This window comes from Cyprinodon tularosa, unplaced genomic scaffold, assembly GCF_016077235.1.
Source record: "Cyprinodon tularosa strain WSP-4 unplaced genomic scaffold, ASM1607723v1 ctg745, whole genome shotgun sequence".
Lineage (NCBI taxonomy): Eukaryota > Metazoa > Chordata > Actinopteri > Cyprinodontiformes > Cyprinodontidae > Cyprinodon > Cyprinodon tularosa.
Window position 1 is genome coordinate 193,052 of NW_024039502.1, and position 72,089 is coordinate 265,140.

At 39.1% G+C, this 72,089-nt stretch overlaps 3 protein-coding genes across 13 annotated transcripts in view; 2 read left to right on the top strand and 1 right to left on the bottom strand.

Moving 5' to 3' along the window:
- camkk1a (calcium/calmodulin-dependent protein kinase kinase 1, alpha a) overlaps positions 1-4,985 on the top strand; it is a 110,302-nt gene extending 105,317 nt beyond the window's left edge. Inside the window, exons 15-17 of one of the 3 annotated variants that reach the window (XM_038269957.1) lie at positions 758-861; positions 1,832-1,879; positions 3,684-4,985. In XM_038269957.1, coding sequence (XP_038125885.1) covers positions 758-861; positions 1,832-1,879; positions 3,684-3,756 — 225 coding nt within the window. In that variant the 3' untranslated portion in view covers positions 3,757-4,985. The remainder of the gene's footprint in view (positions 1-757; positions 862-1,831; positions 1,880-3,683) is intronic. The other 2 variants (XM_038269958.1, XM_038269959.1) reach the window with 2 other exon arrangements.
- An 11,314-nt stretch (positions 4,986-16,299) lies between these two features.
- p2rx1 (purinergic receptor P2X, ligand-gated ion channel, 1) lies at positions 16,300-53,108 on the bottom strand. Of its 9 annotated transcripts, none has more exons than XR_005279348.1 (15): positions 52,664-53,108; positions 39,096-39,240; positions 34,367-34,438; positions 34,014-34,077; positions 32,966-33,053; positions 24,136-24,216; positions 23,753-23,894; positions 23,500-23,636; positions 21,141-21,231; positions 20,986-21,051; positions 20,810-20,905; positions 18,915-18,989; positions 17,066-17,119; positions 16,819-16,854; positions 16,300-16,735 (listed from the first exon to the last, which is right to left on the bottom strand). XR_005279348.1 is itself a non-coding variant. In XM_038269964.1 (13 exons), exons 1-13 carry the CDS (start codon positions 52,798-52,800, stop codon positions 16,730-16,732), a joined length of 1,152 nt encoding a protein of 383 aa, XP_038125892.1. In that variant the 5' UTR covers positions 52,801-53,108; the 3' UTR covers positions 16,300-16,729. The 9 variants fall into 9 exon arrangements, 3 of the variants coding, with proteins under 3 accessions (XP_038125892.1, XP_038125891.1, XP_038125890.1); XR_005279347.1 differs by having other exon boundaries at positions 16,300-16,738; XR_005279350.1 differs by lacking the exon at positions 18,915-18,989 and having other exon boundaries at positions 52,664-53,107.
- Positions 53,109-66,669: 13,561 nt separating this feature from the next.
- Positions 66,670-72,089, top strand: part of dhx33 (DEAH (Asp-Glu-Ala-His) box polypeptide 33) — a 10,543-nt gene continuing 5,123 nt past the window's right edge. The window contains exons 1-6 of the mRNA XM_038269960.1: positions 66,670-67,023; positions 67,231-67,391; positions 70,474-70,701; positions 70,775-70,945; positions 71,113-71,298; positions 71,377-71,488. Of these exons, the coding sequence (XP_038125888.1) occupies positions 66,813-67,023; positions 67,231-67,391; positions 70,474-70,701; positions 70,775-70,945; positions 71,113-71,298; positions 71,377-71,488 (1,069 nt within the window). The 5' untranslated portion in view covers positions 66,670-66,812. The remainder of the gene's footprint in view (positions 67,024-67,230; positions 67,392-70,473; positions 70,702-70,774; positions 70,946-71,112; positions 71,299-71,376; positions 71,489-72,089) is intronic.

Genomic DNA, 72,089 nt, shown 5'->3' on the forward strand with positions numbered 1-72,089 from the left:
TTTCTAATACATTTAACGTTGTAAAGGAAAAGTCCAGTCAGCAAGTAATAATCAATGAATCATTATCAATACCTTAAACGAATACGTTCGCAGTGATTTAATAAATTTTGTGTTAATCAGTAAAAAAATAAAAACAGGTTTTGGTCGAGATCACTGAGTCAGGGAGCGGCCATTTTTGCCAAAATATAGTAACACCTCACTCCTGACATCTTCCAGCAGTGACGTCACTGTGCGGTAAGCCTAGCGCCATTCTCCCCGCTTTACAAGCTAAATCAATGGGAACTACTGGACACATCTGCAATCAACAACAATTATTGAAGATTTCCAGAGGAAAAAACCATTGAAAATTCACCAGAGCTATAGTTAAACAATGCCCACACGCATTGTTGTTGGATGTAAACAGATACAGCACTGGGACTTGATCAACAGCCGATACCGCACCATGAAGTCACAAACCTGTAGGTGGCAGTAGTGTTCTCTGACAAACATGGATGCCTCCAGTGAAGAACATTCAAATGAAAATTACTCTTAATGAAAAACACTGATCTTTATTGAACAGTATGTAATAATTTCATATTTAAAGTACTTGAATTCTGAACATGTCTTTTCCTTTAATAATCTCACTTTTACCTTCATGCTTCAAACACTAAATAATTCCTGTAGCTGTTTTTTTGTTGCTGTTACATATGAAAAAAACGGAGCAGTGGCCTTGAAATAAAAGCGGAGCATTAATGAAGCCTTCTGGTGTTGGCTTCAGATCTTGGTGAAGGCCATGCTGAGGAAGCGCTCCTTCAGTAACCCCTTCGAGTGCCCGACCCGGCGAGAGGAGAGGTCCATGTCTGCACCTGGCAGCCTGCTGATGTAAGAACACACAGTCCGGCCTGGAAAGATCATCACCCCTCTTACATATTTACTCATTTCATATCCCTTCCTCACAGATGATCCAACACTACCTCAGATCTGTTCAAATCTACTCACCTGTGTCCTTTTCCTGCTCTATCAGGTTACCTTGCTCTCTGTGTTCCTGCAGCACCTGCTGCCTTTTGTTGCCATAGAACCATTATTCAGTTTTATGTTGTATGCAGTAGAGCTTAGAGCTTTTGTAAGAGTTTCTAAGTGAGTTTACCTCCAGCTTTTATAGGCAGACGGATCCACTGAAATCCACTGCATTATGCTGACCGTGGACTTACTGATTATCTCACTCTATCATGCAGTGTGAGCGTCCTCTGCTGTCCCCTCGGGACAGCGGTCTTAGTGGAGGTGTCCAGCTTATTTATCAGCCACACACTGTGGTGTCTGTGCTGTGATAGTGGTTGATTTCTCCTTGATCTGGGCTGAGGCTTTCCCTCTGCTCCAGGGCTGCTGCAACATGGTTTGTTTTTAAAGACCATGTGAGGAAAAAGAAAACACATTTCTGCCCCCTGCTGGCAGAAAAAAGGGCCACCAAAGTTTTAACATTTAATGAATCCCTTATAATGTTAACTAAATCGAGACTGACATCTTCCTGTCATTTTGGCGTCCTGATCTAATTTTCCAACAAGATAATTTGACAATAGAATCATGCAAGCAGCACAGCAGGTTTTCTCTTATTTCCTATGCCCTTTTTTTGCTTGACAACCTGTTTTTATCTCATTCATCCATCTCTGCGATGCCAATGCTGTGCATTCATGCAGAGCTTCAAACAGAGCTTAACCGTTCCCGTTTAGGGCGACATCGAGCTGGAGGCCTTCTAAATGTGTCTGATAGCTCCAACATGTTTGGGAGGTGTGTTGGTGTCCCTCCTCTTACTCCTCTGTGACCTTTCCCGTCTTTTCTCCCACTCTTCCTGCAGGGACTCGTGGCCCTTCCGGCCTTCTCTTAAACTTCACCCTTCACGCAGGTAACCCCTTTGTGTAACACCCACCAACGCATCATCATGCCCCTCATCTTAGACTGCTCTGCATTTGCTTTATGCAGCCTGGAGATGTATTTGAACAATTTCACATTTTGTCACATTACTGCAACAAAACGGAATTTGAGGCACATATTTAACAAGTTAATGGCAAATTATACCAGGGGTGTAGATAATATTCGTTTTGTATCGATGCATCGATCCAACAGGCGACAATCCATTGCATCGACACATCCATCGAATTCGGATTAAATAATTATATTTTTATCCATTTGTTCCTGGATGTAATTCTGACTCCTATGCTGCAGTGGCGCCAAACCTATTTTGCCCTCCTACCTTGCTTTCTTTAGCCCCTACCCTCTCAAACACACTCGCGTAAACAAATAAGTGTCATTATTTTTCAGTGAATGACATTTTCATAGGCCTAGGTGGAGTACAACTTTGCCTTTTCTGTTATTTGCTGTTGTTTCTCAAATAAAATGCAGAACGATATTACAGCCTTCATTGATTTATTTCAAATTTGAAACACTGTCTAGGCTGTGTTTTACCAATGAATCTAATCGAATCATATTGTGGTGTCTTCTTGAGTATCGAAAATAATCGAATCGTTGGGTCAGGAAATTGATACTGAATCGAATCGCCATTATTGGTGTAATTTACACCCCTGAATTATACTATGAATAAAGTATTTAGGCAACGATTGCAAGCTCCCTTCTTAGAAAGATTAGGTCTGTAATTTCCATCATGAGAAACAGCGAGAAGGAAAAATAAATTCAGGAAATCACATAGTTTGACTTTTAAAGAATCAATCTCTAAATCCTGGTTGAAAATAAGTATTTATTCAATAAGAAAAGTTCAATGATGACTTTGTAGCTCAGCCTTTGATGCTAAAGGTTTCCTGTTGGTCTTCTCTAAGTTTTTTTCGCAGCCCCTGAATTCAAGCCCAGCATTAGTCATCCAAGCCTGGTCCAGATCTACTAATTTCTTCCTGGTGTCCTTCAGCAGCTCTTTGGTCTTGGTGGAGTTTGATGTATGACTGTTTGAGGCTGTGGACAGGTGTCTTTTGTTCAGATAACGAACAGACAGAGTTCATTAATGCAGATTATAATTGGAGGACAGAAGAGCTTCTTAAAAAGGAAGTTAAATGTCTGGGAGGGTCAGACATCCTGGTGACCCTATAAGTATTTTCCACCATAGTTTTCAAATAAATTCTTTAAATCCAGCAATGACTACCCGGATTTTTTTTCTCAAAATGTTTCTAATATTTGAACCTATGATCAACATTTCAGACCTCACCCTTCTAGGTAGGAGAACTTGCTTAAGCCGTTGCTAACTAAATACTTTTTTGCTCCACTGGTTTTAATTATTATTACTTTTTTGCTATTTATTTGTTTTTTAGGTGAAATGAATCTATCTGATTTTATTTTTACAGATCAGAGTAAGGGAGGCAGTATCTTAGTATCTAGTTTTAGGAGCTACTTTGTTTTTGGTCTGTGTCTACAAACTGCTGCCGTTGGTTGTAATGTGACATGAGGTGAAAAAATTAGATAAAAAATGCTGTAGTTGCTTCTTCACAGCAGTCATGTCAGGCACTCCGCTATCATGTTCTACAGGAGCTCCTTTCATGCATCACTCAGCTTCAGCTGCTTCTGCCCCTCGCTGCAGTTCACTGTATCTTCAGAGGGTGGAAGCGTGGAGCATTTAGAGCTGTGCCCTCTGTGCAGCCGTCGAATGCTGCCAGATCAGTGGATCGGCTCTCGTTGATCTCTCTCCTCTCCCGTTCTCTGTTCAGAAAGAGCAGCGCAGGAGACGGACCCAGGGAAGGAGAGCTGGAAGATCTGCACGAGGATGAACCTTTCTCATGAGGAATTGAACATGTCCCAGAGGGAAACGGAGCTTCGCTGCCTCATGCTGCTCTTCGCTTTAACCACTGTGCACTCATGCCTTCATCCAGCATTCCGTTAAAATCAGGGCAGCAGGAAATTTGTATTACACATAAACAAATATTTAAATGTAAAAGTTGCTTGAATGAGCTGAAGCTTGCTTGACATTCAGCGTCCTCTTGGCCTCAGAAAGTCCTTCCTTCTTCTGTGACCCAATGACAAACTCTTTCTGGGTCCCTGTTCAGAGTAATGTTGCAGGAAAAGGAGGTCTTTCTTATTTATTTCCATGCATGGTGAATAACAGCTTCTCATGGTCACACTGTCCACATCCTCATATAAATCAATCATGCTGGTTTCCCACTGACCTCAGCATGTTAATCCCTCCTCAGCGAACTACAGGGCTTCTGACTACTGATCAGCGTTTTTTTCTAGATCTCTGGCCTGATCCTGTGTTACCGTTGCAGCCATTTTTTTTTCACACTGATGTCATCAGTAAAGTTAAAGAAGAAGGATCAAAAGGCTTTGTGCTGCATTCAAAGACCTCAGCAGATGAGCTCTGTGAAAGGAACTAAACAGATGGGACGCTGGCTTTGCTATGCATGCAGGCGTTTTAAATGCGACTGCCCCCTGTTGAAAGATAGGGAATCACTGATGTTAGCAGGTTAGTACATGATTCTGCTCCTCCAAAACCACCCATTTCCCTTTCTCATTTTTTAGTATAAAACACCATTTAAAAATGCATCATAATGGATGTTTGATGCAAAAGCAGAGGGAACTGTTTTTTTTGTCGTTTTTTTTTTTGCACTGCGCAGATTGGAGGCAGAGCAATCGGTCTCCAAAACGGATAAGACTATTACAAGAACTGCTGTGTTATTGGAAATATAGACATATATGTATATATGGGAATTGATTTGTATTTTTGATCAGGATTCATTTTCCACTGTGGACTTTTTAGTGGAGAAAGTGTTTTTTGTTGGTTTTTAATGTGTACTGCATTTTTTTCTATGGCAGCATCCCTGCGGAGCGTTCATTAAAAATAAGGGAAGAAAATCTTCTTAGATCCCAACTGCTGATAAAAAAAAAGTCTGTATGCAAATGAAAAAAAAAAAGTTATCATTCCTTTTTTGCTGAACCTGTACAGGCATCACCATAACCTGCAGAGGTCATGAAAAAATCCTTACAAATGTAAAATAACATTGGTGGAAATATGAGCTTTATCTTCTGCTAACATTAAGTTTTCAGGACACCAGACATCAAGGACCGCAAATCTGCTGCAGATGAAGAGTCACAAACTCCAGTCCTGAAGAACTGTTGACCTGCAGCTTTTAGATACATCGCTGCTCCAACACAACTTGAACTAATGATTAAATGACCGTTTGGCTACGGTCTGCAGTTGCAGATGAGCCATTTATTTGATTCAGGTGTGTTGGAGCAGGAATTAGCAGGGCTGGAGTTTGTGACCCCCGCTGGAGACGGTGTTTTATTCAAATATTCTAAAACACTGAAGCATTTTTTTAACCCTAATGTTGACATTTGTCAGTTTAAAGGAGATTACTACTATTAGCTTATATATTAGCTCAACATAAAAAGAGCCGGTTCGCTATTGACTACACAAAATTATTATGAAACAATATTCAAACTAGTTAATCAGGGAGACTCTTTCAAGATTCGAATCCGGTTCAGTTAACAAAAACAATAAGCAAACTAGCAGGAAAAGTCCAAAGTGCCAAAATATTGTCATGATTTTATTAAGAACCCGGACTTACATGCAGAAAAACAGAGAGACCAGGGAAAAAGTTTAACAGGTTTATTGAGAAGTTTGGTGGAGATTCCAGTGTTGCTCTGAACACTGCTCAACCGGAACTGAAAGGTGAGGGGAAGACACTGCGGTTAGTTCAGGTTCAGTGGGAAAATAGATTCTCGAACTTGAAGAGGAGAAATGGTTTGCAGACTCACGTTTCCAGAAAAGTGGTTGACTCTTAGACTCCAGTCGGAGTGGGGTGTTCTAGTGTTTGTCTCATTCGGTGGAGGGCGGACAGGGTTTACCCAGAATGCGGTTGTTTGTAGGAGAACGGAGAAACTGACTGCCACTCAGATTTCCTGCGGTACTTGAATGGACTGTGGTGCAGATGAATCCCTTGCTCAGTGTGAAACGCAAACGATCCCTTGGAGGAAAGTGGATCCAATCCTCCTGTTTGAATCCCCAGCTCAGTTTGAGCCTTCCAGGGAGAGAAGGTCCGAAACGTTCAAGTTGCAGGATGATTTCCTGCTGAGAGGCAAAGACAAAAATAGCAAGATTAAAACTCAGTTTGACTCAGCTTGGCTAGAGTACCCAAAACTGGTGTCAAGGTAGTGGCAGTCAGCAGCTTAAGAGCACTCCGTTAATGAGGTAACCCTTAGCAGGTGTGTGAGGAGGTGAATCAGGACCAGGCGCCGCCTGGTGGAGGAAGGAAGACAAACACACAAAACGCAAACCACACAGACAGGAGTCCTAACAATTGTAAAGTGGAGAGACAGCTCTCATCAAACTAAAAAGCTATATGCTTTGACAAGATTGTGGGGAAAAGAGTTCAATGCTGCTTTGTGAATAACGAAAGGATTAGCAGGGGAGTCATAGGAGGAGTGCCTTTAAAAGTAACTGAAATTCTAGAAAATATAAGTGGCTCAAAAGCAAAAGTGGTTAAACAGTTAAAAAACAACAAGAAAGGGAGAAAGGTGTGACAGCTTATCAGTGTTAATCAAATTTGAAGAAGAGCAATTACTCAGTAAGGTTTTCATTGGATTAATGAGCTACAAAGTGAAAATGTACAATTCTCCACCTCCAAGATGTTTTAAATTCCAATAATTCTGTCATATAGCAGCTGTATGTAAAGACAAACAACGATGTTGAAGGAGTGCTGGAGCTATGGAAAGTGTGGTAAAGATTAAATGCTTTAACTGTGGTGGAGAGCATACTGCTGCATATCATGGGTGTGAAGTGAGCAAAAGATCTGAAGACATTAGAAAAGTGAAATTAGAGCTCAGAACAAATTATGTTAAAGCTGCAAAAAGAATCCCATCGCAGTCAGAAGGACCCAAATCAACAGAGGCGCAAATGACAACTGCAAAACCTCTGGAGTGCCCCAACATTGCAAAAGGATTCTGTTAATTTCATGGTAGAAGTTATCAATTCTAGTGCTCAGACGACAAAGAAAAACAAAAAAATCTAAATAATACTAAAAGCTGCAGAAAAGCACCTCAAAGTGAGAGATTTAAACAGGAAAACAGTTGAAAGTATAATGAGAAAACTAGTAAGACCATTAGAAACTGAAAGAATGATGTCAGCATAAAGAAAAATTTGAAATTATGAGGATGAATTTGATTTAGTATTAGTCATTATGTTGGGTTAATTTAAACGGTTCAGTAAATTGTCATTATTATTTATTTTATTCCTTGTTTTTTTTTTCTGGGAATGAGTCTGGCTTTCTGTTTCCTTGTTTAACTCCATGTCAGTTGGTGGCGGTAATGCACTACAATTAGTTTGCCAACCCCCTTAAAATAACAGAAAAAGAAGAAAAGTCATTACATTTTCTGACAATCATAAATGGCAGTGCTTGCTGGTATTTCTCTGAGGAGCCAACAAACAGTTGGCGTTTGACGAGTCATTTGTGAAAACCGTTTTTTACCAGATGGGTTGGTAAATGGAACTAAATGCCAAGTAAAGCAGATGACGATGAGGAAGACTGGACAAAAGTTTCAAATGGAGAAGATAGATGAGGTTAAAGGGGAGAAAGGTGGTTTGAGAATCAAGGAAATAAACAGGAATTAGAAGAAAGCAGTTCAGAGGAAAAAGAGTTGTGTGAAGGAAGGTTGTCAGAGAAGAGATAGCAATAATATTAAGATTCAGTCCTGAAGAAAAACAGTCATTTAAGCCTAGGATTGCCAACCGTCCCTTGAAAGACGGAATTGTTCTGTATTGAGAAATGGAAGTACCTGTCCCGTATTTAGTTGTGACGCACTGTCCAATAATACTGTGAGAGAAAAAAAATTGTAAAAAGCTGATAGAAAATGAACAACAAGGGCACGTTAGATACAAAACTTACAGTAAACTTTTTCCCTGGCTCTGTCCTGCGTTGTGACCAATGAGCTGAGAACATATAGGTAACAATCCAGAATACCCTCATCCTCATAATGTTTTTTTTTTGTTGTTGTTTCACAAGTTTGCTGTTGCACTGAAAATGTGCACTATTTTTTTTATTGATTTATATTTATTTTACAGTTTGGGGCAAAAAAAACCTCCCCATGCCAGGAGGGGTAAAGGCAATCGTGTCAGCTGGCATGCACATGAGGTGTCCTTTTTTCTTCAGGGAGTTGGCAACCTTATTTAAGCCCCATTTTGATTTCCATAGAAATAATTAAGAAAACTGGGAAAGTCGAATCAGTGAAGGGAGATGGAAACTTGCTGGTAATTTGCAAAAATGAGGAGCAAAAAAAATCAAAGCATTGGATGTTGAAGAGCTAAAGAAAAGAGAAGTCATAGAGATAAAAGTCATAGGACAGAATAAAACGGTGAAAGGAGTAATAGGAATACCAATTCTAGAGAATTTGGATAAATGAAAGAATAACATTCTTGGAGGACATGTTAACAAGATACAGAGACTTTATAAAAACACACAAGGGGAAAAGGTGGCAAGCACATCACTGTTGACATTTTTCAGAGCCAGTTCAACCAGAAAGAGTCAAAATAGGTTTCATGAGTTTCCCCATTTAGACTGTTTATTCTGCCTCCACTCAGATGGTACAGGTGTCAGCGCTGCATGGCAGCAGGAGAAAGCAAAGATGTTCAAAATGCGGAGAAGAACACAAAATCGAGGAATGCAAGGAAGAAGCTGAAAAAATGGTGCTGCAACTGTGGAGGCAAGCACAAAGCGAACTATTATCCCATTTCCACTACCCTTTTCAAACCGTGCCGAGAGCGGTTTGAGCACGGTAACAGAGATAGCTGTTGAATGTAAATGGCACGCAAACTGAACCAGACCGTGCCAGACACACCCACACTGCTAAACTGCTACTAGTTCAACAGTAGGGCTCGGTGCGGTTCAGTTTTGGCTCAGATCTCAGATAACAAAGAGGGCATGAGCAGACAGCTTCATCTCCGTACAGTCAGCCTCCAAACGATTTCCAGTGATGATTCTGCTTATCGATGTGGTAGGCCTCAACTCCTGATGTTTCCTGCGTCTATAAACCCTGATTAGACTGTCATTTGTCATATCCACGTCCCAAAAGACAACTCTGTCAAGTAAATTCACCAAAGGCTGCCTTCCTCGTCTGACTCTCCAAAAATTCCTGAATGTTACGGGTGCTGCCATGTTGATTTGCTTGTTTCTAGAATGCAGTAGTACTGTAGATCGTCATTAGGAGGCGAGGAAGCTTGGATAGCGTGATATGTAAACGCTGTAAGGAACCTAGATTGGCACGATTAACAGAACCAAGCTCGATCTGAACTCGGCACAGATGGGTTTCAGAGGGGTAGCATAAGTGGGGTTTGTGGAGGATGTGAGGTGAGAAAGAAAGCAGTCGAGATACAACATGTTAAAAACAACAAAAATATAAGCTATGCAGAAGCAGTGAAGAGAGTTCGGCAAAGGATAGAAGAAGAGCAAAATAAAGCAGAAAGAGAAGATAACTACATTCCAACAGTAGAAAAACTGATTTTATTCATAGCCTATGTCATCAACCGCACAGACCAAGCCAAACATAAGACAGAGAAAATCAGGATCATTGCAAGAGGAGCTGAAAAAGTTTTTGGGGCTCAAAGTAGTTAGTTGGGAAAATATGGTTATGAGATTGAAGATAGGGGGAAGAACAGGAGCATCTGGAACATAAAAGTTAAGATATTTATAATAATAAATAGTAATTATATTAGATAAAGATATAGTATATTGGGATATTATATTATGGATATAAAGTTGACTAGATCAATTTGTTTGTCATTTTATTCCACAATCCATACTGGTATGTGACGGTAATGGACTTTCAAATTGTTTGCCTACCATTGTTAAACTTCAGAAAAGAAGAAGCTAGATAAAGAAGGAGAACAGCTAGTTCAGTTAGCTTTCCCCTCTTATTATTGTGCTGCAGCACATTATGTTATGAGGACATTATTAACAAATCATATCAAAATAGACTAATAATACACTACCATTAGCCTAGCCGGAGCAAGACAGGCGTTTACTGTTGAGTCTATTTTTATGGGTTTGAGTTATAAATCTTAATTGATATATGGAAGAGAGTTGAACACCTTAAGGGAAGCTTTTAAGAACAATTCAGTAGCTTTCTTAAAAAGCTAACACCACTAGCCGCACATAAAGTGGTACGTTGACTATTCAGACATCCTCTTCTGCTTCAGTGAGATCATACAGCAGCGGGATTCAGTGTCGGAAATAAAACCAAGACTATCTCTCATAAGCTCAAACTTATCCACTGAAATTATGCATTATTTCACTGCTCTGTGAAGCTACTGTCTGACTGTAACTGCTATTAGCATACAAAAGATCCTGATCAAGACATCCCTACCTCAGTATGGGTATGATTTTTTCCTATAATCATTATTATACTGGGCAGACTTCAGGCAATCAGTATCTGGATAAAGCTGCCAGCCCAACAGCAGCATTTCTGTCTCAGGCTCGTACCATCACACATCCAGGGGAGCCCTGAGACCAGAAAAAAAGAAAAACTGGACAGAGCCTGATGGTGATCTGTGTTGATTTTGACATATTTGAGTTTTGGCAGCAATATTAAAAGGATAACCCACAAGCTCCACTTTATAATAAAGTAAGCATTGGAAACTAATCTACATATTGTTTTTTTTTTTATGTGACCTTAAATTAGAGGTTTGTTTTGCCCTCTAAAAAAGGGCTCCTTTAACCAAAAAGTGTCACCAGCTGTGATTTCTTCAATTCAATTCAGTTTATTTATATAGCGCCAATTCACAACACGTCATCTCAAGAGACAATTCAATCAGATTATAAATTGATTCAAAGTTTTCTGTCTAAGGAAAACCGGTTGATTGCATCGACTCATTGACTTGAAGGCAATCCCTCACACTAAGCATGCTTGTAGCGACGGTGGAGAGGAAAAACTCTCTTTTAACAGAAAGAAACCTCCAACAGAGGTGAGCAGCCATCTGCTGAGGCCGACTGGGGTTCAAGGAGACAGCAGCAGAGATACAAAGGAACTTTGTCAACCAGCTCCACACTCCAGGAAACACACAGCCAGGCAGACAAGGCCGAAGCCTTCCCCCACGTCAAAGGACAAAGAGAGCACATCCTGCCGTTCACAGTCAGAGAAACAGGACTACACTGAAAAATAGGCTGAGCTCAAACTCCTATAAACCAAGGTGATGATGGCAGCAGCACAGCTGATATTTCTCTCCAAGATGGAGTCAGCCAAACAGGAATTGACCAAATGAAGCTACTTTAAATAAATATAGAAAAAGCAGAGAGAGCATTACATATTCCTTATATTATTTACTTAAAGCCAGATTTAAGACTCTCAACATTCTTACTTTTTTATATTTCTTAAATCAACTTGCTGTGCAGACAATTTGTCTGTAATATAGCTGTGAAACTGTTGATAAATTTTTTGACTTGTTGCACTGCCAGAGTTGCTGCTATCTTGAATCCATATTTTCGATTATGCTGAGCTGAAACACAGCTAGCATTTCAATGATTGCACTCTGTCTCTTAAATATTTAATGCACTGTTACATCTGCAGGCTGCCATGTACATTCACCATTATGTTATATTACATCTGTGAGGAGATGGTTTACTTGTAAATGAGCATATGAATTGTGTTTTTGAAGCTTTGCTCTGTGCAATCAATCTGCATGTTGCAATTATGCTATTATTGTTGGGAGGATTTTTATAAATTGCTTCTTTCTGTTTAATGACCCAACAACTGCAGCAAAACACTGTATTTTATCTCCTGTTTTATACGTGTATGTTTATATAAAGGATACATGTGAATGTGCTGAAACAAGGGTAAACTTTTCTTTCCTGCTAAAAATGATGACTATTAAAGCACTGACCAGGATGTAGAGTGCAACATTTTGAACATAACTGAGATGCTTCATTTATATCACCTCATGTGTTGGTTGTTACTTGTTGTCCCTCTTGTTTGACGGCGCAGAAAACCAAAAACTATTTGTCAGCACCGGGAATAAATGTCCTTTGTTTTAATCCCTCTGGTGTCTCTTGCACATTGAAGATGCATTCAGAATATTTGTATTTTTAAATATTTGTTTTGGTTTTTCTAGCTTTATTAGCTAGTTTAGGTTTTTAAACTGAAATTAAGCCTCATGGTCTTGTATTGAATCAAATCAGTTGGTGTTGGAGGCGAAAGCTAAAATGTAGTCTGAAAGGGGTCATGCAAAAGCTGATTTTAATTTTCTTAAACCATCTCCAGGGCCAAAGATGCACAGGCGGTACATGGAAACATTCATTTCAATAAGTTTCTGTTTGCTTTGGATACTTATTTTCACTCTTATTAACATAAGAGTAACAAAGTTACAAGACAGTGTGCTGTCAGCGATCCTCCTGTGTGAACTGTTCAACATCAATCCATCCGTTTTCCTCGCTGGTGCGGTGCCTATCTCCAGCTTTCTATGGCCGAGATGCGGGGTACACCCTGGACAGGTCGCCAGTGCATTGCAGAGCTTCACAGAGACAAACAGGACAAACAACCATTCACACAATCACACCTAAGATAATTTAAAGAAGCCAATTAACCTAAAATTCATGTTTTTGGATTGTGGGAGGAAGCTGGATCAACCAGAGAGAACCCTACATGCTCAGAGAGAACATGCAAACTCCATGCAGAAAGACTCTGGGCTAGGAATTGAACCCAGGACCTACTTGCTGCAAGACAGCAGTGCTATCCGATGTGCCTCTGACCAGCCCATTGCTCAACATATCTGTGTATATTATGCAGGGGCCATAAATAATTCATTTAAACAGTATAGATGTAGAATTTGTGAAGATTTATCAGCAAGTTGTCTGAGCAGTGTGTCATTTCAAGGTATGAATGCTTCCTGGGAATCCGATGTGTTCCACAGAAGGGGAACTGAAGAACATAGAGGGTTTGAGTGGTTTTCTCCTGAAGTCCAACATCATTCTCAAATGTTTTCTGCTTTTTTGGGTATAATAAGAGAGGACAAAGGGGTCCGCTGTAAACTTCAGGACTTTCTCACACACAGGAAGATCAGCTGTGGCCCTAAAACCAGTCCAGTGGAAATAATCATCAGTTTTTTATTAACCATTCCATTCAAAAATGTTTTTAAAAAAAGCATAACTCAAAACGACAGTTTTAAGATTGCCTCTGGTCATGGCGTCATGGACAAGTGTTTATCTTCACCCTTTAATGGATTTACTGTTACACTGAATGAAGACTAATCTAATGCAGATTGACAGTAAAGAATCAGAATCATCTCTTTCTGTGTGTTAGATTGATAAAATACCCACAGTTTGTGTTTATGATGGGAAACTAGGTGCAGTTTTTCACAGCAGGGCTAATCCTAAGAATATATAAACAAAGGAATATAAATAAAATTATGGGAGCTTCAGTCACTGGAGTTGATCTTCAAATAATATTAAGCTGCTATAAGCCAGGATTTCCCTGCCTGCAGTAGAAAGATGTCATGCAGCATTGCTTGTAGAAAGCATAACATTGTGGGAGAGGGGTAACAACTAGTCGAATGGGGGCAGCATTTCAGTAGATTATAAAAAATAACCAATTCACATCTTTGGATTACAACATATTTACATCTAAATGTAGAAAGATACCACTTATGCTGTTTTTTTCCACTCATCTTAAAGAACATCCAGATGTTTGCTGTGGTTATTGGTCAATCTGCTGATTAGCTGCAAACTGATCAAGAAAAAACACAGGAAGCAGAGCAAGATCCTCAAAATCCATCCATCTATCCATTTTCAAACACGCTTATCCCAAGTGGGGTCGCGAGGGATGCTGGTGCCTATCTCCAGCTGTCAACAGGCGAGAGGCGGGGTCCACCCTGGATAGGTCGCCAGTCCATATCCTCAAAATCATTGAGTCCATTTCATTCATAGAGAGCAGCTGTAGCACCATTTTAAAAAGGGCACCCAATTCTTTCTAAGAAAACAAACATAAACACATTTATTATTTGCTAGTATAGCACAATATCCCATATGTTTTAGCCTCTTTAATCTAAAGGACAATCATATGCCACTTAAGATACATTTCACAATTTTCATTGCTGTCACAGAAGGGACGATTACGTGTTCGCTAACACACAGCCTAATTATAGGAAAAAGAAACAAGAATAATTTTCTATTTAAATCCAGTTTTAAGATTAAATGAATTATCTGTACTCGAAAAACAGCAGATCTTTTCTAAAGTATTATTTTTAAAATAAACTTATTGAGTGAGTTTGAAAGGGTAAATAATCATAACCATTTATTGTCCTACAAATAAAAACCAAACAGAGCAAGTATTTGTTTCTTTTCTGCAGAAAAGTGAGAGAGAGGACAGACCCTGAAAAGTTTGTACTCAACTCTGCCCAAACCTCTCTTTTCTGCTGCTTTTATTATTGGACTTCAAAGGAATTACAGGAGTGTTCAAACGTTACCAGGAGGGGTCTGATGATATCAGCAGGGGTCAGACGTTATCAGTCACCTACGGCTGCATAGCTGAAGAATACCCTGAGAGAAATATTTGCTCTCCTTATTTAGAACAATACTTAACATTCCTGGGCCAAATGCTTGTAACTTGAAATAAAATGATAAGATATACATGTTTCTAATAGATTTTTGTTTCATTACTGTAACAATTTAAATAGAAATTAGAAACAATATTTTGTTAATTAAAATGTTTTAAATAATGTTTAAATTAAAAAAACAGTTTTGAGTGTAAACTTTAGTGTTTTCTAAAATTTTGTGTTTTCTTAATTATTTTGTTTGTTTTTCAAAATTATTATTATTTTTTTTAAACTTTGTACAGGTTCTATATTTGTAATTTTCTTTTTAAAATGTCTGGGGTTTTTTCTGACTGAGTTTTACGAATGCATTCTCTTCAAATTGTGTTTCACAGAACACATTTTCCTCATTTCACGCCCAATACAAACAATTTGCTCTTGACCGTTGATCAAAACCCTGTTGCTGCTAACATCCAAAAGATGAATAGAAATGCATCTTCAGTCTTTCCAGAGGAAAAGGGAGGAGAATGGGATCGGGAAAAATACGTTTTGAAAAGAATACACTTTGTAAAACCCAATCAAAAAATTACAAATATAGATTTTAAAAATTCTTATTTGTTTTCTTTTTACAAAATAAGCTAAAGTTAAATTTGGAAGAAAAAATATAATCACCAAATCTGAGAAAGCAAAACCTTTAAACCTGTTTTTAATAATAAAAAAAACACATATAAAAAAAAATCTAGGTTTTATTTCAGGATCACATTTTTTTATTTAATTTGGAAACAAATCCACTTCCTTTGTTTCTCTACATTTTGGCTGCAAGAATAATTATTATTAATCACTTATTGCAATATAACATTTATGCAGCAATTAAGAGATCTTCATCATCAAATCACAGAACCTCATTAAAAAAACACAAACTACTTAAGGCCCTGTCCACACGAAGTCAAAACGAACACGAAACGCTAATATTTTCCAGAACGTTTGTCGTAAAGACGGAGACGTAAAATAAATGTGATCGTCCACACAAATCCATGAAAACGCTGCAAAATGTATGCCAGGCCTATAAGTGGCGCTGTGGTGCCAAAGCAAAAATAGGCGACGAAATGTTGGGAATGCGCACTAATATTTATACATGGTTGCCCTGCGGGTCCATTTTCGTGGTTCAGTCAAATTCAGGTGCTGAACTATGTCGTCGATATTGCTCTGTTCTTCCTGGAGATATTCCAGAAGAAGAAGATTCTGTTGTAAGCCCGACAGCAGGGTGAGTAGCATGAGCAGCAACCATTCAACACAGTACGGCGCCATTGTTGTTGTGATACTGTGTCGCGCATGCGTGTTTAGAGGTGACGCTATGATGCATGCGTGTAAAAAAAAAATGCGGTTAGAGCTTAAAGATGGAAACGCGAAAACAGCGTTTCAAAATCTTCCCACTCTGAAGGCTGAATAAAAAAAAAGATTGTTTACAGACCTTCGGAACGCCGGCTTCGTATGGATGAGAGGCTGGTTTGGTGAAAAATTTGTGCGTTTAGGCCAGGGTTTGGCTTCGTGTGGACGGGGCCTAAGAAGTCCATTTCTGCTCTTTTTGTTTGATGCCTGTTTCACACCTGAATGTACTCACCTGTTGAAACTGAAGCATGACACATACCTATGGAATGCCTTTACTATGTAAAAATTTACCAATATGAATAAGCTATTTTTTCACATGCTTTTTCCACTCAACATGGACGGAAACAATAATAATATTAAAAACACCCCTCTGAGGACCTGAAAGTTTGTTGCTGTTTTCAGTGAATAAAAAACAGGAAACAATGTTTATTTAATCCATCTGTCTGTCATGTAATGTACCCATGGGATGATTCACCAGTTTAAACATTGAATCAGTTTATAGTTAGAAATGCAAACACAAGTTTACTCTCCTTATTTGCAATGACGGGTAAACCGGGTGAGGCCATGTATGTGCACATAGAATACACACAGAGTTCCACATCTTCATATCTCAGACATGGTTGAAGTTGTGAAGGTTACACCCATCTTAGGAACAGCAGAGTAACACCCAAAAAAGTACACATACAATTTGTATATAGATGGCTTCATCTAAAACGGAGATAATTACAGTCACTGCTTAGTTTATGGAGTGGAAGGACGTCTATGTTAAAGATCCAATGTCTGTGCTTGAGTTTCCCTCCATGTCATGATGAGGTTCCTCTGAAGTTCACTTTGGAAAATGGCTTCCCACTGGCTTTACTTCTGCTGAGGAATAAAACATGACAGCTATCAGTGAGATCAAATCATCCAGGCTTTAGTGTTCTACATTTGTAACACTGAGATACCTCTGTCTCTGTGCTTCCAGCCTCTGAATCAGGATCCTGTTGAACCACAGAACAGGAACTATTTAATACTATGTAAACAAACTCACTGCAGTAGAGTCTACTGCTAAGATGAACATGATCTACTCTAATGTCCGGGCTTCGCGTTGCACTGACTTTGGGCTTGTCTTTAATTTGCTTCAAGGCTGTAATAGGTTTGAGTCTAAACGGACGGACTTGCTGTCCTGCTGGAAACATAAAAATGTCCCACCTGTTTTAGGTCATGTTGTAAGGTGGCCAAGGATTTAAGGCTTCAGCAGGAAATCTGCAGGTACATGTAGGAATCACACAGTGGCTTGCAAAAGAATTGATAACCCTTGACCTTTTCCACACTTTGTCACGTTCCCTTTATGTGGTATACAACTGTAAACTCCAAAGAGAATATATAAGCTTTTTTTTTCTTTCTCTGAGTGCAACCAATCACCTTCAGTAGTCACCTCATGATTGCTAATGACAGCATAGACTCGTGATCTCAAATGCAGCTGCTCTGTGATGGCCTCAAAGTTTGTTTAGGAAAATATTGGGGAGCAAGCAGCATCATGAAGTCCAAAGAACAAACCAAATGTGACGGATAAACTTACAGGCCAGACAAGAAAAGTACTAGTCAAAGATGCAGCCAAGCAGCTCATGGAGGCTCACGAACTGCAGAGACCAACGGTTGAGTTTAGGTTTAGTCCCATCTGCAGTTTGCCAGAATCCATGTTGGTAATGCAGAATACATATGGAAGAGGTTGGTCAAATTAGACCCCAGTTTAACTTTTTGGCCAAAGTGCAAAACTAACAATGCACATCACAGCACACCATCCTCACTGTCAGTTATGGTGGTGGCAGCATCATCAGCACCATCTAAAAAGGCTGGAGAATGGGACAGAGGTTTACATTCCATTAGGACTCACTCACTGACTCACTCATTTAAAAAAAAGAAACGTGTGACGTTAGAATGGGCCAATCAATGTCCAGACCTGAACCCAGTTAAGAAAATTGGTGTTGAAAACATTCTCCATCTAATCTGACCATGCTGGAGGTGTTTAGCAAAGAATGGGGATAAATCTCTGTCACTAAATGGGCAAAGCTGATAGAGATGGACCCTTAAAGACATTAAGCTGTAACTGCAGCAAAAGGTGGTTTGACAAAGTTTTTACCCAGGTGGCTGAATACCTTGGCACAATGGTTAATGGTTAATTTTCTTTCTACTTTAAAGTCGTATACCACTGTTGCATACATTTTCAACAAAATAAATTTCTGTTTGTAGTAGTAATGTGACAAAATGTGGAAAAATTCAAGGGGTATGAATATGTTTGCGACGCAATAAACAGGAAACGGAAAGAACCAAGGAAACAACAATATAAACCGAGGACCTGATGACATGGATCCAGAGGAACAGAACTTAAATACCAGTGAGAAGAAAAGAAAACTGCATGGAAGACAAATGGGTGTAGTTAACGACAGAAAAACATGTAACGTCTGAATCATAACATTATCCCATCCCTAAGGGTGGATATGGGCTCCAAGCAGAGTCCAGACAAAAGCCTGTCAACCAAGTCAATCAGGGGGATATTCCTTAAAGGGCAAACCTAAGGGCTGGAGACCATGAAGGAACTTTGGAGATGCCTGGAGACAACCAGCTAGCTCTGGTGACTTTAGTGGAAATTGTTAAGGACACTCAAATTCAACAAGTGCTGTCTGAATAGTCAGTAAGGAAGATGCAGGAAGAAGAACCTGGAGAGAAAGTTCAGATGCTGCCAGGAGGGAGGAGGAGGTTCTAGTGCAGGGTATTGGGTTGTGAAGCTGGCATTGTTGCAGGATCCCTCCCTGAAAACCTATAAGGAACCAAAGAGCAGGTTTGGGAGGAAGTGGCAAAAGGCTTGTCCACCCTTCAAGGAAACAGTCCAGGGCATCAAGCACCAAACCTGTTTATACCAGAGTCTTCTCAGCTTTAGAAGAACATCATGATGAAGGGGAGCACCTCCTGTAGAAGGGCCCATAATGGCTGCCGCTGCTTATCCACTTCACACTAAGTCGCTACCACTTGGTGATAGAAGTACTCTAACAGTGATTACCTCTGCTGCTGTTGCTTGATTCTTCTGGAGGTCATTGTCCTGGTGTCATGTTATGAGGCTGAGAAGGACTGAAAGCTGCAGCAGGACATCGACAAGAACACATTGAAGGACATGTATTTTAATGAAAGGGATAAACTGACTGGACACAAAGGGAACCAGGGAAACAGAAATGTATACAGAGGACTTGACAACAAAAGCAAACAAGAAATGAACTTGAATACAATTGAGAGGAAGGGAAACTACACAGAACACAGGAGGGTGTGATTAACAAACAGCAAGAAGATGCAAATCATGACAGTTTTTGTTGAATGTGGTGTGGCCTCAGAGTGGGGGAGGGATCAGAATGAGCTGAGGGTCTTGAATGTGAGAGCTGCAGATTAGAGTTGAACCCCGAACCGCCCCCCCCCAAGCACTAACCCTTAGCTATCAATTTTCACTCCCAATAAAGTCTCACTCTCAGCTGTGGAAGGCGCCTTGATTGAAGGTGGGTTCAGGGGTGCAGGGTGGTGATGGGGGGTAAAAATTAAAATTGGACTGCTTCCCTCCAACAGAAAAGGAAAGCAGTCATATCTATGGCAGTGTGGGTGGTTGTAGCTGTGGGGCATTAAACAAGTGCCTACACAGATACTGACTATTTAAGAGCTGAATGGTCCACTTGCCCTAGCTACTATGTGGTTTTGGACACCCCTTAATGTGGCGGACCTTCAGCAGGGATGCACAAACAAAGGGTAAGTGCTTAGGTTTAGTGTTTGAGGGCGGTATTGGGCCTACAAAAGGCTCTTGGAAGGACAGAGGGCACTCTCATGATAAGAAGAGCTTTCAGTGCGGGAGGTGGAAAAATCACGATCTGCCTGATAACTGGCTTTACTTTTCTGCACACAGGTGGCTGCGTCCTAGTCCACAATAATCTGTTTTATCTCAATCTGATGATTGTGCACTGGATTTCTGAACATGCATAGTAGAATGACCACAGTAGAATATTTGTTCCCCACTTGGTGCCAAATCATCCCTGATCTCTCTATTCATGCAATCCACAGTACCCCAAAAGTTGCACTGAGGAAGCTGCCAAGTTTGTGATGGATCCTTAGAAAATATCCTCCTGAACTGGAAGATCTTGTGGATCAGATCTATCTTTAGATTAAGGTATGTATTTAAAATTTAGAAGAAAAAAAACATTTATATATAGAATTAGGATGTAGAAAAATATTTAGCAAATATAGATATATTTAGATATAGAATTGATATCTATATTTGTTTGCTATTTAATGTCAAAGAAAAAGTCCTAAACCTGATTAAAGAGCAAAAATAGATATGATGTCGACATATGACCCTGTTTTTATGACTGCGTGTTTTACTGGATAATTTATTATTGTTCTTTTAGAATGTGCATTAACTTTTTCAGTAGCTTATAAGAAGGCCAGTGCAACAGGAAAAATGAATCTGCAAAGCCGGGTTAGGGGAGGTGACGCAAGCAGAGCCCATGAGAAAAGCCGCAGCATACCTGCGGAATGAAAAAGGCCAATCTTTTTGCAGACAGTGAGCCCTGACTGGTTTAACCCTGTCATCAACCTTCCTTCAAGCACTTTTATTGACAGCCCCAATGAGCAGCTGCTGTGATGATGCTGAACAGGCAGCACAGTTTGACACAGGTCAAGGTTTCTGAAATTTTTCTTCCTCACTAATTTTCCATATTCTAGCATATTTCCTCCAATAGCAAAAGAAACGAGTTGTGTTAATCACATCACCTAGTCATAATGTTATGCTTGATCAGAGTACATTTAATCAAAACCCAAAAGGTTTTCAGAAAAAGATTTAACCTGAAGAACTCATTTCCAGTGATAGTCTCACTGCTTTCATGGTGTGTTTAAGTAAAACTAAAAGAAAACAGAACTTACCTGTGTGTGAGTGTCTGTATATTTGAATTTCATGTTCTTGTAAAACTTTCTTTTTGGTAGCAAATAGAGCAGCACCAAGTCGCAGACCACAGTCGCCTACAGATAAAAAAAAATATTTTGTGTGTTTGACTCTTATTGTTGATGTATTAATTTAGGAATGATGGGCAGAAACATACCACTCCAAAAATCCCCACGCCTGAGCCTATTGCTGTGAGTGTTGGAATTATATCAAATTTTCTTGCCTTTAAAAAAAAGCCTCCAGTTAAAAAAGCTAACTTTTCTCCTAGTTTCAATTCAAAATTCACAGAAAACAAGTAAAAATTGCACTCACCAGTGATTGCACTATGATATCAAACCTGATGCCAAACAGTTTGAGGAGGGTCCTCTTGGCTTCATTATTCTCCATATAATGCTTGGCATATCTGTAAACAATCACAGGGATCTTCACTCCTTCTACTGTAACTCAAACCTTGGATAATTATCATCCTTTTACTCAATAAGCAGGCTTCAGTAGAGCATATTGGAGCATTCTGTGTTGGTGCGAACTATCAAAGCACCATATTAAAATTTAGCAGGGGCGCCCTATGGGGGGGTGGGGGGCGGGTGAGTTAGGCAGGGCCTTCGTCTGAGGTGGGGCCCAAAAGAAGAAAATTTTTATCCTGCTATATTATAGTATATAATATCATATTACATTAGATTACATTATATTATACCATCAAAAGACATCTATAAATCTCATGAGCAGCCTGAAGCAGCCACACCAAAAATACATGTTTTGTCATTACACGTACACATGAGGGCGAGCATAAAAATGGGCATAAAAACAATCTGTCCTTTAAAGTCATAGGGAAATCATATTTATATTTCGAATCTGTTAGTTCAATCTCTAACGTTATGCTCTCTCTGCTTTTCCTCAGAGTAGCTTTGCCTCGTCTTTTCCTGTTTGGCTGTAACTCCATCCTGGAGAGAAATATCTGCTGTGCTGCTTCCATCAACAGCTTTGTTTGTAGATGTTGGAGTTTGGCCTGTTTTCCAGTGTAGTCCTGTTTCTCTGACCGTGACTGGCTGGATGTGCTCTCTTCCTCCTCTAACATGGGAGCTGGATCAGAGCTCGTCTGCCTGGCTGTGTGTTTCCTGGACGGGGCCGCCTTTTACATCTGCTTTTTGTATCTCTGCTTCTGTCTCCTTGAACCCCAGTCGGCCTCGGCAGATGGCCGCTCACATTGAGCCTGGTTCTGCTGGAGGTTTCTTCCTGTTAAAAGGGTGTTTTTCCTCTCCACTGTTGCTACAAGCATGCTTAATGTGAGGGATTGGCTTTGAGTCAATTAGTCGATGGAATCAAATGGTTTTCCTTAGATAGAAAACTTTGTATCAATTTGACTGTATGATCTGATTGAACTGTAAAGTGTCTTAAGTTGATATGTATTGTAAATTGGCGCAATAGAAATAAACTGAATTGAATTGAAATAATTCAGGCTTAAACATGCATATAAATGTACTCTTTATCAGACGATAATGTCCACAAATTTTGAAAATCCTGTCTTAAAATCTTTTTTTTTTTTCGTTATCTTATGCAGGCCAGTTAGTCATACGTCAGCTCGTACACCTAAATTCGGCCAGTCATATATCAACAGTCATCTGTCAATCAATTTTTTTCTCGGTCATAACATCTTGAATCATATGTCATAGCTAATATACGCAACCGTTAAAATAAGAAATGAGAATCACTTCCTTTCCCATTGAGTCCAGTGTTCACGGGGATGGGCGTCAGTATCTTCAGCAGGCGTAGAGCTAACAGAACTGGCAGCGCTGCGAGGCAAGGACACAAACATGTACGGTTGTAAGCCTTCTTTGCCAAACCAAGCTTCTGCCACCCTGGCGTCCTCTTCCACAACATCTTCGTCCCAACTTCCTCCTCTAAATAAAAAATGTATGACGGAGGAGACTCATCCACAACCTCCAACACAAAACTCTCCTCCTCTTGCATGTGTTACTGTCCATAGCGTTCCTTGACAGAATTGTTTCTAAGTCACCAATTTAGTGCTACTTGGTCCTAATGGAATTTCCCATTGGGAACCTACTAGCACTTAGTTGCTAACTGGTTAGCAAGATGTTTCGGAGACACCGGCCACGATCAAACTCTTGCTTGCGAACCTTCTGCCACAACAATCCCGCCTCCTTAATAAGCGACCAATCACATTCAATTTATTCCCTCATGTAAAGTCAGGTTTGGGGGGGCAATATCAATGTCTTTCAGTGTCTTTCAGTCCAGGAAACACACAGCCAATTCCTAGCGGCGTTCCTGGTATCTGTGATTGAGACGAGGAAACATCCTGAAGTTTAAACTGCTGGAACTCAGCACAATGCCTTCAATCCAGCCAATAAAGTGGACAGTAAAGGGAGCAGTTGCTGCTGGAAAATGGGGTTTGATAAATAAATTAATCCTTGCTCTCTCCACAATAAGATTAAAATTTTAATTTATATATTTCTATATGCACATATATATGGAGATAAATAAAAACTTAAGAGGAGTTATTTGATGCTGCTTTAACTGGTTTTAGTGTGGTTATCTTTCCTACTGTAAATATAATTCTATGATAAATGTCATATCCTCTCTATAAAAAATAACTTCTCTCTTGCTTAGATGATTCTTTACATCACAGGAATTGGTGCTGTGAGGATTTTACTACCTGAAGTTGTAGCCAAGCGATGCATTCGTGCTGTCTTTGTTTCCATAGAGACCGTGAAAGTTGTATTGAGGTTTGCAGTGTTTTACATCAACATCGAAGTTACATGTCCAGTCAATCACAATACCAATAGCTCCTCCCTGTCAAACAAACACAGAACGTGATGGTTCCCATGGAAACAAGAGCAAAAAACACATAAACTGCTGTGATTACAGAGAGCAACATTTAAAGCAAAGATCATCTACATGAAAATTACCTCCTGGGCTAAATCTTCAAAACTGAAGCCAGAGTGTTTAACTATGTCTCCCAGTTTGAATATAGGACAGAGTGGATCATTCTCCGGATGGTGAAGACATTTCTTGAGGTATGCCCCATCAATGCCCTCCACCAAATTACTCCTGTAAACAAATGATTATTAGAAAATCCATCTATACTTGGTTTTATGAGTTCCTCTTGGTACCAGAACTCAGACCAAACTGAAAAATATTTCATAACAACTGTTGTTTTTTTGAGAACAAAACAGGAAAGTTTTCTTCTACAGTTTTAACACATGCCTCTTCATTTTATATTGATTACTGTTTAACATGTTAGTAAGATCCTCTTGTTTTTATTTGGTTTAACAGAAAGGAGCTCTATCACCTTGTGACGTCAAATAGAGGGAAAGTTACAGAGTTTTTGATGAAAAGTGTGTAGTTTTCTGCAGATGTCAGAAGAGGAGGCCTGGAATAGAGAACAAGAAAAATATTCAAATACAGTCTTTGTATATTTGCCAAATAATAATAGAATATGCAAATTCAATCATCATCACTAAAAACATCAAGGTCAAAGCAGAATTAAAACTTGATGACATTATTTCAGCATGTTTTGAATATAGGCCTCCTTACAGTAGCAGCCATTAAAAGTCGCTCTTCCCAGTCAAACGCCAGCTGAATGGCAGCCCACTCCCCTGTGACTCCCAGACAAAAATCCCCTCCAACTTCCAGCCACTGGCCGCCTCCTGGGCATGCATATTTTTTACTCTGACTCCACCCTTTCACTGAATTACAGGGTCTGACCAGGAGACAACGCTTCTCTTTAGATCTAAATGTCCACAAATTACGACAGAAAGAATATTTAAATATTGATGTTTAAAAAGCAATTGTAGCGGACCAGGCAAGGGCCCATCACGGAAACTGGGTAAATTTTGAAAGGCTACTACTGTGAATTTATTTCAGTTCGACTGAGAGTGGGAATTGCTTCAACACAAAGATTTAAAAATTTCATGCAAGCTAAGATCTTATTTAACCCAAGGCTGAGAAGATAGACATCTGTTTGATAACTAAGTATGTTATTTCTACTACCAGCTCATATACAGTTTGCCGTTTGGTCGACTATAGAGGACACATCAGCACCGTTAAGGTTTGGGATTTTGTCTCACTTCCAGTTTTGTCATATTTAACAATTCAAACTATTTTCTCTTTTTTTATTAGATTTTAATATGTAATAGCCTCAGACACTGGATATTTTATCTTGTATTTATTTTATTGTTGTGATAGTTTAACACACAAGGCAGCCAATACTGCTGTTGAAAAGTAGAGGGAAAGTGTTTTACAATTTTCTGTTTTTTTGTTTTAAGGAAAAAGTGTGTATGTGTATCGACCATCAGTTGTGGATCTGGACTTTTCTACAGAAACATGCTCTGATCTAAACTACTCCAATGTAGATTTGCTCTACAGTTAAAAGTAAAGCTACCAACCCAGTTTCGTTTTTTTTTTTTTTTTAGCTTTTCTTACAGTATCGAATTGTATCTTACGGTGGATTTAGGGGTGCAAACGCAGCATAAATGCATGATTTAACAGCAAATGTAAAAGGTCCAGACCCTATATACAGGCATAGACGAGGATGCTTAAACTAAATGATTAAAAAGATTCAAAGGAAAACATTTGGTGTGCCCTACTAATATTATTATTTTTGTGTGTTTGTTAGCATAATTTCTGTGCTCATTTGTTGAATTTAAAGGGACATAGAAATCCATTTAATGTGTGAATACTGAAAAATTTGTAGCCTTTCCCTTCGCTGATTTCTATTTTCTAGCAGCTTTTCCAAACTTGGAGTTGTTTTTTTTACTTGCAGCCTTTTTTCTTTGCATGTGTTTATTATTGTTGCAAGTCAATCAATTTTTTTAAAAGGCATTTATATGATAAATCATTTTAACTAACCGTTTCTCTGTCCCTGCTAAAAATAAGCATATCCATAGCATAATGTAGCCACAGCCATGTTTGACAGATAAGCTTATACAGGGGTGATATGGTGGTAAGTCTAATCTGACGAGAGCCCATTTTCTCACATATTTGCTGGGTCTCTTAATTATTTTGGCAAACTTCAATGTTTATCTGGCTTCTTGTGACAGTAGCTTTTATTCTTGCTCATCTACCACAGGGCAGATTTGTAAACTGAAACACTGAAGGCTGGTGAGTCCAAAGAACAACTGGAATCAATTTTCCACTTACAGTAGTGATCTTACTTAAGGCCATTTCGAGCAAAGTAAGCTAAATATAAATGTACACCCAAATTTATTCTGAGATTTTATTTCACTTTAATGGTCTACTTTGTGTTGGTTTATCACATAACCTCCCAGTGGAACACACTGAGGTTAAAGGTTGTGATGTAAGACAATGCAAACTATATGGTGATAGTGATATAAATGGTTGGAAAGCCTTATGCCAAAACATCCAATTAATTCACTAGTCCCTGCATCATGTTGGACGATGAAACAGAACCTCTTTTATTTGAGAGGAGCTGTAGCAACAGTCTGGTAATAAATACTCTCATTCTGTTTGCTCCAATAAAGAGGTCAGAGCTGATTTCTTTATTTCTCTTAGAAATGTGCGTTTGTGTCACCACAAAACCTAACCCCTTCCACACAAAAAAAAACTAAAAACCAAAAAAACTTACTATTGTATGTGGCATAGAAATTTCAATTGACACCAAAGCTTCTGACAGAAGCTCCTATGACCATGTACTTCACTAAAAAACGACTGTTAATGTTAGTGCTCCCACATGATGAGATTTTATTCATTTGCTAAATATTGAATTTGGAATATGTAGTTTTATCCTAATGCTGCCCAGGCACACAGTTGACCCCTACTTTGATGCTTTCAAAGTACAATGAAGGCATCCTGCCTGACCAAACAGCGCAGATTGTAGGATATATCTTGTGGATAGTTTTAAAGAATAAAAAATGGACCACTAAAGACCACATCTTTGAATGTCAACAATCTTTGATTGTTTAGTGTAAAATAGCAAGGCCTTATTGTTTTCTTATGAGATGTGTGTGTTGCTGTGTGTTGGATAAAAAATCCTCTGTCCTTAGGAGGCCTGGGTACAGCGCAGACCGTGGGAGACAACCTGGGAACATTCCCATAATTCTGCTGCACCACTGCAGAACTCACTCAGCTACAGGCTAATGCCTCCTAGGCATCAGCCCAAGGAAGCACCTCTATAGATCCTTCCCTCCAGCTGCTGTTAGACTCTGTGATCTGCTCCCAACACAATGCAAAGATTAAAACAATATTTTTTTAGATATAATATTTTTACCCTAACATGAAAATGAAATCATATGTTCTGCTATTGCAATGAGAATGATTGCCGAGACATAATTATATACATAATATAACGTAAAACCCTTTGTTGTTGCACAATGGGGAAATTCACTCTGCATTTTGACCCATCCCCTTGGGGAGCAGTGGGCTGCCATTGTGTGGCACCTGGGGAGCAGTGTGGAGCTAAGGGTTTTGCTCAGGAACCCAGAGTGGAGGCTGTTGGGATCAAACCTGGTCCACTGCCCTACATATATATATTTAGATATATATATATATTTACATTTAGATTTATATATATTTACCCACCAGATCATACGTCAAATTGAGTTTTATATCTAATGAAAACCAGTTGATTGCATCGACTCTTGGTATGCTTGTAGCGACAGTATTTTATATATAACTATATATATAACTATATATATATACAGGACTGTCTCAGAAAATTAGAATATTGTGATAAAGTTCTTTATTTTCTGTAATGCAATTAAAAATCATGAAATGTCATACATTCTGGATTCATTACAAATCAACTGAAATATCGCAAGCCTTTTATTGTTTTAATATCACTGATTATGGCGTACAGCTGAAGAAACCCAAATATCCTATCTCAAAATATTAGAATATCGTGAAAAAGTATACTAGTAGGCTATTCAACTTGAATCGTCTAATTAACTCGAAACACCTGCAAGGGTTTCCTGAGCCTTGAAAAACACTCAGCTTGGTTCAGTAAACTAAATCACAAGTATGGGGAAGACTGCTGATCTGACTGCTGTCCGGAAGACCATCATTGACACCCTCCATCAGGAGGGTAAGACACAAAAAGAAATTTCTCAAAAAGCAGGCTGTTCACAGAGTGCAGTTTCAAAGCACATTCACAAAAAGTGTGTTGGAAGGGGAAATGTGGCAGGAAATGCTGCACAACCATGAGAGGTGACCGCAGCCTTAACAGCATTGTGAAGAGGAGCCGCTTCCAGAATGTGGGGGAGCTTCAAAGACAGTGGACTGAAGCTGGAGTCCAGGTATCAAAAGCCACTGTTCACAGACGTGTCTGGGAAATGGGCTATAATAGCCGTATTCCCATGGTCAAGCCACTTCTGAACTCAAGACAATGGAAGAAGCGTCTGACTTGGGCTATGGAAAAGAAGCACTGGACAGTTGCAGAGTGGTCCAAAGTCCTCTTTTCAGACGAAAGCAAGTTTTGTATGTCATTTGGTAGTCAAGGCGCCAGAGTCTGGAGAAAGGCTGGAGAGGCACAAAATCCAAGTTGCTTGAAATCCAGTGTGAAGTTCCCACAGTCAGCGATGGTTTGGGGAGCCATGTCAGCTGCTGGTGTTGGTCCACTGTGTTTCATCAAGTCCAGAGTAAATGCAGCTGAGATTTTAGAGTACTACATGCTTCCATCTGCTGAAAAGCTCTATGGAGAGGATTTCATTTTCCAGCATGGTCTGGCACCTGCCCACAGGGCCAAAACCACCAGTAACTGGTGTACTGACCATGGCATTACTGTCCTTGATTGGCCTGCCAATTCCCTTGACCTGAACCCCATAGAGAATTTGTGGGGTACTGTGAAGAAGAAGCTGAAAGACACCAGACCCAACAATGCAAATGAGCTAAAGGCCGCTATTGAAGCATCCTGGGCATCCATAACACCTCAGCAATGCCACAGGCTGATTGCCTCCATGCCACGCCGCATTGATGCAGTAATCTGTGCAAAAGGATTCCCAACCAAGTACTAAGTGCATTAATGGACATTTTCAAATGTTTGATTTTGTTTTGCTGTTATAATGTTTTTTTTTTACTTGGTCTGAGGAAATATTCTAATATTTTGAGATAGGATTTTTGAGTTTTCTTCAGCTGTACGCCATAATCAGCTATATTAAAACAATAAAAGGCTTGCGATATTTCAGTTGATTTGTAATGAATCCAGAATGTATGACATTTAATGGTTTTTAATTGCATTACAGAAAATAAAGAACTTTATCACAATATTCTAATTTTCTGAGACAGTCCTGTATATATATATATATATATATATATATATATATATATATATATATATATATATATATATATATATATATATATATATATATATATATATATATATATATATATATATATATTTCAAATGCAAATCATCTTAATGGTCAAAACAAGGAAAAATGCTATTATTTTTTTAAGAACAAATAACTTATGTTTCTTTTAAAGTAGTGCAAACTCAATACTGTTTACAAACAGGTTTTTGATCTGATCAAAGATTCATTGGCACTGCTCTAATACTAACATGTTATACAGTAGAGAATCAGAACGAAGACTTCCTGTTTAAATATTTTAACCTCGTAAAGGTTGTCTCTTTTATTAGTCATATTTTTGCAGCTTTTCCTTTTATTCTGTTAATCTTTTGCTGTTTTTTTTCTATTTTCTCCACCTTTCTTACATTAATATGGAGTTTCTTGATAAAAGTTATAAAGTATTCCCTTTTCCATATCATTTTTCCTCCTTCTGCATCCTGTACATTTTTGTGTAATTGTTTTTTGCCACCCCTATACCAATAATTCCCCGCTGTGACAATGAAAGCATTTCTTATCTCAATCTTCCCACTTATTTAATACTTGTACACCACAATCCGATAACCGGCTGAGGCAGAAGGCAATAGTTGGACAAATTCCACCTGTGCTGCTCTAATTAATCACTGAGCCACTTTCTACTTTAAATATCCTTTAGACAAAGATAAACTGACTTTTACTTAAATATAATTTGACTTTATATCCATATGGATATTGAATTATACAATCATAGCAAGATAGGAAACAGGAAAACTCCCTCAAAGGGATCGGTGATACTTCTTTTTATATGAGATATTTAGGACAGCAATGCCAAAGATATTCGTTAATATTCTGTATAAATCAGCACGGCTACTGTGAGCTCCTTTCAGAGTGGGGTTGGAAAGACTGCAAACAGATCCACAATGTTAAACCAGAACCTTTATGACCATAGACACAGAGGCTGTAGTAATGGAGGCAGTTTCCATGTATACCGGACAGCAGAGGGAGATCTAGAGCTACGATGAAAGCCACATTTCTGCAGAGTTAAACCTCATCTTGTATCTTCACAAGAAGCCTAGAAAAACTCTGTGACTTTTATGTTTTTAGGAAATGCTGGTTTGTGTCCTTTTTTATTTTTAATTCAAATTCACATCATGCTAACAATAAATTGTTTGTGTCTTTTCAGCAGTAGTTTAATGAAAGTAAATTATTAAGCTATTTGATGTGTATTAATGGATGCGTTAAGTTTGGTAAGTGTTTTATTTCCACTAATAACTACAAGATGTGAATAATTTGTCAAATTTACTGTTTAAGTCTGGCATCTTTGGTGACAGATTTCATAATCTGGAGGTTTTTTAAACAGTCCCCATTTAGGAAACGGCGTGTCTAACTTTTATGACAAAGCGTTGGGCATACTGGAACTATTATAAAAATAAAGTCCTAATATTACGTGAATAAAGTTGTAAAAATAGAACAATAACGCCTTAATATTATTAGAATTAAGTTTAATTTTATTCAAGAACATTCATAATATGATTAGACAAAAAAGTTGTTTTAATAAGACAAAAAAATCTTCAATATGGAGTCATAAATTTAACCACAGCCTGAGCCTTTTAACTCAGGGGGGGGGGGAACTGTAGTTTATTACAGAGTTTACATTCAAACATGCTACCTCTTTCATTTCATAGTATTGTATTATTCTTGTGATATCACAGCTTCATTGTGGTGATATTATGAATTTATTCTTCTAATATTACGGCTTCAATCTGGTAACATTACAACTTTGCTCTTGTGATGTCACCACACTGCAGAAATTGAGACATTGTCTTGAAATATTGTATTTTCCCTGAATTTGATGTGACAGGTAAGAATCTGCCAATGGAATAAAAAGATTTTTAAAATAAGAAAAAAAAAAACAATTCTGTTATCTTATTTGAAGTGCATAACATCTAATTATCTTATTTTAGGGTAAAAAAAAATCTTTACATGAGCAGATCACCTTTCTAAGCTTCTATAATTAACAGAAACTGCACAAATTTAAGATCCACAATGTTACACAGGAACCTTTTTCTGACTCACTTAGAGAAACCTGGAAGCACTGTGTGGATCATGTTCTTTGATTTCTCCAGCTCTTTCAACACCATCCAGCCAGGACTCCTAAAGGAGAAGCTGGAGCTGTCAGGAGTGGACCAGCACATATCCCAGTGGATTCTGGACTACCTCACTGGTTCCCCACAGTATGTGAGATCACAGGGATGTGTCTCAGATAGGTTGTTCTACACTAAGGGGGTCCGACAGCGAACAGTGCTGGCACCGTTCCTCTTCACCCTCTTCACTGCAGACTTCTCCATCAACTCCCCGCTGACACCTCCAGAAGTTCTCTGACGATTCTGCCTGGGTCACCTCATTACAGGTGGGGACGACTCTGAGTACAGACAGTGGACCCAGAACTTCGAGGTCTGGTGCCAGCAGAACCACCTCCTGATTACTGCAGGGAAAACCAAGGAGCTGGTGGTGGACTTTCACCTGAACAATGAATTGGACTAGAATTCCAAAACTGAGGCTCTGTATAAGAAAGGTCAGATTAGTATCTTCCTGCTGAGGAGACCGAGGTCTTTTCGAGTGCAGGGGGCGCTCCTAAAGACCTCTATGTCTCTGTAGTGGCATCAGCCATCTTTTATGGAGCTGTCTGTTGGAGCAGTGGCTTATCTATAGCTGAGAGAAAGCGGCTGGAAAAGCTGATCAGGAAGGTCAGCTCTGTGATTGGATGCCCTTTGGCCTCAGTGCAGGAGGTGGGAAACAAAAGGATCCTAACTAAATGAACATATCTGTTGGATAATGTCTCCCACACCATGCATAAAGCTGGTGCTGAACTGGAGAGCTCCTTCAGTGACAGACTGCTGCACCCTAAATGCACCAGGGAGCGTTATCAAAGATCTTTCCTCCCAGCAGCTGGAAGACTCTATAACCACCACTGTTCCCAACAAGCTCAATAAGTTGTTATATTCATGTTGATTTTGCACAGTTTCTATCTTAGTTAAATAACATGCTGCTGTCATTTTGCACATCTGTGATGTTGCTGCTATTTTCAAATATCCATTACTGTAAAAATGTCCAGAGCATTATATTGGTAATTTATTCTCCAGGTGCACAGTTTTATATATTGTTAAAATACTTTATGGTACAGTATTTTATTGTTCATTTTTTAACTTTTCACTATTATGTTATTCTTATACATTTTTCTGTGTGACCATTTCTTTCTATAACCTTTTTCCCGCTGTAAACACCGGAATACCAGAAGAGAATAAAGGGATTTTCTATTCTATTCTACTTATTTACTTAAAGATATGCTCATTAGCTTTTTATTCTGGTAATATTATAACTCTTATATTTTATTCTCCTATAGTTTTTTTTTTTGAATTAATTTTTTAATTTACAATTTTACTTGTTATTTAATTACTTTAATTTTGTAAAACTAGTTTTATGACTTTATTATTATAATATTATGACTGTATTTCATAATTTTGAAAATTATATAGCTTTCACTGTGGTCATAATACTCTATCCTATTGTTTAGTTTTTTTAATGACATAGTTAAAACAAATAAGCTTAGTGGATATTTAGGTTTCAAAAAACAGATGAGAAATATTCCTGATCAAAGAAAAGCCCTTCAAGGCCATTAAATGTGCTTGATTGTAGATTTTGGGATCTCCTTTAAAGCACATCTTGCTGTGCAGGATTTTGAAATAAAAACACGAATGCATTAAAAGCCTTCAGTGTTTTCTAAGTTTTTTTTTTCTGCTTGGACCCCAACAGGCAGAAGATTTTCAGGCATATACTTACTTTGGTATGATGGTGTCATTCTCAACAGGGCACCACGCTAACACCTCACAGGTTTTTGTTGTGTTCACACAGACTCCAGTCATATGTCCTTAAAAGGAAACAGGCAAAATCTCATTATCAGGACAGAACTTTGAACTGAGCAAGCATGAGGCAGAAGTACGGCATGCGAGTAACAGAAACTCATGTTAAACCACTTTAGATATCCTCCACATTTCTCCTTATCTCTGATTAACATCAAGCGAGCGAAATATTAAAGTAAAACGGAGCAAATGCTGAATTAAATGTTTCCCTCATCTCTCCCTATTCTGGTGCTTTGCCTCATTAGGAGAAGAGTACCGGCATTTCACCAGCAGGCACTGCTCAGCTGCAGAAGCTTTTCCAGAAGCCCCACTGACCTGTATGGCCGGCAGGAGCAACCCCCACATGCTTCCATTTCAGCGCAGGGTCAGCCTGCCACCTCTAAAGGAACTCTGGCACAAGGTGAATTTGATGAGTCTGACGCAGACATATCTAAAGCTTTGCTCTTATTGAAGTCGATGCAGGACAGGGACAAGCAGAAAGGCTCATAATAGAAAGCTGGGCACAGATGCACGACAGGTTTATGTAACTTCTGTTTGGACTCATCTGAGGTGATCCCTGTTCTTAATGTTCCTCTGCTGTTATAACATGAGACAACTCAGATGCACAGCGTTAATCTGGTAGCTGTTTGCTTAAGGTTGGGTTTTAGGCCACAACACAAGCAAATACATCAAATGTTTGGTTGCCAAGAGTAACATTGTTGTTTTAATCCCATGGCCAAAGGCAAACTATTGTTTACATCTAAATGTTTAACTTGGTGGTGATCTACTGTAGGACTCTGTCAGTTCCTAAAAGCCCAAGCCTAGTTTGCAAATAGCCAGCAGACACCAGACTCTGCTGTTGTCAGCGGGTTATCAAGCAAGATCGCGGGCTTAGTTTCATTCGTTTCATTTCAGAGGCAAAACAAACAGGATGTTGTGAAGCCAAAAAAGTGTTCTGAGTTTCAAACATAAGGTTACTTAGAATTTACCATGTCCCGTACGTTTGTAACTCCCCTCTGTACAGTCATCGTTTGAGGTGCATTTACCCGTAAGCTGTTGGGAACAAGAGAATTGGGTCAGCTTTGCATATAACATGTTGGAATGTAAACAATACAGAGAAACACTGAAGCCTTAATGATCTCCCATACGATGCAGCCTGTTACTGTTGCATCGTACAAAAGCACTTTACTGCCAGACATCAATAAAACCAACTGCACAAGCAGTCCTGGTATGATAATATTTATGTTTTCTTTGACTATTTACGGCCGTGTGCAAGGTAGACAGGAGGGGAGAGAAGGACACGGGGAAAGAGCAGGAAGAAGGAAGAGGGGTTAGCAAATACCTCTGGACACTTTCCCATCTTCTGACCTTCGGTAATGATGAAGTTAGTCATCACAACGAACGATGAGTCTCCCTGAAAGATTTAGATTGTTGGATTGGAAAAGGACAAAGCCTGTTGACTAAAGAAATTAACCAGAATAATTGCAAACATATTTAAAATAAACCATGTTTGAATTTAGGTTTTTGTTTCTTTATTAGTATTGTAATAGGAATATATTTGTTATCATTGCTAATAGGTTTAGTGTTGTTTTTTTCAGAGACTAGATATAATATGAAATGTTTCTCACAGCTAAAATATTTAAACAGAACTTCAGAGAGTAAATTATCCTTTAGATAACATAATTGTAATATTTTCATTTAGGCTCCGTAAAGGAATGGTTTAGGCTTCCAACAGATTCTAAGCATTTCAGACTGCTGAAATTAAATTAATTATGATTTATGATCTGTGATCAATAAATATAACAAATAAATCAACAATTTACTACATTAAATGATCTGTTATTTTGGAGTCTTATTCCTTCACTACATTCTGATGGGTCCTATAAAAACCTTACAATGCAAAAGCTGAAATAGACTTTTTTTTAATAAGACTATTTTCCTTTGATTTGAGCAGATAAGTAAGACAATTTGCCAATAGAATAAGATCATTTATGTTAAACATAGCATGTTCTCCCTGAGGAGGGGTGGGTTCTCTCTGGGTACTCCGGCTTCCTCCCACAGTCATAAAACATGACTGTTAGGTTAATTGGCTTCTCTACAGTCCTCTTAGGGGTGAGTGCGTGTGTGAATGGTTGTTTGTCCTGTCTCTTTGTTGCCCTGTGATGGACTGGCGACCTTTCCAGGGTGTACCTTGCCTCTCGTCCAATGACTGCTGGAGATAGGCATCAGCACCCCTCGCGGGATAAGCGTGTTAGAAAATGGATGGATGGATGTTTAATATAAAACAATATATATCATGTTATTTCAAGAGCAAAAATTTATTTTTCTAATTTTAAGGCTAAAAAATGCTGGTTCTGTTGGCAGATAATCTTATTTACCTGAAAATAAACTTATTCTAAGACATTCTTACTTTTGTTTAGATTCCGTAAAAATTCAAAAAATATCCACTGGACTTGGTTTTCAAGATCTGAAGACGTTTCGCCACCTCTCCAGGAAGCTTTCTCAATTCAAATGTCTGGATCCGCAGTGAGTTTGAGTCTTATATAGACAACGCCTTGTATCGCTTGGAAACATGCAATAGAAACCGATGAATGGGTCGTTAGTTCCATCGTTAGCCTGTAATATCTGAAACTGTCTATGATTCTAGGGGTCGGTCGTTAAAGGGGGGATTGTCTCCTGTAATACCTGAAACCTGTCTATGATTGTTAAGGGTTGGTCGTTAAGGAGGTATTGTTCATCGGCTGGAGCGGGTAAGTCCCTCGTTCCTCTGTGATGGGGTGGGGGGTTTGGTGATACACTATATTGCCAAAAGTATTTGCTCACCTGCCTTGACTCACATATGAGCTTAAGTGACATCCCGTTCCTAATCCATAGGGTTCAATATGACGTCGGTCCACCCTTTGCAGCTAGAACAGCTTCAACTCTTCTGGGAAGGCTGTCCACAAGGTTTAGGAGTGTGTTTATGGGAATTTTTGACCATTCTTCCAGAAGCGCATTTGTGAGGTCGCACACTGATGTTGGACGAGAAGGCCTGGCTCTCAGTCTCCGCTCTAATTCATCCCAAAGGTGTTCTATCGGGTTGAGGTCAGGACTCTGTGCAGGCCAGTCAAGTTCATCCACACCAGACTCTGTCATCCATGTCTTTATGGACCTTGCTTTGTGCACTGGTGCACAGTCATGTTGGAAGAGGAAGGGGCCAGCTCCAAACTGTTCCCACAAAGTTGGGAGCATGGAATTGTCCAAAATGTCTTGGTATGCTGAAGCATTCAGAGTTCCTTTCACTGGAACTAAGGGGCCAAGCCCAGCTCCTGAAAAACAACCTCACACCATAATCCCCCCTCCACCAAACTTTACACTTGGCACAATGCAGTCAGACAAGTACCGTTCTCCTGGCAACCGCCAAACCCAGACCCGTCCATCAGATTGCCAGATGGAGAAGCGCGATTCGTCACTCCAGAGAACGCGTCTCCACTGCTCTAGAGTCCAGTGGCGGCGTGCTTTACACCACCGCATCCGACGCTTTGCATTGCACTTGGTGATGTATGGCTTGGATGCAGCTGCTCGACCATGGAAACCCATTCCATGAAGCTCTCTGCGCACTGTTCTTGAGCTAATCTGAAGGCCACATGAAGTTTGGAGGTCTGTAGTGATTGACTCTGCAGAAAGTTGGCGACCTCTTCGCACTATGCGCGTCAGCATCCGCTGACCCCGCTCCGTCAGTTTACGTGGCCTACCTCTTCGTGGCTGAGTTGCTGTCGTTCCCAAACACTTCCATTTTCTTATAATACAGCTGACAGTTGACTGTGGAATATTTAGGAGCGAGGAAATTTCACGACTGGATTTGTTGCACAGGTGGCATCCTATCACAGTTCCACGCTGGAATTCACTGAGCTCCTGAGAGCGACCCATTCTTTCACAAATGTTTGTAAAAACAGTCTGCATGCCTAGGTGCTTGAATTTATACACCTGTGGCCATGGAAGTGATTGGAACACCTGATTCCAATAATTTGGATGGGTGAGCAAATACTTTTGGCAATATAGTGTATCTGGAAGGGATCATGTCTATGATTGAATTGTATGTTTTTGGAAGCTGGAATCTCAGTCCACCACCTCTGTTTAAAGTTGGTTTTTCTCTCTTAACATAGATGGCTTCCTTCACGCCCCTCTCAAACCACCTATTTTCTTTATCCAGAATATGGACATTCTGGTCCTCAAAAGAATGTCCTTTGTCCACAAGGTGTAGGTGTACTGCGGAGTCTTGTCCAGAGGTGGCCGCTCTTCTGTGTTGGGCCATGCGTCTGTGGAGAGGTTGTTTGGTTTCTCCAATATAAAGATCAGAGCATTCCTCACTGCACTGAACAGCATATACCACTCCGCTCATATTTGGTCTGGGGGTTTTATCTTTCGGATGCACTAGCCTCTGTTTAAGGGTTTGGTTTGGCTTGAAATGTACTGGGATCTTGTGTTTGGAGAAAATCCTCTTGAGCTTTTCAGACACTCCAGCAACATAAGGGATAATCCCTTCTTTTGAGGACCAGAATGTCCATATTCTGGATAAAGAAAATAGGTGGTTTGAGAGGGGCGTGAAGGAAGCCATCTATGTTAAGAGAGAAAAACCAACTTTAAACAGAGGTTGTGGACTGAGATTCCAGCTTCCAAAAACATACAATTCAATCATAGACATGATCCCTTCCAGATATCACCAAACCCCCCACCCCATCACAGAGGAACGAGGGACTTACCCGCTCCAGCCGGTGAACAATACCTCCTTAACGACCAACCCTTAACAATCATAGACAGGTTTCAGGTATTACAGGAGACAATCCCCCCCTTAATGACAATCCCCCCTTTAGCGACCGACCCCTAGAATCATAGACAGTTTCAGATATTACAGGCTAACGATGGAACTAACGACCCATTCATCGGTTTCTATTGCATGTTTCCAAGCGATACAAGGCGTTGTCTATATAAGACTCAAACTCACTGCGGATCCAGACATTTGAATTGAGAAAGCTTCCTGGAGAGGTGGCGAAACATCTTCAAATCTTGAAAACCAAGTCCAGTGGATATTTTTTGAATTTTTACGGAATGACTATGACCTGGATGACTGAGAACCTTCATCAGCATATTTGTTTAGATTATTTTTTTTTTGTATTTTATAAAAAAAATGCAAAAAGAAATAATACTTGTTTATCTACTGCACAGTATTTGCTTTTATAATTTTTGTGATTTAGTTTTATAAAAGGTGAACCTCAAAACTGCAGAAATGTTGGTTGTCATCCTGACTTCAGTCGCCGATCAGAAAATTCACAAGATGATAACTGTAATATTCATGCTAACTGCTAATAACGAATTCTAAAGACAGTTTAGACTTAAAATTTTGTAAATAATTGAATGCCTTTTTTTTTATTAAAGTTAAAGTAAAAATTACTTTTGGCTATACTCCTCTGTCTCACGCAGTGTGACGTCATCAAGCTGATTCTTACTTTTTAAAGCACATACATGACACAGAGATTTTTTTATCAACTCGGTAGGATCACCTTTCCACTCAAACTGTTCACACCCGAAACTCAAACCAAATAATGTTTTTATTTCTTTCCCACAGCTAACGATGCCAGGCTGCATTTTAGATCAACAGATAAAGCTAACCACAGTATAACTTTCAAATGGCTGTATACATAACTCATGCACGCAATATGTTTTAAGAAGCAAGACTGCCAGTAAAGTTATAACAGCTACTCCAGTTTACAGCCTGATCAGATGGGTTCAGGAATGGATGTAAAATAAATTCATGTTGTATTATTGAAGTTTTGCCGTAGTTGAATCGGTGTGTGGTTTCCTTTTGACAACAGAGAGGTCTGATGTTTTCTCTCTGAGTCGGCCTGATTTTTTATCATTGTGACAGTTTGATTTATGAACTGGAAGGCTGCCTTTATCCCTTTCTAAATTATTATCCAAACAATTCTCCATGACTTCTTCCAGGTTTACAACAAATCCTTGTGAAGTTTAAACGAATGAAACAGCCAACTGTTAAAACCCAAGTAGTGAGCTTAAGCAGGCTGGTCGCTAACCTGAGAGGGGAAGACGTAGTCAGCCACGTCCCACACCGTCTCCCTCCCGCTTACGTTGGTGTAGCCCACTCCCTTCATTTTGGTGAACACAGAGCTCACAGCTGTGTCTGTGGATTGGTAACCTTTCTCATAAATGAAGACCCACCTGTAAAAGAGACATATGATAGTTCTATCATTGTTTCAACCACTTTCCTCTGGAATCCGACAGTCCAACCCCCCAAAAGGAAGGTTATATAAATGAGTGACCAAAGCATGACGCTCTCCACAGCCAGGAGGGACATGTGCAGCTGTGGGTCAACTTGTCCTTGTCAAAAAGGACAAATTTGACAAGCTGTATCACAAAATGTTATTTTTCTTCAGTTTGTGAGAAAAAGAAGGGTGACAGCTTTAAGGAAGCTGTTGGGTGCAAGTAATTCATGCAGAAAGAGAACATTATCTGTAAAAGGATCAATAACCATGCACTGCGCATTACTGCATGAAAACCAAAATTAAACCACAGCTAGCTTTGCTCTGCTATTCATGGTCACACATAATTTCTTTTAAATCGGACATGCAATCAACAAAGCGTCAAGAGTGCATAATAGGTCTGCATCTCATCTCAGAGGCTATATATATATATATATATATATATATATATATATATATATATATATATATATATATATATATATATATATATATATATATATATATATATATATATATTTATTTATAATGTTAGATTGAAATCCTCTGTTTAAAAGATTGTTGGTTCAGAGAGTCAAATTAACTTAATGTTAATTCCCTTTAGATGAGCTCCTCTACGCAATATAATGAACACCTAATCAGAGAATTTTAATTTTAAAAATGTATTGCTTCAAAAGGTAAGGAGTTAGTAAACTACTTACTCATGTCCATACCTTACAGATCACATTGCGAGGATTTTGGAGTAGCAGTGTACAGTTTTTAGGTAAAAAGCATCTAAATGTGTAGATTAACATTTGCTTATGTTATTCAATTCTTTTCTGGTTTAAAACAGTGCAAGTTTAGGTTTTGCCTGATGTTAAAGGGATATGCCACTAACTGTGCTGGAGCTACACAAATCCTCCAAACTTTTATCAGATTTCACTGGTCCATGCGTCAAAATATCACTCCTCCGCTTCACAGAAAACAGGAGCCCAGTGGGTTGTTTCATGGAATAAATTGAGCTTACATAGAAATTCTGGCAGAAAAATGGAGATATAGATTTTCTCACTATTCAGCCAACCTCTATAGTTGACTTCAGCAATTTTCTTGTGTAAGCAATTTCTAAGGCAACAAAAACATAAAGACAAGACTATCAGTTCTTAGATGATAATAAATAACATACATTTATAATATACATTTCTGTAAATAATCATTAAAGCAATGTTATTTTTGACAGCCATCGTAGATATAGACATAGTTTTCATCCTAAACATGAAAACTAAGTCTATTATTATCAGTTTTAGTCACATTTTAGTCATTATCTGATAGTTTTTGTCTCGTTTTAGTTATTTTTTATGTTACAATTCTTAAAACAGTTAACCTTTACATTTTGAATAACAATCAATTCTTTAACAGACTGACAGCTCTCGCCTGTATACTACAGTTGCTTGAGATAAACTGCTACTGTGCAGTTCATCATTGCTGTTGGGCAGAAAGAATTTTGATTTCTAGAATTCAAAAAAACGTTTTAGTTAATTAATGCCCTACTTTATACAAATGAGTCTCAAAAAAGTTTTGAAAACAGCAGATTTACTTCAACACACTAAATCAGTTAAATAGCAGACAGGTCAATTCACAACACATGTCATCTTAAGGCACTTTACAATTCAACCAGATCACACAGTGTAATTAATTCAAAGTTTGATGGTAAATGGTAAGTGGCATGTACTTATATAGCGCCTTTATTCAAGTCAGGAGACTTGACCAAAGCGCTTTACACTACATTCATTCACCCATTCACACACACACAGTCACACACTGATGGTGGCAAGCTACATTGTAGCCACAGCTGCCCTGGGGCTCACTGACAGAAGCAGGGCTGCCGTACACTGGCGCCACCGGGCCCTCTGCCCACCATCAGTAGACAATGCAGGTGAAGTGTCTTGCCCAAGGACACAACGACACTGAAAGTCGGAGTCGGGGCTTGAACAGTCAATCCTTCCATATCAGGGCAAATTCCTACATCCAACGCCACTGTCGCCCCAACTCATAGGCGGCGCTGGCATTGAGGCCGACGTGCCTATAGTGTGGCCTTCTTGGGTCAAACTATAGTTCAGACAGCTGCTGTCTGAATGAATAAGAGGCCCTTCTGATCTTTTTAATCACATGTCAAAGATAATAATACAATGATCTCTGACAGGTCACAACACCTTGAAAGACCAAAACAAATTATATAATGACCAGTTAGACTCACTTAAAGTACACATATTTATTCAGATTGAACACAATTGAAACTGAAGGGAAACTGGATGAGGCATATACATGCAGTTATATATTTTCGAATAAATACCAATATAAGAAACACAGTTGTGAGGAAAACTTTGAGGAGAGTCAACCTAAGGAAGGCCCTAGGGCCTGATAACATACCTGGGTGAGTGTACAAGGAGTGTGTGCAGATCAGCTGGCTGGTGTACTCTATTGATTCTAACATAAATTTTTACTTATTTTTTTGTTATTGATAAGAATTTAAGGTTTTGGACCTTATACGTTTGCGCTTCTTCCAAAACTCTTTTTCGAAGTATACGTTTTTTGTTATATTATTTTTATTTATGCCAAACTTGAAATTTTGTTTTTTTAATTTCAGTAAAAAAAAAACATAGAGTCATTACAATCCCTTTGAACAGAAATCCAATCCAAAGGATTGTCATGATCTTGTCATGATGACTGGTCTGATTACTCATTTCATTCACCTATCTCCGCCCAGTTCTCATTACCGTTCATCCCATCCCCTACTTCAGCCTCTTTTAAACCTGCTTTCAAATCAGTCATCAGTGCCAGATTATTAGAGCCTTTGGTGAGAGTTCTCTAGATTTCCTGTTCTGATTGCCTGATCCTGACTCCTTCTGCCTCCAGACCTCTGAGCCTGCCTGTACCCATTTACATCTGTTTGTTTGGACTCGTGCTGGATTTCTGATTGTCTGTGTACCGTACCTGAAACTGTTTCCTGAAGCCGTCCAGGATTTCCTCTCATCACCTTTTCCGACCTCATCCTCTGAGCTTGGAATGAACAAGTTAGTGACTCACATGTTCATTATCATCCTCCACCAAATAGATGTGGTCATTAACCTGTGTTCTCCTTCTGCAGAAGATCCTGCCTTAGACGCCGGCACTGTTCTTTGCAGTTCCGTTTTTAAATTAATGTTTTGTTAAACACTTGGTCCTTTTGCTCTGAGCTGCACAAATATTTGTGTGTGTGTATGTGTCTAATACATTTGAGAATCAATCAGTATGTACCATGTAGTCCATGAAACGTTGATTACGCTCTACCTGGATATCTTGAAATCGGTTGATGCTATGTTCTCACGAGAGGCGCTTTGGGCAGCAGAAGCAGACGTTTTACATGCAAAGTCTATGGCAAGCATCAACAAACTTGGTCCTCAAGGCCCCCTGTCCTGCAGGTTTTAGAGGTTTCTCTGCTTCAGCACAGCTGGTTATAATGATTGCAGTAGACCAAAAGCCTGTTAATCAGCTTTCAATTAAAATCAGCTGTGCTGGAGCAACGAAACCTCTAAAACCTGTCCTGCAGGTTTTCGAGGTCCCCAAAACTCTGGCCTTGAGGACCGAGTTTGGGGATGCCTGGTCTATGAATTACGTGCATCAAGGCTATCAAAAGGTCCTGCAGCCCTTCCCGAGCAGCAGGAGCAGTGCAACTAAGATCATTCCCCTGAAACTGTGTATTAATGCCTACATTAACTTAAAATGTCAAAACCAGTTGAACAAAATATGTTCACGTTTATTATCCTGGTGCCTGCTGTTGGTACCACATACCTGAAAAACATTAACATCTACTTCCAGCCGCCATGAACAGTAGGAGAAAACCCCAAGAGGTGACTGGGCCTGAGGCAGCTGCTGCTGGGTATTTCTAATGACAGTGCACCACCAGTATGTGGGGGTCTGTACACCTGAAAAAACAGGTGACAGACAGTGAAAAAATGTTCACGTTGACATTTTCACTTAAAGATACACTACCGTTCAAAAGTCACTTTGAAATGTCCTTATTTTTGAAGGAAAAGTATTGTACTTTTCAATGAAAATAACTTTAAACTAGTCTTAAATTTAAAGAAATACACTATACATTGCTAATGTGGTAAATGACCATTCTAGCTGCAAATGTCTGGTTTTTGGTGCAATATCTACATAGGTGTATAGAGGCCCATTTCCAGCAACTATCACTTCAGAGTTCTAATGGTACAATGTGTTTGCTCATTGGCTCAGAAGGCTAATTGATGATTAGAAAACCCTTGTGCAATCATGTTCACACATCTGAAAACAGTTTAGCTTGTTACAGAAGCTACAAAACTGACCTTCCTTTGAGCAGATTGACTTTCTGGAACATCACATTTGTGGGGTCAATTAAACGCTCAAAATGGCCAGAAAGAGAACTTTAATTTGAAACTCGACAGTCTATTCTTGTTCTTAGAAATGAAGGCTATTCCATGTGAGAAATTGCTAAGAAATTGAAGATTTCCTACAACGGTGTGTACTACTCCCTTCAGAGGACAGCACAAACAGGCTCTAACCAGAGTAGAAAAAGAAGTGGGAGGCCGCGTTCCACAACTGAGCAAGAAGATAAGTACATTAGAGTCTCTAATTTGAGAAACAGACACCTCACAGGTCCCCAACTGGCATCTTCATTAAATAGTACCCACAAAACACCAGTGTCAACATCTACAGTGAAGAGGCGGGATTCTGGGCTTCAGGGCAGAGTGGCAAAGAAAAAGCTATATCTGAGACTGAACAATAAAAGAAAAAGATTAAGATGGGCTAAAGAACACAGACATTGGACAGAGGAAGACTGGAAAAAAGTGTTGTGGACAGATGAATCCAAGTTTGAGGTGTTTGGATCACAACGAAGAATGTTTGAGAGACGCAGAACAAATAAAAAAAAGCTGGAAGAATGCCTGACGCCATCTGTTAAGCATGGTGGAGGTAATGTGATGGTCTGGGGTTGCTTTGGTGCTGGTAAGGTGGGAGATTTGTACAGGGTCAAAGGGATTCTGAATAAGGAAGGCTATCACTCCATTTTGCAACGCCATGCCATACCCAGTGGACAGCACTTGATTGGAGCCAATTTCATCCTACAACAGGACAATGACCCAAAACACACCTCCAAATTGTGCAAGAACTATTTAGAGCAGAAGCAGGCAGCTGGTATTCTAACGGTAATGGAGTGGCCAGCACAGTCACCAGATCTGAACCCCATTGAGCTGCTGTGGGAGCAGCTTGACCGTATGGTACGCAAGAACTGCCCATCCAACCAATCCAACTTGTGGGAGCTGCTTCTGGAAGCGTGGGGTGCAATTTCTCCAGATAACCTCAATAAATTAACGGCTAGAATGCCAAATGCCTGCAATGCTGTAATTGCTGCAAATGGAGGATTCTTTGACGAAAGCAAGTTTGATGTAAAAAAAAAAAATCTTATTTCAAATACAAATCATTATTTCTAACCTTGTCATGTCTTGACTCTATTTTCGATTCATTTCATAACGTATGGTGGTGAATAAGTGTGACTTTTCAGGAAAACACAAAATTGTTTGGGTGACCCCAAACTTTTGAACGGTAGTGTATCTTAAAACTACTTTTTTACCAGCTTTGTGCCATTGAACACAGGAGCAGCACAAGTATCAAATACATCAATACACAATTTACTGGACGCACTTCAGGGGCCACACTTCAGGTACTCACTAATAACCGGTACTCTTCATGACCTTCCTTATGCAAAATCAAGCATAACTTTAGGAAGGTATGATTAAAGAGGCATTAATCACACACTTTAGAAAACTACGACAGTTAATTATTCTTTTCATCAATTGTAACACTTTTAACACCATATAGATTTATATATTTAGTCTCCACTAAGTAAAATGCTGATAGTAAATTCTGTATTCCTATTTCTAACTTATCTACATGCAAGATTTATACTGATGAAATCTTCTGATGTCAGGGTGTTTAACGCCAAAACATTTATGATAAGTCCCAACGTGTTACTATTGTGTTGTTTGACTTGTATATACTGCCAGGAGGGGCAGGCAACAGCTGCTATGTGCTGGAAAGATATCATATCCAGACAGAAATCCTGCGTGCATCGTGTAAAACTATTTTACACGGGGTGTGAGGAGCAATTAACCCCTGGCATGGCGCCCACAGAACAGTGTGTGTGTCATCACATGACCGTTTGTCTTGAGAGGGTGACACATTATATAAGAAGGCTGCTTTCAAAGCACACCAGGATATCAGTTCTGCAAAAAAGTCTATTAAGAGGGGAAATGGAAAAAGTGAAAGAAGTGTGGATATAATGGAAAGAGTCTCTGAAAAATGACAACCTGACTGAGATTTGCATTTGTGTTGACAGAGGAGAGCATCCAGGCTTCCTTATGTGTGGAGAGCTTTACTTTTAACCATTCTGCAGCACCGAGGTTAATCATCAAATAGTCAGATAGGCTAAATAAAATATTAAATACAAACTAAAAAAAAAAGGATGGCCTGACATACTTCAAAAAGGAATCAAAGTAATTTAGGGGAGATCATTTTTGCTGAGAAATTTCTTTTAAATGATTTCATATACCTTCATTTAAGGGTTGCTAGTTATTTGGGATCCTTATTTTTCTCTCAGCAGGAAGAGTTGATTACATGTTAATATGACCACAAACATTTCTGACAAGTCTGCACTTCCCAACCTGCCGCTGCCTGACCACCTCTGATGAAGAGAAGAAGCAGGACAGCTTTCCAATTTCATCTCCTCTGTGGGACATAACCGATCAGCCCTAATGTGACCTGATAGCTGCCAGAGGCGGCTGACACACCTGAAATGAGGCACGGCCAGCCTGAATATGGAAAATACCAAACTGAAACCATTCCCTCTGTTTTCATCCGCCTTTCTGCCTCAAACTGGAAACAAACAGCTTCTCATTTGCTGTTAACATCAGTCTAAAGCAACAAATAGAGAGATGTGGTCCACCATCGCTAAACAAGCCAGTCAGTTTGATAGAAATTCTGGTGCCACATAGTGGTAGATGTTGTAGAATTGAAACTAATAGAAACATGTTTTACATGCCTGCTGTTTAATCTGCATAACTGAACTAATAATTAAGTTTAGATTTAATCATGTTGAAACAGGTGGCCTTTAAGGAACGGGAAGCAGATGTTGTACTTGCATGTTATGCCCCAGATATATTTGCTGAATTATAATAAAATGGGTATTTCCAGACATGGATCGGAGGCATGGTCCACTCTAAATAAAAATTTATTTTTTGGGTTCAAAACTGAAATAAGTGCAGTAAAAAAGAGAAGAAAACAGAAAAGTAATGCTTAAATTAATTAGAAACAAATCAACAAATAGTTAAAGAGGCAAAGAATCAACCAATGACGAGGTTCAGGGTTGGCAAAGCATTTTCCACAGTGATCTGTTCATACAAAACAGCCCATGTGAAGTCAAAGTACTGATACTCTAAAAAAATAGCCTTACCACAAACGCTTACAGGAACACCGCCTGGCCTGCAGCAAACCAGAGTAACTGATTGTGAATGAATGAAAGTACGTTCTTTTTGGGTTGAGTGGCTGTTTCTCCGATGCCCCTGTGTAATCTTTGAAGTCAGGGATCAATTTGAATTAATGAAAATACTTTGAGAGGTCATGGTGTCTTCCACCGAGGTGCAAACTGGTGTTCCTACATTTAATACAGCAATGGAGCAGCTTACAGGGCTTACATCCAAATGAATATTTGTTCAATGATTGCCAGAAAATTCAGTGTTATAAAAGTAGTTGGGTTTTTTAAAAGAAAGATGCAGGCAGTTGTTTCTCTTGCAGACTGATTCATCTCACCTTCTGCGGGAGGTAGAGGTGTAAATCTGCAACTTTCTCATGATTAGATATTATATCGACTGATTTAAGTGATAATAGTATGTTTGCTGATAACAAGTCACAATGCAGTTTCCATTCAACTGAAATCACAATTCACAATCACAAATTATTTACATGGATATCAACTCACAAACAATCATTTGTAAGTTTATGTGACTATCATTCTTCCAATTTTGCCTTAAAAAAAAGCCTAAAATTAAAGGGAACTAAGTCACTTACATTGATTTTACTTATTTTATATCATTTTTTAGTTTTTCCCTTTGTTTTTTAGTCAATTTCTCAGTTAACTGAAGCATTTCAGTACATTTAGCATAACAAGACGACCTGCCTGGATGTAAAGAAGGAAGTCGTTTTCAGAGCGCAGGTGTACTGCAAATATGTATATAAAATAAACCTGGGATCATAGCAAGTTACATGGTTTATTAAAAGAATAATAAATAAGACACTATTGCAGCCATTTCCATTAGTTTACTTTTAGTTTCAGTGATGTTGCCCCCTTAAAATGAAAAAACAAAAAGTGTTTATTAGATGTGTATTCTGCTATATGAGTCCTACGGTGGAGGATCCTAACCTGACTCCGCCAGATGGATTGGCTCCACATATCCATCTGGAAACCTTCCGTTTAAGTAATTTTGGGAAGGGGCAAAAATACTGGTTAGCTGATTGGCCTATGTTGGTGATAGACTGGCCAAATAAACCAATCAGATCAACGAAGCATATGACGTACTAACAGCCAGGCTACTCTTGCCGAAACCAGTCGGGAGAAGAGCAAAAACATCTTTTCCTCTGAGGAAAGCCTCCAGAGCAGTGTTTTGCTCTTTTTTCAGTGAAGAAATACTCTGTAATTCCGATAAAACTTGCTCGATAGCCACGCTAACGCTAGTTTCATCGGCTGAAGCCGCCATGTTCTTTAGACTGAACTGTCGCGCGTCTCGTTGCGTCACACCTCAACCCGCCGCAAAGCCAACGCTGATTGGACGTTCGTTTGGTGAACGGCTCCAAATTTTCTTTAACGGAGAGTCTCCAGACTGATCTGCGAGTGAAACCTTGAAAGCTTGCGAGATCAGGATGGTCTCACGAGGCTAGGAGGATCCTGCTCTGTAGGAAATCAGACCTTACATATTTCATGCAGAAATTTTTGTTCACATTAAAACATTCCCATCTTGCATAATGAAATGTGCTGAAGCTATCTGTCCCTCTAACTACTTAATTACACAGATTTTTTTCTGTGTTTCTACAAAGTAAATCACATAGTAGTAACATAATTTCATGATTAATATCCATAAATAAACAATCAAATTAAATGTCACAAGAATATGAACAAATCTGACTTAAATGTATTCTATTTTTCATGTCTGTTCTTCGAACTTCTACCATAGTTCTCCAAATGTGCCAAGTCAAGATGCTTTCTGGATGTTGTTTTTAAAAAAACTTTTACGGAATGACTATGACCTGGATGAATGAGAATCTTCTTCAGAATGATGCTGTTTAGATGTGATTAATTGAACTAAATATTTCACAATGAGCACTGGATGCTGGAAATGTAGCATAAATATCCAGAAGCTTTCAGGTCCTCCTGAGCTCCTCCTCTAAGTGCTGCAGCCATCGCATTTGAGGATGTGCTTATTGACCCTGTTTCCATTTTTGCTTCATTGTGTAGTGGAATTAAAAACACACAAACAAGAAAAAGTCACACGGACCATCGAGCTGCGTGTTGAACTTATGCTGTATGCATGTTGGATAGCAGGGCGACAACAAACTGGTGATTTTCATGGTTCTTGAAGCAGATTGGTAAATGTTTGGGCGCCACATATTCTTCCTCCTGCTGGATTGCTTATTTATCATTTGTAAATTTGTGATGCGCTGAATAAAATTGTTTGATTAACTTTTTTTCAAGGACACAGATGTTTAATAAACTGTAATCCAAATAAAACTCTTAAATCTATTATTTGCTGTTATAAAACTGATTTGATGGTAATATTTGAAAGAGTAGCAAGATCATGTGCCAGAACAGTTCAGTGTATGAATTTCTTTTATCATTTTATTTAATGCAGTATGGCAGGTAAAACCAGTTCTCTTTTTGCTCCATATTATGTTTGGTCTTTGTACAGAAGGATAGGAGGAGCGGTAGATTTTTCATGGTGGACATGGATGCAGCATTGCATGCACAAGAGCATGATGACATCAGAAGCTGCGTCTACAGTATACAAAGCTATTATGCCTAATATGCCAATTCCATAGGTAAGTCACTGTGATGGCTTCAACTACAGCAGCCCAAATGCAGTAACATTTAATTACACAATAGGTCAGCCAGTCTCATTATATTTAAATCGGGATTTCTTTAAATTTGACCTCTTTTATGGGCCCAACTTTGTAATTTGTTCTTTATTGACCCAAGTTCTTTGTTTTGGTTTCAATAAAAAGAAGACTTTTTAAATCTAAACCTGTGCCTGAATTTCCTTTGACTGCTCAGACCATCACAGTCACCCAACCTGCAAACAGGAAGCCTAGGTTCATATCACAGCTCGGGGGAATGAGCTGCCACTGTGGATCCTTCATGCTAATGCCTACCCTGGGGAGGGTTAGGGTTAGGGTGGCCTAGTGGTTAGGGTATTATGCTTGGAATCCTGAAGATCTGAGTCAAGCCCCACTCCCATGGACTGCCACTCTGGGTCCCTGACCATTAACTAGGGTGACCATATTTTCATTTTGAAAAACCAGGACACCTTGGAGCGGGGGGGCGGCGGCGGGGGATCTCTGTTCCCATGCATAGGCCTAGGTAATCCTACAATAACATGATATTAACAGTTGATTTATTAAAAATGCTTTTCAGTAAAAGTCAACAGCAATAACTCCAATAACAAATGATAATTTTATTCAAAATGTATTTATTAAAAATGCTTAACAATTCCTGTAATGAATGAATAGCACAATGAAAGAAATAATGTCTCATCTAAACATTCCTCACTTAACAATAAAAGTTAACAATAACTCTCAGCTCCCAATAACAGATGATACTCAGCCTCAGCAATGAACGAAATAAATTAACAAATGAGGTAATTAACAAAAAATACCTCTTGTGTAGCAAAAATTATTCAAAATGTACCAAAAACGAACAAACATATCAATAGAATATCTTGACTTTCGGTGTCCAGGTGGCTTTTCAGATTCCTTGCACCTCCATTGGACACCGAGACATATGTGCACAAGGCCTCCCGTTTGTCCCGACCTGGTCTGAAAGCGGGGAAACTCTTTTGTAAATCATCGGTAAACATACATTTGTGCCTTTGCATGTTGTTGGCATACTGATAGCCACGCAATCTATATTCTGATTAAGAACAGGGCTGCCCGCACTGACGCGGCTCAGGGGTGACGTCACACGCAGCGCCGTGCGCAGTGCCCTAGCGTCTGTAAATTTAATGGTCCAATGAAGGTAATTTAAAAAAACAGGACATTTCCTCACTTTCTAAAAAAAAAAACGGGACGCCCAGGACAGCACGTGAAATACGAACATGTCCTGGGAAATACGGACATTTGGTCACCCTACATTAACCCCCACACTGCTCCCAGGGTGCCGGACAATGGCAGCCCAATGCTCCCCAAGGGGATGGGTTAAATGCAGAGCTTCTTAATTCTTGAAAACACCCCCTGAAGCACTTGTCCGGTCAGTTTCAGGGAAGACCTGGATAGGGGAAAGCAGGGAAACCAAAGCGCACCTTCCCCTCCAATTTACTGGCAGCCATCCCCACAATACTCTCCCACCACAGTATCACCAAACGTCAACCCTATTCACCACCAGTTTCCTAGTATAACCTTCCCTTTGAGGTCATAGGTTTTAACATAATACTCAGAGGGCAGCAGTCCCCCCTTGAAATGCCCATCCGTTCCATTCCCATATGAAAACACATCACCTTGGTTAACATAGCAGGCTGAAAAACAGGAGGTGTTGTGTTCTGTGGCACCACTGGATAGATTTTATCCCAGCCTGCATATTCGTCCCCCAAATTATCCTGTGACATTACCTGAAGCAAACAGGTGTTCAACGCCAACTTGGATCCATTTGTGGTGTACTTAAAAGTGTATTCAATCAATAAATGTTATGTAGTTAAGATAAATACACTCACTAGTTTTAATTTGGAGAAAGTTTATTTTCTAAAATAAATGCCTACCTCTGATTAGTATGTATTTCAATAAAATAATTTTACATGTGAATATAACATATGTAAGGTTTATTTAATAGGTTTGTGTTAAAATGATCTAAAGTAAATGGGATGTTTTTATTATAATAAAATTACATAAATGTTCAAACTTGAATGAAATATTTTTGGGAGTGTAGGAGGACAAGTTTAATAATGTTTCCGGTTTTGATCCAAAATAGAACGTGCAGTGCTTCTGTTGATGTGGGAAAAAAAGGTATTTTATAGAAGTGCTTATCCCCTTTTTTCTAAAACCTTTAGGTCCTTTTTTCATATGTATATATGTATATATATATATATATATATATATATATATATATATATATATATATATATATATATATATATATATATATATATAATAATTAAAAAATGATTCATAATTTTTTTGTATATATGGAGTTTGCATGTTCTCTCTATGCATGTAATGGTTTTTCACCAGATGCTCTGGCTTCCACCTAAAAGCATTTATGTCCGTTTAACTGGCTGCAATAAATCACACTCAGGTTTGAGCGCTGGGTGGTTTGAGGCTAGGTTGGCACCTTACCAATCAACCAACAGCCAAAAATGGTAAGCAAGCTGTGTGGTGGCACCAGTCGCTCCAACGCAGGTACAGAAAATAGATGGAGTGTTTTCCTCCTAAATTCTTCAGCAGAGTCATCTCCATTTCTTTCAGGTTTTCACTTTTTTGGGGGTCTGTCAGCATCACCCTCACCAAATAACACGTCGGCTGTGTTTGGCAGCAAATTGTGCAGCGCTTGATCTTTATCTGTCCTAGCATGTGCCTCAGTGCATTTCATCATTCTCCTTCCTGCAGGTTTCGCTGCTCAGATGCACAAGAAAAACAATAAATATCATTCAAATGCTAAATGAAAACTACAAACCATTCTTCTTGTGCTTGCTCCTAACTGCCCAACAGTTAAAAGGAACTTGCATGTCAAAGCACGTTAGAAAATGTGGAAGGTGAGCCAGGAAGCATTAGTAACAACGCACACTTTTGAATGTCTCAACTTGTATGAACGGACAGGAAATATCTGTCTTGTTATGTCAGAACCATCTTCTGCCACAGCTGCCAGTCAATGCTCTTTGATTGCTAACAGCAGTTTGCTTGGATGTTTGCTCAGTCAACAGGACATGGTAGGTCCTACTGTATATCTGTTTCCCACACACATTCAACAAGACGTCTTTGTTTCAACTATTTTAGTGAGTGGAACATTTCATTTTAATTAGCTCTATTTAACTCGCTGTTTTGCAGAGCGAAGATAACAGTTGCTTTAAGTATCTTACCCAATGATGTAAACCAGGACCCCCATCTGGATGAACCGGCACACAAGTCCCACCCTCTTATTCCTCACCAGCACCTGGCGAGGGGTCTCATACTCAAAGAAGAAGTCAGAAAGGGCGCTGGTGATTTGGTTCTTCATCTTTTCTCCTCAGCTGACCCACAGACAAGGAGGGTCTGTCTTGTCACCTCAATGGCATATAGAAAAAAAAAAAACAGAAAAAGATCCCCTTTCTGAGTTGACTCTGTTTCTGCTCTTGGCTTGTTGAGACTCTCTTCTGCCTCCTCTCCTAATGTCTGACAAGCTTCATTTGAAGGAGTGAAGAGTTCCTCCCTCCAGCCCAGCTCTGCTTCCCTCCCTCTCTGTGCACAGAGCCACTGTCTCCTCAGCCAGTCGTGTTTGTTTGAGTCTATCTGTAATTTTCTTTCACTTTCTCTTACATTTGCATGGATCCTTCAAACATAATAAAAATTGGTTAAAAGACATTCATGACTTCCTCAAGTTAAGAGCAATGTTTAGCGCAGAACGCCAGACCTCCTCCTCCCTTAGAGCAATCAAACCTTATCATTTCCACTGTGGGTCTCCTCCTGCATGCATTCCAGAGATAGACACCCAGCCCATACGTTTCAGCTTCTTTTCCTCTTGTCACCATTTACCAGAAGTTAAGCCTTCTTATGTGTTTATCTCCAGTGTGTAGGCCTGTGTGTGTGTGTGTGTGTGTGCCATTCACCACAACATTTCTTTTCCTTTTTCTCTTTCCTGGAGGTGCTTTTCATTCCTAGTCTTCCATAACAGAGGAAGTAAAGTGCCAAACTTGCAATCAACTGAATATTACAAAAAGATATAATTCCCATGAGGGCAGCCGCTTATCTCTCTCATATGCAATAATCTCCAGAATCTGGTCATTTGGGTATAAAGTTTAACACCAATTCTAAATCAGTGTAAAGCTGTAGATTTTTTTTTTTAGCTAAAACCCGTAAACAATATATTTTAATCTGGCGGGATGAATTTATAAGGATTGCAAGAAGGGTTTTATGTCAGTCTAAATAATAATCCCAAATTAGTCGAGTATTTGGTGTCCTACAGGCTCTAATAGCGATATAATCTGAGGGACCTGGTGCAAAGGGTTGATTTTTTTAAAGGGATGCAGCTTCATAACATCTTCTATTATTTTAAGATCAGAATCTGGGGAAGTCTATAAATTAGCTGATTAAAATGTAAAGAAATATACAGCAAAATCAGAAGATGTCTTAATGAATTATAACTAGTGGTGGACCGTTATCGGCGTTAACATGCTCTGTTAATGCCAGACCCTTGTCTAAACAAAATCCGCCGTTAATATATTTTTAAAGCAGGTGGGCGGATCGATCCTACCAAAGCTGTTATTGATACTGAACAATACTCGTTTAACAAGAATGATGATTTTTATTCTCCCCTGCACGCACTGAAGGCGGCATACACTGTACGATTTTTTTTGTCCTTTTCAGGCCGATTGTCCAGTTGTGCAAGAAATCTTCCATCCTGCTGAGTTTCAGCCTTGTCATGCGTCAGGTAGTGTACAGGGGTAATGAGGGGCAATCACCTTCTCATGACCACCTCCTTATCAGGAATGGTAAGGTCGGGAGAAAATCAAACATGTTTGAAATTCAGTCGGCTGTCGTAAGATCGCATCAGAGCAGTAGCTATATCGCACAGTGTATGCCCAGCTTAACTGCAGCAGATTCATCTGTCTCTCAGTCTGTATTACAGCGCTTTGCTGTTCCCCCCTCAGAGGGAGAGACAGAGAGAGAGAGAGAGAGAGAGAGAGAGAGAGAGAGAGAGAGGCCATCGGGGCGGAAAATACTGTAAATGAAAACAATGGCAACAGCATATACAGGTTGATAAGAGTGATCACCTTCATATTAACTTTCAAAGTAGATATTATATGTCATGTGTTACTGGAGCCCACTCAGAAAGTGTAATAAAGACCTTGGAAGAACCCAGTACATCTATCCCATTAAAACATGTTATCTAAGTGGGCCAACAATAACTAATACTTTATTTTCTCTCACATGTGGAAATTTATTGAATTAAAGCAACAGGCAAGTGGACACAATACAAACAAAATTACATGAGGACTCCCAATTAATTATTGTTAAAAAGTATCGATGCTGTAACGATATCACCCTCTAATTGCTTGGTTCAGTATATACTAATGATGACTTTAACCATGATATTGTAGCGTGTTTGCCAGCACGTAAGTAACTCACATTAAAAACCTGGGTCCAGTTGCAAAGCTCTTTATTTATGCAACACAAAAACAATGAGATGCTTGCTACATTGTATTCAACTGGTGTTAATGTTAACGGTGTTAATGTTAACACTTATAACTGGAACTGCCAGAACCTAATGTTAGCTTAGCATGAACAGACTTTCAACATAAACAACCCTCTTTAACACAAAACTAGAATAAAATAGTTATGTTTTCCCCATCTTGATATTACCCAGCAGCCTTTGCGGCTACTCCAGCATCACAGGACATTGCAATGACTGCCTGAGTGACTGCTGGAAAAAGGAGAAATAGACTGACTGACACAATGCTTGTGACTGTTAAACAGTTGATCATGACTTATTATGCCTACAGTTCAGAATAAACTTTTGTTTGAATAAACACGTATTAAACACAAATACATCTTATTGAATATTATTTATTTTAATCACCATTTATCACAGTAGAAAAGCTTTCTCAAGCTGTTTGTGATGCATTTTGGAAACAGGAGATGAGCCCCTGGTCTAATGCGCCACCTGGCTTGAGAAATCTGTTCTAAGACTTACTTTTACTTATTATCTAGGTAGCATACACATAAAAAACCCTTTAATTGTCCCACAATGGGGAAATTGTGTTGTTACAGCAGCAAAAAGTTATAGCAGAAGTGGCCACACAATATGGATTTTAGAAAATGTATGAAAATTCAATTCAAATCAGTTTATTTATATAGCGCATATTCACAACACATGTCGTCTCAAGGCACTTTACAGTTCACCACATCATACAGTCAAATTGATTCAAATTTTTCTATCTAAGGAAAACCAGTTGATTGCATCGACTCATTGACTCGAACGCAATCCCTCACACCAAGCATGCTTGTAGCGACAGTGGAGAGGAAAAAAATCCCTTTTAACAGGAAGAAACCTCCAGCAGAACCAGGCTCCATGTTCCATATGTCCTCCAGCAGTCTAAGCCTATAGCAGCATAACTATAGAGATAGCTGGGCCACTCTAACTATAAGCTTTATCAAAAAGGAATGTTTTAAGCCTACCCCTTAAAAGTAGACAGGGTGTCTGCCTCACGGACTAAAACTGGTAGTTGGTTCCACAGGAGAGGAGCTTAATAGCACTGCCTCCCATTCTACTTTTAGAAATTCTAGGGACCACTAGTAAAGTTGCAGATTGAGAGCAAAGTGCTCATAAGGAACATAAGGAACAATCAGATCTCTGATATAAGATGGAGGTAACCCTAGATTTTGCAATCTGCAGCACGTCTCAGCGACACAGAGGAGAGAGAAAGGGAAACAGATTCTTTAAAATGTATAACTGCACATGATAATTATCTTTTTTTCGGGGAGGAGAACTCTATTAAAGTAATCCTGAAGGTTATAAAAAGTAGTCAGAGACCAGGATTCTTGGAGGCTATGTTAAAGGGTAATGTCTTTTTTTTACATTTGGCGCTTGATTTACATTATAACATCATGTTCTACTCACCCATATGAGGTTTGTGTCATTTGGAGCTGTTCTGAAGATATTCCATTAGGTTATATCCAAGTAACGTCTTCATGGGCAACGACTTGAAGGCACAAACTAAACTGTTCATAATTGATCATTCATGGTACCCCAGCCTGTCTGTCTGTCTGTCTCTGGGGTATCTATCTGTGGGTGTGGAGCCCTGAACCCAAATGACCCCCATCCCAATGGAGTGGAACCCTGAACCCAAACGACCCCCATCCCAATGGAGTGGAACCCTTTGTCCGTTTCAATTTGCATGTTTTCAAAACAAAAACAAGGCTTTGTAGGACTACTGTATAAAACTTCAAACTCAACACTATTCCTAACATTTTGAATTGAGAAAGCTTCCTGGATGGGAATCGAAACGTCTCCAAACTTGGAAACAAAGTCCAGTAGATTGTTTTTAAACTTTCTTTTTTTGGAAGGCTAAAAATGTTACTGTACATCTTGCCTTTTGTGGCAATAAGTCATGATGGGGCCTTTAACTGCAACAGATTAATTTTAATAGCAAGAATGATGAAAAGCATCTCCTAATCTGGTTAATCGAAAATCTTAGGCAAAGTGTTTTGCTACCGCTACTTTTTATCACACATGATTTTCAGACTGTAAAAGGAGAACAAGGACTGTTGAAATATGAAAGTTTGCTCTGTTCAGTTAAAATACTGTTTTGAAAGAACAGTTTGGTACTAAGGATCTGGGTGAGGTCCACAGCTACTCTGCTGTTTTACATCAACAACTGCACGGCGCTGTCAGCACAGTAAAATGCACCTAAGGATATGCTAACCGGGAGGCTTGGATTCCGTCAGGGGAGTATTAGGAGAAATTGAGTGGGGGATGTTAAATAAAATCGGAAATACAGAAGCATTAATTCTACTATGAAATAAATAAATGTTGCATTTATTTATTATAAATAATAATAATGATTTAAACATGAAATATACCATTAAATTCTTAAATTGAATAAATAAATGTTGCATTAATTAATTATATTGATTTTAAAAGAATAAATTAAATCATTAAATGTCATTTAAAAACAATTAAAATGTAAAAAAGTTTCCTTGATATGTATAAATAAATATAGAGTGAGGTATTTCAATTATTTTTAGGGGGTATCCAGTCTGTTGCAATAGGTGGGTCAGAGGTCAGGGGTTTTAGACTCGCTGCTCCAGAGCAGTGTTTTTCAAACCTGGTTCTCATGGCTTACTTCCCTGCATGTTTTAGGTATTTTATACACCTGATTCAGATGTCTGTAGTTCAGCAAAGCCCGTTAATCTGCTATCAAATGAAGCTCTAGCGGAAATTCAATTGAAGAAACTCTGGCTTACCTCCATCCAACCAGAAGCTGATCCGTCTCCGAAACGAGCCAATCGGCTCCGAACTATTCCTCCACGAAGCCAATCAGCGTTCTGCCTCCACTTTATAAACTCTCCAAAGTCTCATCCCAGTCCCGCTATCCTGCAGCACTATGTCGGATTTCGATTCAGATGACAATTCTCCCACCTCCATCCCCTTCTCCGCCATCGCAACTGGTTCGTCATCCTCGACACGTCTCCACCTTAACCTCATCAGAGAGTATTAATCCCAGTTGGCACCATCCCTCGTCTCACTGCATTGGTCCGGCAGAAGACCACCATGTTGAGCCCGGTTCTGCCAGAGGTTTCTTCCCAAAGGGGAGTTTTTCCTCTCCACTGTCGCTTTATGCTTGCTCATCATGGACTGTTCACGGTACCTGCACCACCAAGCAGGACCTCATATCCCGAGTCTCTGAGTGGAGCCCCGGCGTCAGCTCCCTCAGTCTTCCAGTCCCGATTCTGCTCAGCAGATCACCTTGTCAACCAGCCCATATTGAACCACCACCAGTTTCAGGCCGGGGGAACTTCCCTATTCTCATTCATCTACTCATGCATGTTAAGCATAATTCAGCATGTACGTTCCTGCCGAGGTCTGAGCGCCAAAGACTATACTTTCTCATCAATAAATCTCTTCTAATTATCTTCTTCTCTGTGTGAGTTTTTCAGATTGAATTGATATAAGATATTTGAAGCACATGAAGGGCAGACTGCCTTCATGTTGATGGGAGTTTTAAAGTACAGCCAAGGCTGACCTGAATAGACGTATAGGAAGAACTTTAGAAAGAAAAAATAGGATCACCTAGAAAACAACAACAGGAGGCAGATTCGGCCTCCAATTTCCAACAAATTACCAACTACAAACCAAGGGAGAGAGCTGTGGCCGGTGACGCTTTGCTTTGACTAATCGCTTCACTTTGAAATGAAGACATCAGAGACGACTGCAGCACCTTCATTAGCTGGAGGTGAAACCCAAAAAGGTATCAGGACCTGAGCAGGGAGGATCCTGCTGGACTGAATGTCTGTCATCAGCTCTTTAGCTTTATTCTGCCAGAAAAACAACAAAACTCAGGGTCCATAAACATATTATCTGTGAGCTTAAATGTGCTGTTTTGGTGCTTATTGTTCTTTAAAGTTTTTCCTCTTTGTAATTCTGCGCCCCACTGGTGGATCAGTCAGCATTCAGCCTGCTAAATACAGCTTTTCACAGACTTTGATCCGTTTATTTTTTGGTAGACTGCATGCGATTCCAGCTTCCTCAGCTGAATAGCCAAACTAAAGCAGACTGGAGCCTGTGTGCTGCGGTAAAATAGCTCTTGAAAACAGTATTTGAACATTTCAAATCCCCTTCTCATTTTTTTTAAATACCAGAAAAGGAAACTGGTTTTCACAGGTGTGTATGTAACACCACTGTTCACTAATTACGTTCACTAATTCAGATTAGTGTGCTTGGGACCTTCTCAGAAAAGGCCACAGTGTTTCCCTTCAGATGAATATTATTGGTCTTTAGGCAATAAAGCGTCACTTTAGTTCTCTAATCCAAGAGAATCTTATCCAAATAAGGGATGAGAGTAATTTACAAAAAGGAAGGTTTTAAACATCATGATTACTGTATGATATTGAAATAATATCATTCAGTTATCAGGGATAACACTGTGACCACCCACAATACTGGTTAGCTTGTCACGATGGCCGAAAGTAAGAACATTTTGTCCTTAAATGATGTATTAAATGCAGGACTTGCCAGAGAATGAAAAAAAATTGCTGCTTTTTTATAATATTTCTGGTTTGTATCAGTTATTATCTGCTTTTAGAGGAAAACGGCTGAGCTGGCCTCAGATTGTGGATGCACAAATGGAGCACATGGCTGACTATGATGATCTAAACCGACATAAGCAAATTCAGCTCAAACATATGAAGAATATATGAAATGTGTTAGAAAACACTGAACATTGTAGGAATAATGTTACCAACCAGTCAGGAATTTGGATGTTCTGTTCTCTATCCACTTTCACCAGAACTGACCCTTTCACATTAAGAATTTAAAAAAATGGTGCAAAATGAGTTGAAAGTGTTGACTGAGCTTTTAAAATCAAGGCTTAAATGATTTGCTGATAACATCCTGGAACCAGACACAAAAGTATTGTTGGGAGCTGGAGAAGTTCCATCTTTCTCCAGCAGAGTCCGCCATGGATCCTCCTGAGCTGAGCCTTCGACACACCTGAGGCGCATCTCATCATCAGAGGATCCACAGTATATAACCTGCCTTCAGACCTTGCCTCGACGCCGCAGTGTTAAATCCAGTTTGGTTAGCACCTGAGCCTAGCATCTTCTGAGAACCTTTGTTGCTCTTGAATCCAGATAGGATTCTAATCCTTTTTGTCTCTGCTTTCAAGAATCCTGTTTTTCTCTTGTGAGCTCTGGATGAGCTTAACCTGCCGAGCCTGCCCTCTGAGCCAAACCTGAAGACTCTTCTCTGGATTCCCATGCAGCTCTGGACTAAGAGCTGGAAACCCAAAGCCAAGGTCTGCCCTCACGCTAGAAGTAAGACGCTGAAGCAGTTATCGGACTCTGCTGAACTAAACAATCTCTGGACCCAACAGTTCCTCTCTCAAAGCCTAAACCGGACTTCTCAAGGTATAAACCTGAGACTCTCAAACTCAACTGCGTCCAAGCTAACTGAACTATCTCCCACACAGACTCCAGTGAACCAGCCCCCAGGCCTGAACCAGTACCTGTGTTATTTCCATGTGCTTGTGAACAATAAACTTGTTAAACTCTTCTTCAGTCTCCGTGGTGTTCTGCATATTGGGCTTTTCAGTAACCCATCATGACAAGTATGTCTTGAGTAATGTAGGTGCTTCAGCAGATCACGGCTTTTTTAATTGGAGCTAAAAGGAGACATACTCAAAGTAATACAAATGATGACCTGTCAGAATAGGAATATGGAGATGTGCATTTAATTTCTAGACATCTACAATGTTTTTTGTGTTTCTTCTGTGAATGTCACTTTATTTGAAATTCTATTTTTGACAAAGAAAACTGTTGTTTTTTTTCAAATATCAGAAATCCATATTAAGTCAAACTAATACATATCAAAATGGTTTGCCATACTTTGTTGTGACAGCAAAAACATTAAGGGTTTATTTCTTGAATTGCAGTGGATCAATGTATCTGTTTAGGTGAAATCATCTCGTAGCGGGTGATGAAGTCTTAAAACGTTCATCATCTCATGGGTTCTATTTAAATGTTGATTCTGTCTTCCATCACACAATAAATACTAAGTGGCTGTTTGCAGCCACTTCGAATGTTATCATCCCAATAAATGGTTGTTATTTAGCTGTTTTATAAAATGGCTTCAGATTGTGACAGTAGGCTTGGTAGGTAGTTTTCACTGAGTAAATCCTAATCATAAAGTAAGTCCCTTTTCCCTTGTGGAATTAATTAATCTATTTATGTCTAATCTAAAAAATATTTCAGTAGCTTTTTATGTAAAAATAAATAGATAAAGAAATGATCTGCATGTCACTTATATTAGACAAACCAAAAAGAAAAAAAATTATCTCATATCAAGGGAGTGTGGCCTAGTGGTTAGGGCAGAATCTGAGTTCAAACCCCACTCCCACAGACTGACAGTTTGGGTCCCTGGGCACGATCCTTAACCCCACAATGCTCCCTGGGCACTGCACAATGGAAGTTCACTGCTCCCCAAGGGAATGGGTTAAATGCAGAGAGTTGATTTATTTGCCATTAATTGTGCAATTGTCTTTACAGTGTAATGACAATAAAAAGGCTGAAAAAAAAACAGATAAATATTTGATTCTCTGTGAATTAATTATGATCATTCTTTAAATAGATCATTGTCTAATCAACATGCAATGTTTGTTTTAAAAACCTAATGTCTATAACAGAGATTTTTTTTTTTATTATGCAGAAAGCTATTAATTTATTGACTATTTCAGGAAATAAAACAACATGATTGTCTCTAAAGAGAGTGGAGACAGAGGACACTATGAGTTACTGAACAAAACCTGCTACCGACCAGGTTAGCTCTAGGGAGAATGTTACTACGGCAAAAGAAACAGCTTGAGGAAACTCTATTGTAAAATGGAAAACTCCCTGATTTCAGCTTTAGTAAACTTAGTTTTCCATAAACTTTCTTTTTGTAATGGACTCCTGGCTAAATGGCTACAGGTTGCCCTTGTTTGTTTATTGAAAGGTTGTCTACAGGAGTTTCTAGGGTATTCAGCCATTGTTTGAAAAATGGGATTGTCCGTATCTGGCAGGAATGAGTCAACTGGAGTGAGATTTATCTTATATATTCAATGGCATTAAAAAAAATGTGTATTATTGTTTTAACAACATAAATTAATGGCAACGAGCGATTATCAACCTGCTGATGTTGATGGCAGCACAGTGACACTCCATGTGCCTGGCTGTAGGTCTGAGGTGCGAAGTTGACATGAAATCAAACATTTGCACCTTTCTTTAAAAAAAATCATATTTTTCTTCTCCCTAACCTGTGAATTTCTGTGATGAAGATGCAGCAAGCAGTGGAACTTGCATTAGAAAGCCACTGTTCCCTCCTCATTATAGTTCTCTGTTACACCCACTGGTAATATCCACTGATGCAGACTAGCTATCTAAGGGGTGAATGGACCACTCACTCTACTCACTAAGTGGTTTGGGAAAGTCCTTACCTAATGTGGCGGACCCTCTGCGGTACGGCCCAAGCGGAGGGTTGGTCAGTGTTTAGAGGCCAGTTTGGGATTGGGCCTCTGCCTGGCTAATGTGAAAGGAAATTTCCTGCTCAAACAGCAAAAACTGTATTTAGGTGTGGGACTTTTAAAGAGAAACTGGTGCTTCTTAAAAAAAAAAAAATCTGTAGATTTATGGTGTTTGCTGTGTTTATGGATGTAAATTAGTTACCCACAGAAGTTAAAGTAGGTTATCCTGCCATAAGCCCAAACGCAAACACCAGGTAAGGTTGGCTCCTCTAATAATGGTTGTCTATTGTTGACAAAGAGAGACATACATTATTTAACTTTGTTTCCAGTTTATTTTTGCAAGAAAGAGCAGCCTGTCTGGGTGTCTATAAGGTTCACTGCTTCTGGGGAATCTGGGAAAAACATAAGCTGGAAAACTTAATGTAATACATTTGTTCTGCAATGTGAAGAGGAGGACAAATCAACGGCAAACCCACAGGGGGAATCACAGTGATGGCATAATTGAAGGGAGTGGAAGGAGAAAGCATTTTTGAAATTACGTATCAGGAATATGTTACACAATTTCCAAAGAATTTTCTTAGCATCTATTAAAAGCATGTTTGTTCATGAACTGCCAGAGAGACTAACAACACTAAACCTTTGAAAGATACTTTCAAGGGATGGAAACACATGCCTCAATAGCTATAAGTGCAGATGCAGGCTAATCAGGTGCAGCAGAGTTACAAGCTGTCTGCACGCTGTAGATGAAATAGGAAGAGTTTGAAAAGGTCATCCCTATTTCTGATATCGTAGGATCTCCTGAGTCAAAACACATACGGATCAGAACTTCAAGATTCATGGACCAGTGGTTGTGGACAGCATACTGATAAATGATCACTCTGGATCTGTAAAATGTCAAAATGCTTTCTTCTCATTAATGATACCACATGGTGAAGGAGAGATGTGCAGAATCTCAGCTCAGCTCAGAGGCGAGATCCGGGGCTCTGGGGGAAACATCCGGCGCTGCAGCCCAAGGAGCCATCCCCTAGATCCGCCACTGGGTTGGATAGAAAGGAGCGAATGCTGATTAGATTCATTAACGGCTAAAAACATTTTCTCACGGCAGTCATTGTAATTGAGAAGGAATTTGTACAATACAATACTACATAGCTGTATAGAAAAAGAGCTATTTCTGTTTGTTTATGTCGCCCTCTGCTGGAAGATACTGAGAGCCATTTTTATTCTCTAACAGAAAAGGAGACGATGGCTCTGTTTGAATTCATGGGTTGCATCCTCCAAGGATGCGGTCTACCTAGATTGGATCCTTCGAAGTCCGTGAAAATAATGAGACCGGAAGAGTTTTGGCTGTGAATTCAAACAGGTCTACCCTTTGGATGGTTTTTCCGCCGTAGGCTATGTTGCTTAGCAACCGTGACAGTGACACACAAAGCAGGAAAATAATGAATACCGAAATTTTCAAAACCATTTGTTTCTTTCTTTCTTTTTTATTGAGTGGAATACAAGTGCCAACCACCAGGAGCAGGAAACAATAAAATCAAATGTAATGATAGAAACCTTAGTCAGTTAAATAACATGCTGCTGTCATTCTGCACATCCCTGATGTTGCTGCTATTTCCAAATATCCATTACTGTAAAAATGTCCATAGCTGGATATTGTTGTTTTTTTATTCTCCAGGTGCACAGTTTTATATTGTTAAAACACTTTACAGGATTTTATTATTTATATTTTAACTCTTCCCTATTATGTTAGTCTTATACATTTCTCTAAGGTCCACATTTGTGTGACCATTCTAATCTTTCTGCTGCTGTTAATTTGCCCATTGTGGGACTTTAAAGAGGTTTTCTATTCTATAAAAGAGGTAAAACTAAGTAAATCTAAACAATGTATGTTTAAAATATCTCGGCAAAATCGATCGATAGACAGACAGACAGACAGACAGACAGACAGACAGACAGACAGACAGACAGACAGACAGACAGATAGATAGATAGATAGATAGATAGATAGATAGATAGATAGATAGATAGATAGATAGATAGATAGATAGATAGATAATGGTCACACAAATGTGGACCTTAGAAAGATACAAGATGAAAGGTACAAGACTAACATAATAGGGGAGAGTTAAAATATAAATAATAAAATCCTGTAAAGTGTTTTAACAATATAAAACTGTGCACCTGGATAATAAATAACCAATATGCAGCTATGGACATTTTTACAGTGATGATGTTATTTAACTGACTAAGGTTTCTATCATTACATTTGCTTTTAGTTGTTCCTGTTCCCGGTGGTTGGCGTTGGCACCTTTATTCCACTCAATAAAAATGAAAGAAATAAACAAACAGTTTTGAAAACTTCGGTATTCATTCTTATCCTCCTTTTTGTGTCCACGGTTGCTAAGCAACATAGCCTATGGCGGTAAAACCCACCGAAGGGTAGACCTGTTTGAATTCACAGCCAAAACTCTTCCGGTCTCCTTATTTTCAAGGACTTCGAAGGACCCAGTCTAGGTAGACCGCGTCCTTGGAGGATGCAGCCCATAAATTCGAACAGAGCCTTGGAATCCGACAGACCTAGGCGCCGCGCTATGAAGTAATTGTCCTTTGAATCTGGTCTTCTAAGGACGCATCCCGTAAATTTGAACAGGGACAATCTAATATTTTTTGGATATTAAAAACATTTGTTGGAAATAAATGACAGGAAACGCCCATGTTTATCTCGTAGATAAAGCTATAAATCATAACGACTTGCTGTTTTTGTTATGAAATATCTTTTGAAATTCATAAAAAAAATATTTTTTATTATAAGAAACACTTTTTTTAATACAACTTTATTGAAAATTTTGTACAAACATTCAGACATAAAGTTACATAGGACATTAGACAGGTGCAATAACAAAAAAAAATGAAGAAAATAATGAAAAGGAATGTACTTAGGCTATTCTTTGAAAAATCTTTCAAAAATATCTGTGGATGTGGTGCTTTGTTTAGAATCAATTAATGTAAGGGCTTTCATGTATTCTTTAAATTCAAACAAGAAACATTTGAAGTTGGGGGATGTTTTGGAATGTTTGCATTTGTGTATATGAAATGTACCATACAACATGAAAAGGTTTGTAATAAAAGCAGCATTCATGTCTCCATGGACAAAATAAAATATTACACTTTTATAGTCAATTTCAATGTTTGTTTTGAGTTTACACATTATATATTGTTCAAGAAGAGTCCAGAAAGTGGTAGATTGAGTACAACAATAAAATAAATGAGATAAGGTTTCTGGTACCATGTTACAAAAACTGCATTTATTTTCAATATCTGATAATTTAGAAAAATATAAATTTGTCGGATATATAGTGTGTAAAATTTTAATATGAATCTCTTTTATCTTATTAGATATACAGTATTTATAAGGTAATAGCCAGGCCTTCTTCCAGTCAGTTACCATAAAGATGTTATCCTAGAATGCTTTTCCTCGTGGCTTTATCATTCTCTTTTCGTAAAAACAATTACGTATATGTTTGTTGTTGCATTTTGAGTCTGTTACATCAAAACCATTAATCATTAGAGGGGATTTTATTCTAAGTGCTTCATGGTACTGACAATGACTTCAGATCAGGAGAGACAGGCCACTAGTGATAGCCTTAGTTACGTAATTCAATTCTTTATATGTGACAGGAAAGGATTTAAGTCTAGGGAAATGTTCATAACTTAGCATTATACCATTAGAGTCAAAAAGGTTGCATACAAAGATATTTTTATCAACCCAGCTCTGTAAAAATATAGATTTTTTCCTAATAGTAATATCTTCATTATTCCTAATTAAGGCTTTGTGAGGAGAAAAGTTGTGGGAGTAGGACGAAGGTAGCAGAGTTTTCATGCTAAGAGAGCTTGTTGGTGAAATTCGGATAGTTTTAAAGGTAATTTGGTAACACTTTAATTACAGGTGAGTAAAAAGTGCAGACCACCCAATTTTTAAAAAATATTATTAGGAATAAAAAAAACTAATTCGATTAGGGTTTTTAAGACACTCTTTAATCCATTTTATTTTAAAGGTGTTATTCAAGTCATTGAAATTTATTAATTCGAATCCTCCTTGTATCCTAAGAAACACTACTACAGTGCGACGCGAGTCAGTGACGTCAAACGTATGCGCTTAACAGCGCCGCGTGGTGACGTTCCTGCAGACCTAGCAAAACATCCGCATTGACGCTCGCGCGTCCAGTCAGCGAGCACGAGGAAAGTTTTCAACATTTGTTTTCTTAAAAATAAGAAGCTGCTGAGGTTCTCCTACCAGTGTCGCCACCCCTAGAACATGCCCCACGACCCCGACCCTCCACCGGCGAAAAAATTCAAGCCGGGGTCCGTGTTTTTCCGCCTGGAGAAGAATAAACCTGGAATGCTGCTGCCCAGAAAGGGAAATGTGATCACCCCGATTGACGTCCAGAGGAAACGGCTTCCAATCTACCAGGCGAGAACTCGGCTGTTGAACGAGCTGAGGCAGCTTCATAATGCTATCATCATTGGTAAATACCTCCAGACGGCTGCTGGATCATCACTATAGTAGATCCCTGCACACAGAGAAAGCACATTCTTAATGCTTATTTATTTCAAACTTTTTTATAGTTGGACAATATTTCTGCAAAGGATGGCAGGGTTAATGGGATGTCCTATTAGAATGATATATTTTCTGTGGGTGTGTCTTTTTAATGTGACCCACTTTGTTCCTTCAGGTGAGACTGGCTCTGGGAAAACCACCCAGATCCCTCAGTACCTGTTCGAAGATGGCATCGGCAGGCAGGGCTTGATCGCCATCACCCAGCCGCGCCGGGTGGCTGCAATCTCCCTGGCAGGAAGGGTGGCAGAGGAGAAGAGGACTCCGCTTGGGAAGCTGGTATTTACCGTATTCATAATAGTGCCTTAAAAAACTTTTTTATGTCACATTATAGCCAATGTCACACAGTAACTGAAAGCAGCACATAATTCTCTGAAGTGTTGAATTGATTTCAGAAGCGAATGGCATTCACCAAAGGGAACAAATCAGACAGCTTTTCTCATAATTACGAGATACTGATATCATAATTATAAGATCTTATCTAGTGATTATGAGAAAAGATCTAATAATTACGAGATCTCATCCATATATTTGGTTATGATTACTTGAGCCAGTAATGATGCATCTCTCAGAAAACTGCTCTTCATGATTATTACTTAGAAATATCTGCATCTGTTCCGCTGAACAGTTCTCTCTGCAGGGTTCCCACGGGTCCTTAAAAAGTCTTAAAAGGCATTGAATTCTTCAAAATAAAACTAAGGCCTTAATTGGTATTAAAATGTCCTAAGTTAGTCTCGTAGGTAAATTTTTAAAACATCATAAATAGGATTATTTTTATTACGATTTATTTTTGTAATATAAATACAATGTTAAAAATGACAAATTTTTTTTTTTTATTTAAAAAAAAAAATAACGGTTCGCCATTATTGGTTCCATCCCGATAGCGGAACCAATAAAAGCGTTGTTGCAACTGTAAATGTAATGAAAATTGTCTATCCAGCCAAGAGCCATGGCTAAAACCAGTACCAGGGGACATACATGAGGCAAAGTGTATTTTGTGCAAGAAGTCATTCAAGCTCGGAACGATGTGAATTAAGGCAGTGGAGTCGCACATGCGAAGCACGAAACACAAAGCGTCAAAATCGAGTTACCGAGAAACAGCCGGTATTTCTCAGTTTTGTTCCACCCTTGTCTCTGCAATGCCTCCACTTATCACCAAACCAAACATACTAAGAAAACGATACAAAGAAAAATAGCTGCAAAAAAAGACTTAGCACTGGTTATGTTGGGGCTTTAAAACTGATTTGTTTTGTTCCCCGCTAAAACAAAGTTTGTGAATTCAGTTAAATAATTGTTAAAATATATCTGTCATTTGTGTGTTTTTAGCTTTCTTCCTGTATGGGAAGCTTTACAAAATTTGAAACATTAGTGCAGTGGTTTATCGCAAGCAGGTTTTTCTTGTGTTTCTTGTGAGTTTGGTCTTAAATTTTTATTCCAAGTGGCATTAAAAAGTCTTAAATTTAACTCTTGAATTTAACTAGCCTTATGCTGTAGGAACCGTTTCTCTACCCAGGTCTGACCTAATCGCTCCTGTTTTCCACTTCATCAATATAACCCTGGATTACTACTTGTGGAGTAAGCATACAGCCATATGACTAAACACGAAAATCCGTCAAAAGCCACGGTAATAGATCCGTATGATTTTGGTTTGACATATGAATTGACATGTTGCTGAAGTTGGGACCTGGGTTTCTATAGAGACATTGTTTTAAACCAGGGGTCTTCAATGTTTTCCAGTCCAAGGACCCCCCAAACTGATGGGGAGATGGAGCTGGGACCCCCTAATTTTATATATGGTTTGAAATGTGTTATATCAAACAATCATATAGTCACTCTCTTACAGATGAAGTCATGTGACGAAAGTAATTTCACCCTGGGATTATTAAAAGATTTCTGATTCGGATTGATGGGATAGGTGTTGTGAATGAAATGGTGCCCAGCTTGAAAGAGCTCCTGTGTGTCGTTTAATGTGTGCATTGATGACTGAAAGACATCTTCCGCCTCCATTTATTTATTTACTACAGTGTGTTGAATTCATGTCAATTTAAATACATTTCAATGAGGGAAATAAATTGCAGGGGGGAATATAAAAAAAAAAAAAGTCTAATCAACCAAAACTTTGGCGACCTCCATGCAGTGCCTCCTTAGACCCCCTAGGGGACACGGAACCCCTGTTAAAGACCTCAGTTTTAAACACTTCTGAATAGAAATAGAAAAAAAAATACAATACCAAAATGATTTTAGAAAAGGCTGTTTTGTCAGACTCATTTTAAGTTGTAATTTATTTCATTTTTACTATTTTTTTCAGCTTTCATTTTTTTCAAACAAATCTTCATATACATTTTTTTATTTCTATTTCTTTAATGTATTTCTTCCCAGATATCTCTTCTTTTTTTTTTCTCAACTAAGTTTTAAAAATACCCGATTTTTACAGTCAACATTCTCTTCACTTCTGGGGCCGGACTTCGTTCTGGAGTGAGGAGCAAAGACACATTTGGTTGACCAGGCAAAATGGGATGCTTTTTTTCTTTCCAGATTTCCATTTACAAAACATGTTCTGTTCTTGCAACATTAATGGAACTGAATTCTGTCATCTCTAACTGCCTGGTCAACCAAATGTGAGACCATTTGCTCAGCATTAATGCAGGTTGGAGGTTGACAAGTCAGTTAAAATGTTAAACTAATTACTTAAAAATATACAATAAATACATTAAGAATGGATAAGAAATGTAGGGAGCAGCAAGCACCTCTCATGATCACGAGGTATGGCTCCTGAAGACGCTAATGTATCAGAACCCATGCAGATACCTTCCAATCCCAACACGAGAGAAAAAAACCAGTTAATATCGGCCAAAAATATCCCTCGACGTATCGGTCAACCTCCAGTTAAAGTATATCTGCTCTTTGCTCTGTTATAATCTCTTCAGTCAGGTGGATGGAGTCCACTAAATATGAGCCTGGAAGATAACTGCTTCACCTTCCACTGGTTCACCTTCTCCCAGGATGATGTCCATTACAGCATCATCTACAGATTAGATCAAAGTTTATTCTTGTGTTTGAGGGGCCTAGTCAAAGTTCAGAAAGAAATGTGAGCGAAGGGCTCAGAAAGTATATTTAATTGTGATTTTCCAAGAGAGGGAAAGTGTTTGTCCAAAGCTGGTAGAGAATTGAAAAACAAACTGGGGCATGAATCTAAATCTTTGCTAAACCAAACCTATTATATTTTAATAAAAAATAAATCAGACTGATACCATTTATTATCCTTTATAACCATCTGGTTTTATAAGTATGAATATGAAAAGGTTCAAAGGTTATGAATACCTTTGCTAGCCTCTGTACTGTTACATTTCTCCTCTTTTAGGTGGGCTACACAGTGCGTTTTGAAGACGTCACTTCACCTGAGACCAAGCTAAAGTTCATGACGGATGGGATGCTCCTGCGTGAGGCCATCGGAGACCCCTTGCTTCTGCGTTACACCGTGGTGATCCTGGATGAGGCTCACGAGCGCACCGTGCAGACCGATGTTCTCTTTGGCGTGGTGAAGAGCGCTCAGCGCAGGCGGAGGGAGTTAAACAAGGTTCCCCTGAAGGTGAGGGGAGTAGGAAACACACCTTTTTGTTCATACCTGTTCACTGCTTCTGATTAAAGCAGCTCCTCTGCAGGTCATTGTGATGTCTGCCACCATGGACGTGGATTTGTTCTCGGAGTACTTCAACAAGTCGCCGGTGTTGTACCTGGAGGGGAGGCAGCACCCTATTCAGATCTACTACACCAAGCAGCCCCAGTCGGACTATCTGCAGGCTGCACTTGTTTCCATCTTCCAAATCCACCAGGTTGTCTTTGATAATTGATGGAGAAATACTTTGAAATGTATAGGATGGGGTAAAAATAAGGAAGCAGGACTTCTGGCAGTTTCCCTCAATTTTATAGAGACGGGGTTAGTTAGAAGGTGCTGTTGGCTTATTCCTTCTGACAAGCTGTCCTTGTTGCTTCCTCATAGGAAGCACCACAGTCCCATGACATCTTAGTGTTCCTGACGGGCCAGGAGGAGATCGAGGCTCTGGCGAGGACATGCAGAGACATCGCCAAGCATCTTCCTGATAGCTGTGGTCCCATGGTGGTTATGGCCCTGTACGCGTCATTGCCTCCAGCTCTGCAGCTCAGGGTCTTCCAGCCGGCGCCTAAGGTTAAACAAACAGGACATGTAAACACTCATTGGTACAGTCCTTGTTGTAACCTCCTTCTGTCTTGTCTTACGGTACAGGGCTGCAGGAAGGTCATCCTCGCCACCAATATTGCAGAAACATCAGTCACAATCTCTGGGATCAAATACGTCATCGACACTGGGATGGTGAAGGCCAAGCGTTTCAACCCTGGTGAGAGGTTTCAGTCAGTCGTTTCTGCTTGTCATACTGTGTCATTGAGTTTTTGGATCTTACACCATTAAATCAGCTCATTTTATTTCCATCAGTTGTTGTCTTTCCTCTCTCGGACATTTAAAAGTATCTGCTCTTCTCTTCCTTTTACTGCCTACAGTCAGAAAGCTGAGTGTATTTTTAGTAGAGATGTACCGATACATCAGCTGGCCGATTTCAGTGTTTCTTTCCTTTATATGCATCTGCTGATATGTGGAGGTGTTGGCAAATTGATAAGTGTATTGTGTAAAAATAATAACTGATGTGTGTCTGTTTTAATATTATTTCTTAAAGAAATATAGAGAAATAAGATGCTGGTTTGTTTCTTTGCTTGAATCGGTGGTTCCTAAACTTGGGGTGGTGCCCCCTCTAGAGGTGGCCAAGTGTAACTGCAGGGGAGCATGGTGCAAATCTGAGGTCTGCAGGCTGTGGAATCTCTCCAATGGCCTCTACTTGGGCCTAAAATAGTAAAGAACCAACTTATGCAGCATAATATTAAGAACCAGTCATCGAAGCTTTAGGGTTTTTAAAAACTGTATATTATCTAATTTCTAAGACAGGC

Excerpts from the sequence above, each read along its gene's own strand:
- p2rx1 (XM_038269962.1), bottom strand. The coding sequence starts at position 52,800 with ATGAAGAACCAAATCACCAGCGCCCTTTCTGACTTCTTCTTTGAGTAT. Across the intron at positions 24,217-32,965 it reads AATGACACCATCATACCAAA|GCCTCCTCTTCTGACATCTG; the intron begins GTAAGTATATGC and ends TCTCTATTCCAG. Across the intron at positions 16,855-20,809 it reads ATACAGACACTCACACACAG|GATCCTGATTCAGAGGCTGG; the intron begins GTAAGTTCTGTT and ends GTGGTTCAACAG.